The 51241-nt window shown below is 37.0% G+C and overlaps 1 protein-coding gene across 1 annotated transcript; it reads left to right on the forward strand.

The window, feature by feature from the left end:
• The first annotated feature begins 9507 nt into the window (after positions 1–9507).
• LOC105717728 (myosin-4) lies at positions 9508–35356 on the forward strand. The gene is made up of 40 exons (XM_021676023.2): positions 9508–9548; positions 9755–9803; positions 12315–12557; positions 12682–12825; positions 13184–13340; positions 14082–14109; positions 14209–14326; positions 15169–15261; positions 15413–15476; positions 15626–15724; positions 15844–15947; positions 17713–17851; positions 18766–18884; positions 18984–19133; positions 19683–19853; positions 21384–21693; positions 22519–22589; positions 23165–23252; positions 23335–23452; positions 23768–23891; positions 23986–24122; positions 24253–24508; positions 25086–25328; positions 25643–25819; positions 26039–26184; positions 26457–26547; positions 26633–27022; positions 27502–27628; positions 28046–28164; positions 28292–28488; positions 29878–30061; positions 30141–30306; positions 30404–30528; positions 30796–31104; positions 31695–31898; positions 33256–33381; positions 33473–33643; positions 33730–33834; positions 33931–34026; positions 35092–35356. Exons 3-40 carry the CDS (start codon positions 12354–12356, stop codon positions 35242–35244), a joined length of 5823 nt encoding a protein of 1940 aa, XP_021531698.2. The 5' UTR covers positions 9508–9548; positions 9755–9803; positions 12315–12353; the 3' UTR covers positions 35245–35356.
• The last annotated feature ends 15885 nt before the right edge of the window (positions 35357–51241 follow it).

Consider the following 51241-nt stretch of genomic DNA (forward strand, 5'->3'; position numbering starts at 1 on the left):
GCAGGAGAATTGCCTGAACCTGGGAGGCAGAGGTTGCAGTGAGCCGAGATCGCGCCATTGCACTCCAGCCTGGGTAACAAGAGCGAAACTCTGTCTCAAAAAAAAAAAAAAAAAAAAAAAACTTGCTTTTGTTCCCATACCTAACTCTATCATAGTAGATGGCAACATTATCCACTCAATTGCTCAAGCTAAAAGCTAGGAATCAGCCTTGAAATATACACGTCCTTCGTTCCAATCAATCATTAACTTTTTTTTTTAACTACTCTTTAAACATCTTTCAAGACCATCAATTTCTCTTTATCTTTGCTGTCATCTTCCTTATCCAAACTACCATCATCTACTGCCTGGTCTTCCACATACCTATTCTCCCTTCACAAATCTAAACAATTCTAAACTGCAGGCAGACAGATCTTTTTAAAAACAATAGGCTGATCACATCACTCTCTAACTTAAAACCATCCCTTTTCTCTTAGCACAAACAACAAAATCCTAAAGAAGGCCTTTCCCACCTTGGAAACGTCACCTTGTGATGCTCTTCATTTCCTAGTCCCTCCAGAACAGTTAAGAATTCCCTGTTAAACGATCTCATCATTTATTACATATAACTATAATAATGTCTTTCTCCCTCATTAAATACAAGGTACATGAGTGTAAATTTGTGGTCTTACTTGTTCATCCTCGTATCCCTTCACTTGGGATTATGCCTTGAACAGAGTTTATGCTCAATACTGATATTCTGAAAGTATAAGTAAATAAATGTTTCCAATTTTTACCCAACTTCTTTAAGCATCAAAGTACCCACTCTTCACCCTACTCATCCTTCAAGGTTACCAGCTTCAAAAAGCATTCCCTAGTGGAAGGAGAATCTGTCTGTAATAACCTAATATTTTCCACCTTTCAGTTATTGCTTCTTATCTTACATCACCTGTTGATTTATTCTACCCTGATTATCTCTCCTCTTCAGTTATTGCACCCTGTCTTATGTCTCCTGCTTAGTTATTGCACCGTCTCAACTTTCCAATCCAGATATTCCACCCTTTGTCTCTTCTGCCCTTTTACTGCATCCTATCATATGTTTCCGTTTCATTTACTGCATCCTGCCTTATCTCTTCTGACCAGTTACTCCCACTTGTCTTTCCTATTTCATTATGTCGTCCTGTCTTAGCTTTCCTGCTCATTTACTATACGCTTCCTGTCTTATCACTCCAGTTCGCTTATCGTATCCTGTCTTATCTCTCTTTTTCATTTATTGCATCCTGTTATCTTTCCCATTCAGTTATTGTATCCTGTCTTACCTCTCATATCCATTTATTGCATCCTGTCTTCTCTCTTTCTCTCTTATTTGTTGTATCCTGTCTGATCTCTCCTTCATTTATTATATCCTGTCTCTCTCTTTCATTTATCATATCCTTTCTTATTTGTCCCCTGCAATCACTACATCTTGTCTTATCTCTCCAATTCAGTTATTATATCCTGTCTTAACTCTCCTGTTCAGTTATTCCATCCTGTCTTATCTTTTGCCTTCAGTTATTTCATCCTGACTTATCTCTCCTCTTCAATTATTGCATCCTGTCCTATTTCTCCTGTTACTCAAAGCAAATCCAGATTTCTGTCAGATTGATACATTTGTCTGACTTGTTTAAAGAAAAATAGCTGTATTTATCCACATTTCACTTCTGCATTTTCCCTAGCTACAACCTATGTTTAAGAAACAATTATTTTTTTCAATCTTTTCTTAGTTTTGACACCTTCAAAATCAACAGACAACTGTTTACCCAGTAAAATTTATAGAAATCCAGAGTATTCACAAACAACTAGTACATGAAAAAGAAAACATTTAATCAATTTTCCCAACATAACTGCCTCTTATCTTTTTACAGTTTTCTTTCATTGCTATCCTATAACTTGAAAATAGAGTGTATTATCTTCCTATCTCTAATTCCAACACTGTAAGAGATGCCAGCTGTTGCAGGAACAGCAGTGACTTCCTGGTACTTCTTTTCTAGATTAAAGGTATCTTACCATACCCAAAACTTGAACACAAAAAAAATTCCTGAAAGGAAGCATGATTTTTAACATAAAAGTCCATCTCCTGGAGCAAGATGCCTAAGCAAGTCTTGCTCTCTAACTGGAACTGAGGAAGAGGCAAGAATTTCAGGAAATTGAAGATATAATTAAATGTGTCCACTGATTTATTTTTACTACAGTTCACCAATACTTGGAAAATTAGATTCTCAAATAATAAGTATTAATGTTGCCTGAGCAGTGGAGGCAGCATGTGATTTCTCATACCTTAGAGCAGAAATGTCAAATAACAACAAGGAAGGAAAATAAGGGTAAGCCACACAAATGAGTAACCACCGTTGGGAATCTAGGTCCTAAATAATAGAATAACTAGAAAGAGTTGAAAGATCTGTCTCTCCATTTTTTTTTCCCATTTAGACTTGCTTGCCCAAGAAAATGTGTGCTTCTGAGTTAATTATAACATCTAGCAGATGCTTATACAATAAAAGAAGTAAGAGGAAAGGTATAGACAACCATGAGGGAAAAGTGGTAAATGAGCAAAATCGTTACATGTGTTGGGGCCAAATGATGAATATGTCACCAAGGTAGAATTTTTGAAAAACAGGTTCAAGGTTTGTATCCTGTAGCAAAGAAAACATAGGTCTCTACATATTTATATTTTTTCAGAATCATGTACTTTCCATATTTTCATGTGTCGTGATTCTAATTTATTTGTGGCATCCTGGTTTTGAATATTCTGCTTCTTCTGGCTAAGCATTATGGTATGTTCAACAACTGGATACCATAACATCACATGAAATTCCCATACATGTAGGTGATCATAAAGTATAAGTCATTTGATAGGAGGTCCCTCACTATCCTGTTAACTTTTTACTTCTGGCATTGCCTTTATTGTGTCAATAAAATACCATATTAGCTAAATATAGAAACTTTGAGTTGGAAGAGCCCTTAAGAGACCATATAGTCAAAGGATAGGCAATGGCTAATGCCTGTAATCCCAGCACTTTGGAGACTGAGGCAGGTGGATTGCCTGAGCTCAGGAGTTCAAGAACAGCCTGGGAAACATGGCAAAACCCCATCTCTACAAAAAATACAAACAATTAGCTGGGCATGGTGGTGCATGCCTGTGGTCCCAGCTACTCAGGAGGCTGACATGGGAGGATTGTGTGAACCTGGGAGGTGGAAGCTGCAGTGAGCCAAGATAGCACCACTGCACTCCAACCTGGGTAACAGAGTGAGACCCCTATCTCAAAAAAAGTGGGGGGAGGGGAGGAGAAGAAAGGGAAGGGGGGAAAAAAGAAAAGCCAAAAAAAGGATAGGCCATGGTCTCCAGGGTAATCTTGCCTGAGCTGAGTACTAACTCTACCACACACCAGCTATGTGGCCTGGGCAATTTACTTACACAGACTGTGGCTCATTTCCTTTTCAGTATATGATAATAATAGTATTTCTACTCTTCAGGTTTGCATAAGGATAACATGAAGCAATGCATATCAAATGCTTAGAATACACACATGACTTGTAGTAGGCATTCAAAATATGGAGCTATTCTTTTCTCATTCACTTCCCTGAAATTTTCCTTACCTGGAATGCTCTTCATTTAGATTTTTGCATGGCTAATTCTTTCACATTATTCAAGTCACAGCTCAAAGAAGCCTACTTCTTGTGGTCCTCTGCTCACATCAATCTCTATCACATTACTCTAATTTATACTTTCCATGGTCTAGCACTTGGAATATGAAGTTCTTCTTTAAGTATTTTTATGAGCATATTGTCTCCACTACCTCCCCCCATCAAAATGTAAATTCTATCAGAGCAAGCACTTTGGTTTTTAAACTGTTGTATGTCTGCTCAATAAATACCAACTGAACAAGTGAATACTAACATGGAAAGAAGCTCAAAATACATTATAATGAAAAAAAACTACAAGCTGAATACCATCTGTATAATACAATCCCATTTGTATAAATATATACACTATATATATGTGGACAGAAACGTATTTGCATGTATAGAAAATTACCTCTGGGGAGTAGTTCAGATTCAGCACATAGTCATCCTTGACTTAATTATCATCACTATGTGTACCTTCTCCAAAACCTCAATTTCAATCATACTATTCAGCCTCTGCACAAACTTGCACAGGAGAAGTAGATAATCTAAATAGGCCTATATCTATTGTGGAAGTTGAATCAAGAATTAATCACCTACCCCCAGAAAAGCACCTAGCTCAGATGGTTTCACTGGTGAATTCCACCAAACATTTAAGGAAGAAATAATACTAATTATCCACAATAATTTCAGGAACATAAAAGCAGAGAAAATATTTTCTGACTCATTTTTTGAGGCCAGCATGACCCATACAAAAACCAAATAAAGATATTATAAGAAAGAAAACTACACACCAATATCTCTCATAAACATAGATGCAAAAATCCTCAACAAAATATTAACAAATCAAATCCAACAGTGTATAAAAAGAGTACACACCACAACCAATTGGGATTTATTCCAATCAATCTCTATCCAATACCTTCTCTTCTTCCAGCTCACCTACTCTGGATTTTTCATCCCTACAATTTCTTTGATATCATCAAGACCTCCTATCTATTGATGCCCCTCCAGATTTTCATTGTTCTGATGTGTCCCCTCATATTCTCACATCCTTCCTTATTCAAGCTTAAATTTTATGGCACATTATTATAATTACTCACTTGAAAAGATCCTTAGCTCCCTTGCCCATCTCTCCCTATATTGCACTTACCTGATAAACTCTCACTTTGGTTAAACCCAAATATTCATCTTTTCTGTGAACACATTCAAGCAACCAAAGTTGCTGGAAAAAAGCATGTAACTTTGCTGAACAGGTCTCACTTTAACTTCATGATTATTATTCAATACTCTGGGCAAATGTAGTACACCTCTCACTCTCCTCTGCAAGACAAACACTTCACATCCTCTCTCTCTATACCTCTTACATCTCCTCCTCTACCCTCACTCAGTCAATGACCTTGCTGCATACGTCACTGAGAAAACAGAAGCAAGCAAATACCAACTCCCTCATCTTTTCACCATCAAATCTACTAACTAAGCTAAAACTTGCCTTCACTCTCAGTCTTTAGTATTGGGAATAGGATATCAGGGGCAGCTGTTCTTTAAAAATGACTTCTCATAAAATTTTGGCTTTTCAGGCCACTTAAAACTTAATGAAACTTCTCTTTCACATGTTGTTAGAACTTCAGAAAGAATTCAACCATCATATGTAATATTTAATGTGAACTACTACTCCAACTTTACCCATTAGGATACATCAGAGAGACTGCATGATAAAAATCAAGATGTGTTTATCTGGAAATTGATATTTCTAGGTGCTCGCGCCATTGCACTCAGTACTTCAGGAACACAAAGTGTTCCTGCTCCCATCAGAGGCCAACTCTTCCACTTGACCTCTGGATTCTAGCCCCTCCCTCTTTTGCATTATTAATTTTTAACTGTACAGAATTTTTCTCCCCAACACAAATATACTTAATCTTGTTCATCTTTTAACAATATGCTTAGTTTATCCTATCTCAACCCCATGTCTGACTCCAGATACCACTTCATTTATTCACTATCCTTCTCAACAATCCTTTTTTTCTCTAACCATTATGATGAGACAAAGTACTTGTCCCTAGGTGTTGAATTGCCTCCACAATTTGGGATCTTAGGGACCCCAGATATTGGAGAACACAGACCGCTGTGTCATTTCCAAATTATTGACCCACAGAATGCATGTGCCTACTAAAATGACTTTTAACCCACTATATTTGAGGTAATTTGTTATGCAGCTATAGTCACTAGGACACAGTCCAAGCCATCATTCTATTCCATCTGCATTTTTGCAATGCCTATCTACCCTTGGCCCTGCTACCCACCACTGGCCTACCCTTGATGCCTGCTGTCTACACTGAACATAGAAACCAGAGTGATTTTTAAATCCTGTCAGACTGTATTGCTTCGCTTCCCAAAATTCTCACTGGCTTCCCATAACATATGTCATTGTGTACAACATGATGTTTTAAAATAAGTATATATTCTGGAATAGCTTAATTCAACTTACTAACATATGCATTACCTCACATACTTAGTTGTTGTAGTGGTAACACTTGAAGTAGACTTTCTTACCAGTTTTCAAGTATACAATGCATTGTTTTCAGTTACAGTTATGATGCTGTATAACAGATCTCTTGAACTTACTCCTCCAAACTGAAACGGTATATCCTTTGATCAACATCTAATTCTCTCTACCAACCCTCAATCTCTGGTAATCACCATTCTACTCTGCTTCTGTGAATTCAACTTTAGATTCTACTATAAGTGAAATCATATGGTATGCGTCTTTCTGTGCCTGGCTTATTTCACTAATATAATGTTCTCCAGGTTCATACATGTTATCACAAATCGGACACTTTAGGTGTACTCCTACTTTGAAGACTTTGTACTTTATGTTCCCTCTGTCTGAAAATTCTTCTTTCAGATATTCATATGGCCTGCTCCTTCACTTCTCTCAAACCTCTACTCAAATGCCACCTTAATATAGAAGCCCATCCAGGTCACCCCCTGCTTGGTGCAGTATTCCCTTTCCCCCTCACTCTGCTTTATTGTTCCTTTTATAGCACTTAATACCAACTGACATACTACATATTTACTTACTTGTTTATGTATATCCACCCCTGCTGACTGAAATTGCCATAAGGGCAGGGCTTTGCCAGTTTTTTGCATTATCCCCTGTGCTAGAACAACAGCTGACATATAGTGGACACTCGGTAAGTATGTATTGAGTAAACAAGTGAGTCAACAACCTACCCACGTGATGAAATATAGCTGTGTAGAATATAATAAATAGTTGACTTGAAGTGACTATACAACCTCTTTTCAGTAGTGATGGCCCTTTGGAGCCTCAGAGAAATTTAAAAGAAGACAAACACCAGTCTGACTTGCTGATTCTTAAGGGTTTTTTTTAATTGATGTCATGCTGCCCCACTGGACACTATAGAAGCTAGGACATGAACATCTCCAACCTAGGTCCCAACTGTATTTTTAAACAAAATTTATTTAAAAAAATAATAATAATCTTCTTCATTAGACATTTCCTAACTACCATCTATCTTCAGCTCTTTACTATCACTTTAACTCCCTGGGTATATCTGGTAGAAGCACCAGCAAGCCGTTGTGACCTTCATCTCTAATGAAGAAATGTTTCCCTCAGCTGCCCCTGCTGACACTATCCTAAGCACTTTACATATGTATGTATGTGTATTAATTAAATAAGATTATATATAATAAAGTATATATAATCTCCCATATGTAATATAATATATATAATCTCCCATATGTAATATATGTATAATCTCCCATATGTAATATAATAATTTCTGAAACATGTTTCTTTCCAACATTCTGAAACATGTTTCAGAAATTATTATATTATTATATTACATATGGGAGATTATATATACTTTATTATATGTAATCTTATTTATATATTTATATATGTAATATATATATGACATATATATCATATATATATAAATTAATACATACAGTCCTGTAAGGTGAAAGCAGTATTTGATTTTCTATTTATGTTTTTAATAGATAAGGCAATGCAAGGTTATAGAAGCTTATAATATTTCCTAATCTGAGGAAAATAGAGAGTAAGCAGCTTTTACACAGACTGCTTAAATATAGCTGCCAAAATAACTCCTCTAATTTAGATTGAGGCCATTCTTCCCACTCATATCTAATCACAAAGAACTACACAAATACAAAAAGGCTTTGTGTTACTCTCCTGTGTTTTCTATGCAATCCTTTAAAAAGCAAGTCTAAGGGAAATGTGTACTGCCTCATTCAGTGCTGCTTCTCTTCTCTCCTTGTCTAAGCTCTGCAAGGTCCTCTGATCCACTCCTGGTGTCCCATGATAGGGGTGCCAATAGAGTATCATGCTCCTGTTTCAGAGGTTTCAAGATCTGAGTAATCAGTCTATCTGTAATTGATCAGAGTTCTAACTTTGATGTAAAGAGTCCTCACTATCTATAGTCCTATAACTCACTCTATGTATCTTGGACTCACATTCATAATTTCTTCTTTCATCTTTCAATTTCAAATACAGTAAATATGTTTAATACCTACTGATTATGTCTGCAAGTCAGATGTTAAGTTCCAAAAGAAGTAAAAATAAATGAGTTGTGAAAATCTGAGAGAAAAATTAGAACAAGTTTCCTTCTGACTTAGAGCCTAACACTTTGGGTAAGTTGCTAGACTTCTGTGAGTTATTTTCACAGAGATATTTTTCTTAAATCCTGACCACCTATTTGATAGAATTTTATCAAAATAAATTTTAAAAGTATAAAAGATTCAATCTGTCAATGTGTTAAAGATAAATTCTAAGTCAACAGAAAGCAGTGATCTCATTAATCTGTAATTTAAGCCAGCAGATGACAGTCGAAAACATCTCATCAGATCTCAGTTAGGGTCACACTTAGAGTAGGTGTATTTCTGGCCTTATTCAGCAACAGCTGTGTATGCAGCAAAACCACCAAAAGCCAATTTATGAATATTATGGACATATGTGATGGCCCACCCATCTTTTCAATCTGCAGGGAGAATACTGTGGATATCATGACTTTCCTCCCACCTTAAATAAAAATATGCAGTACCCACCTCATTAGAGCTATAGCTAGTCATGAGAGTCTGCTCATGAACTACGAATGCATGTTTGTTTCTCCTTCCATTATGCAGTGGAAATATGCATGGAACATCACACAGCATCCTGTTGTTCCTTCAGTGAAAACATACAAGCTGGAGATATCCATGGAAAGTCCACCAGAAAAAGAACAGAAGTGTTTATATCTATTCTAAATCCCTTATGCCTCCCCCAATGGTCCATCACCACTGCCTAATCTGAGAATTCACTTTCACCTTCATATTTAGACTTTCAGACTTTAAAAGAATCTATCACCGGTCTTTCTAAAATCCAGACTGTGGCTAGGAATTTTGTCTTAATATCCATGACTCACTGCTTCCAATCATAGTGTCAGATCTAAAATTCATTCCAGACTCCTTAATGGCTCTAAGAACCAACAAATTAATTAATCCTAAACTCCTCACGTCGGGCTCATTCTGTTGGACCAATTTTATAGGCAGAGGAGTAAGTGGGAATCTGGCTTTGAATTCTGTGACGAATGAAGCAACAGCCAAGCTGGAGAAACAGCCTTAGAAGCTCTGAATCCCCATCCCCTATCAAATGCCTATAAAGAACCCTAGATCATCCTCTGTCAAATTATTTATAGGTGACAAGAAATATTTCTAATTATATCCATTCACAGCCACAGTCAGTGAATATTGTGCAAAGAGATTGCCAAAAACGGTTGTGCCAAGTAGGTTCCCAGCTAGGACAGCTGAGGTGGCTGCTGTGTTTGCAGAATAGTCTGTATAAAAGTGGAGCTGAGATGCCTCTGTCCCATCCTTCCTCAAAATTCTTCAAGGTATGTATATGTGGAAGAACACTTAGTTTTACATTCCCGCTGATAGTGATTTTTCATTTAAAGGAGATCTATTATTTCCCAAATTTTAATTTTTCTTTCCAACATTCTTAAGGATGACACTGTACACAATATAGCTATTAGTATTTTGTGATTAAATGGGGGGAAAAAAAAGAATCCCGCATTCTCTTTATTTTTTCTTTCAACAGTAGTTGTCTGCTTTGAGCCTGCCACCTTCTTCATCTGATAGCACAAGAGGTAAGAATAATTTATTATTACACTCTAAAGAACAAAGGAATCTTTATATTGCTACATCTTAATAAGCTACCATTTTATTTCCTAGTTTAGTATTGGGAATAGGATATCAGGGGCAGCTGTTCTTTAAAAATGACTTCTCATAAAATTTTGGCTTTTCAGGCCACTTAAAACTTAATGAAACTTCTCTTTCACATGTTGTTAGAACTTCAGAAAGAATTCAACCATCATATGTAATATTTAATGTGAACTACTACTCCAACTTTACCCATTAGGATACATCAGAGAGACTGCATGATAAAAATCAAGATGTGTTTATCTGGAAATTGATATTTCTAGGTGCCAATCCAGGCTTTTCACTGATTCTATTTGTCTGGATCAAGCCAGTTAGCCTTTATGTATCTCGAAATACAGTGTGTTGCAGTGGAATTAATAATAAACCTGGATTTAGCAGAATATGATTCATGTCCCAGCACCCCCACTTATCACCCATCTCTGTGATACTGAATGACCCTTAACCTTTCCAGGCCTTAGTTTCCTCATCAGTAAAATGAGGAGGCTGGATTTTATTGACTGCTAGGGTCCATCCAGCTCTTGCCAACTGTGATCGAAATCAGTGGTTATCAAGGACTCCTGCACAGAATCAAAACATTTAATGGAACCCTGCTAACAGAGAAATCGAAACATTTAATGGAACCCTGCTAACTGTGCATGTGGAGACATGTACTTCTGGTATTATATTAAGGGTATACATCATGAAAACCTATTCTACACTTAAGAATTATTTTAAATGAGTTTATATTTAATACAGCATCTATATTCATTTAGAAAAGAACAGAAAACACTGTTCATGTGGAAATGTTGCTTCTTCAAACTTGAGGCAATGATCACTGTGTGGGTGGGTTCAAGGACCCCCTGCAACAACCTGAGGCTCTGTGGGGGCTTGATCCACAAGTTGAGAAACAACTAATCTATAATAAGACAGGAGATGGGAAGGGTAGCAATCGTCTTTCTGTGTTTCCTGGATACACTGCATTATAATCTCCACATGGTAGTGTGTTGTTAATTCAAAGCTGCCTGGTGTAAAAACAAACACAGAAACAAAATATAATGTAATATAATAACATTTCTCCTTCAAAGAAAAAAAAACTGACATTAAATGTTCCCATATATATCCCCTGAAAATACATCTAAATTTCATAGTGTCATCAGGACACTTTTACAGATAAGGCTGATTTTGGAAATAGAGTGTGCGGTAAATTCCACAGCCAACCTTTCAAGTTGAGGGGAAGTTTAATGCTGATGATAAAAGGTCAAGACTCTTTCTGGAAAGCCTACAAAAGGTGGTGGCTATCACTGTTGTTGCCGCCATCATCATTGTCATTATCATTGACAACCAAGACACTGCTTTCCACAACTATCCCCTCTTCTGCTCCACAGAGGTCACCTTCTTTTATTCTGGCCACTCACCCTGTTCTTGCCATCAGGACGACAGGACTTATTTTATTTTCTCATAATTAATTTGTCAGTGGGGAAAGTTTTTTAAGTTCATTTTGGCTTGAAACTTTATACTGGCTATCCATTTCAGAAAAAGTATTTAGAAGATTGGTATTTTTAAAAGGAGAAGAAGAAAGAGATTATAAACCTAAAACCTAAGATTCAGATTTTTAAAATCCATTATGCTGAAATCCAACTAAAAACAAAGAGAAATACAGATATAATCACTATAAAATTTTATTAAAAATGAAGATGTCTTTTCTCTAAGAATCTTTTAAAGTTATTTTTGCTTTAGATAATCTTTCCGGCTTTAAAACAATTTAAAAACTAATAAAAGAGATCTGAATTTTTACTTAGGGAAAATTTTATGTTGAATATTTGGCTTTCATTGTAGTTATTTTTTCCTTTACTTACCTAATACCTGTCAGTGAACTTGGTGTTTATTTGTAATTATTAGATCTGGACTTATGTCCTGAAACAACAGATGTACCTGTCCATATTCAATTTTAGTAAAGCTGACATCCAATTTTAGTAATTTGGGATGGGAGGAAAATTTGTCTAAATACCTATATTTGAATTTTTAAGACAGGTTCATTTATATTATAAAGCCACTGGAAACAGTTATTGTCCATATCTTTGTATCATCACAATGTTAAGTGGAGGGGGGGGGGTTGGAAATAGGAAAGAAAAGCAACAAGAAAAGAAAAAAATTCTGAACATGCTTGAAGCATCACATATGTTGCTGATTGAATACTGATTCCTCCACATTTCTCAACTAAGGTTTACAACACAGAGGATGAAACTGAGGCTTAAAGTATCACAAAAATTAAGCTACCAACATAGTGCTTTCAAATCAGTGAGCTGATCTCTCAGCTCCTTGACATGGTACACAGGAGTGGTCCCTAAAGGCAGGGGTGAGGAAACTAGCATGGGATATTAAGCACATTAATATGAAATCAGCAGAACAATTCTCCACCCCAGCCCTGAATCATCATTTGGCTCTGTTTCTTCCTCTAGGTACACCTAGTCCAGAACTGCTATCAATAACCTGCAGCCATGAGTTCCGACTCAGAGATGGCCATTTTTGGGGAGGCTGCTCCTTTCCTCCGAAAGTCTGAAAAGGAGCGAATTGAAGCTCAGAACAAGCCTTTTGATGCCAAGACATCAGTCTTTGTGGCGGACCCGAAAGAGTCCTATGTGAAAGCAACAGTGCAGAGCAGGGAAGGGGGGAAGGTGACAGCCAAGACTGAAGCTGGAGCTGTGAGTAAAGCATCTGGAGCTGATTAGACTCTGCCTCATTTTGGGTTAAGTTAGATGATACTGATTTTTTTTTTAACCTGGCCTTTTCTACTCATTTGATACCGGTTCCTTCTTTTCTTAACAGACTGTAACTGTGAAAGAAGATCAAGTCTTCGCCATGAACCCTCCCAAATATGACAAGATCGAGGACATGGCCATGATGACTCACCTGCATGAGCCTGCTGTGCTGTACAACCTCAAAGAGCGCTACGCAGCCTGGATGATCTATGTGAGCACCCTATCAGCATTACTTCTCACTCACTTTATGTTCTAACCATGTTAGCCAAAATAAGGGCTTTAAATAAATTTGGCTATTGCACTGTTCTCTTATGACCAATCATTTGGCTAATGTTGTAAATTCTGATATGTTTTTAAACGTACATGTGGAAAGCCATTTACTAAACTGAATTACTTGAAAAACTGAATCATTTGGTGCAGCAGCAATGATGGAGGGAGGCAACAAATGAATGAAACTTGATGAGAACTAGCACAGTACTTGGCTCCCTCTCTATTTGCCCTTAAAGCAGTATTTCCAAGGTAAGTTAATAAGGTGTTTGCTGACCGAGCAGCCCTGTCCTTCCCTACAGACCTACTCGGGCCTCTTCTGTGTCACTGTCAACCCCTACAAGTGGCTGCCAGTGTATAACCCCGAGGTGGTGGGTGCCTACCGAGGCAAAAAGCGCCAGGAGGCCCCGCCCCACATCTTCTCCATCTCTGACAACGCCTATCAGTTCATGCTGACTGGTGAGTGAGAATTACAATTTCCATAGCCATTTGTAAAATATTTGTATACTGATATCAGAAAAAACATAGGGCTAGTATTCTGAGAATAAATGTTCAGCACAAACATGATAATAGAAATCATAAAATTAGGAAAATATATTTAAGATAAAATGTACTAGTTCCAAACATAGAAAAAATTTTGCTTAGATTCCTATGCTAAGCACTAGTTTCAAAAACAGAGGACGTTTTGCTTAGATTTCTATGCTAAAATCCAAAATTAACTAATGCTAGTTCCACCTCAAAATTAATTATATTTAGGCATCAACTCTGCATTTTAATTATAGCTAATACATAATCTCTCCTAAGAATTAAGTTTTGAAATCTCTCAGTGACAAGTTATCACAAGCACAGTATAAAACTTTGAACTGGACATTAACAACATGACATAATTTTGAACTACGAACCAGGTGACTGAATGGGACACAAAATTATTATTGATCTGATATTGATAGATTATTTCATGGATAAAATGATAAAATGATGCATTACATAGTCCATACATTAGAAAGATAATGGGATTATTAATCAGAACATCTTTGATACTTATTTTTAGAAAAACCTTATGAGAAACAAAGCATAAATTCGTATAGCTATTTTTGCAAATGGGGAGTTTTAAAAGACAATTCTGAGTTTATAAGTACTGTGTTAACCTATGTGTTAAGTGTGTTTTTCTTAATATTATCTTTGTTTTCTCTTTCACAGATCGTGAAAACCAGTCAATCCTGATTACGTATGTAGATTTCATTACTTTCTTTCTGTTGAGTTTCAATCATTGTAGTAGCTGCTACTACCTTAGATTCTGACCTTTTCTGCTGTTTGAACTTCATAGTGGAGAATCTGGTGCAGGGAAGACTGTGAACACAAAGCGTGTCATCCAGTACTTTGCAACAATTGCAATTACTGGCGAGAAGAAAAAAGAGGAACCTGCCGCTGCTGGCAAAATGCAGGTGTGTATGATATTCATCTAAGGACAGAATATTATATTTTTAAATCTAGCCACATGCCCATCAACAGCAGACTGTATGAAGAAAATGTAGTACGTATATACCATGGAATACTATGCAGCCTTAAACAAGAACAAAATCATATCCTTTGCAGCAACATGTACACAGCTGGAGGCCACTGTCCTAAGTGAATTAACACAGGAATAGAAAACCAAATACAGCATGTTCTCTTATAAGTGGGAGCTATACGTTGAGCATGCATGGGCATAAAGATGGAACAACAGACACAGGAGACTACTAGATGGGGAAGGGGAGGAGGGAGGCAAGGGCCAAAAAACTACCTACTGGATACTGTCTATGTTCATTACCTGGGTGACAGGATCATCCATACCCCAAATCTCAGTGTCATGCAATATGCCCATGTAACAAACCTGCACATGTATCCCCTGAATCGAAAGTAAGAGTTAATTTTTTTTCTAATTGACCGTGGTGCTTCAAAATCATAGCAACCAATTGCAAGGGATGCCAGAATTTAGAAAATAACTCTTAGAAGGGCTTGTGAGAATGAGTTGAATAGGGCAATGTATTGGCAAGTAGAATAGGCAAAACTTCTCACAATCATTTTTTTTTAGGAAATGTTCTGGGCCTGGGAGATACAGAAATCAAGACCACGTCACTGGAGTGTCCCACTCCCCTTCCCAATTTATCTTCCTTTTAACTCATTTTGGAAAGCTTTACTCTAAGTTACAGAATACTGCGCAGGGGCAATGGGGAAAGGAAAGAGGTCAATGGGAAATTATTTACTGCAACTTTTTTCTTTATCTGTCTTATTCGTTTCTCTTAAGGGGACCCTTGAAGATCAAATCATCAGTGCCAACCCCCTACTGGAAGCCTTCGGCAATGCCAAGACTGTGAGGAATGACAACTCCTCTCGCTTTGTAAGTCTCTTGATCTTCACTGTCATGTGAGGATCAGCACTGCCACTTCTGTGTATGTGGTGTCAATATTTTTTCCATCTGCTTGGTCCACAGCTAAAGAAATAGTTGCGACTTTTAATGTGTACAATAATCTCTCCTTTTGCTTTTTAAGGGTAAATTCATCAGGATCCATTTTGGTGCCACCGGCAAACTGGCTTCTGCAGATATTGAAACATGTAAGTTAATAAATATTAGTGATTGAGAATCTTTTTCTTTGGGGTACATATCGGAAAATCTTGTACTTCTTAATGTTGTGTGAAATTTTCAAACACTTGATTTTTCACTGTGGCCTCTTCTTTTAAATGAGCTTCATCTGACTTTCCAGATCTGCTAGAGAAGTCCCGAGTTACCTTCCAGCTAAAGGCTGAAAGAAGCTACCACATATTTTATCAAATCATGTCCAATAAGAAACCAGAGCTTATTGGTAAGACACATCTTTATTTCTACCAAAGAAGAATAACAGCCATTCTAAGAAGCCCCTCTGAAATATTTCTGATGACCAAAGTAACATTGTCTATATATTGTTCTTTTCCTTGTGTTCAGAAATGCTTCTGATCACCACCAACCCATATGACTTTGCCTTTGTCAGCCAAGGTGAAATTACTGTGCCCAGCATTAATGACCAGGAAGAGCTGATGGCCACAGATGTAAGTAATAGGTACAAAGTAGGAAAAGGCAAATTCATTTTCCAGTGTACAACACTCTCCTCTATTAGGGTAGATAGCAGTGGCAGAAAAACTGTTAATAGGTATACAACCCTTTGGGCTTTCTTACTCCTGGAAACAGATCCTGCTACATGTGTTAAAAAGCTTTCACTGCCTGTAATAAATGTTGGATCTTTAGTATTCCTTAGCTAGTAGGCTCCTTTTATTCTATCTTACTAGTCATTTTTTGTTGATGTTTATGCTCAAATATTGATGTTTCTTTGTTATTTTATGCCAGACCCCACACCCAAGAATCTGGGAAGGAACTGCAATATTATTACAGCTAAACATGGAACTCCCATGATTCTTCTACAGTCACATGTAAACATAAGCCTTGTTTTGAATAAGCCTCTGTGGGCTAATGATATACCCCTCTCTACCCCCAGGCAGCATTAGAAGAAGTGGGTTATCTACTTCAAAATTCTGGGGACTCCATAAGCCTTTATATTTGTTTTTGAAACTACACACTCTTTCCCCACCATCACCTCTTTGTCAAGGATTATTACCTTTTGGTTTACTTTATGTATAAACTTTATATATATATTTCATGTTTTCTTTTGATTTCTGAATAATCTTCTTCATTTTTAACTTCAGTATCAGTGGGACTACTCCAATACTCCCAAGTTAGGATAGAAAGTGCTCGCAAAAATGCTTTTTCTTTTAAAATATTATTTTCAAGAAGTCAATAATTTATTTGTGTGGCTTTATCTTATAAATATCAGTTTGTACTCTCTATAACTTATTATTATCTTTGTATGTCCAACAGGATAGGGAGTTAAACACACCCTAGTCTGGGAGGTTAAAAAAATGTAGCAGTCTTGCTCTAGGACCTCTGTAATAATGTCTAGTTTCTGTAAATAGGTAGAGTTAGTGAGCTGGAAGTGGAAGGCAATAATCTAGGGAAAGAGTCTCAGGTAAGAATGGTAAATAAACATATTTTCCTCTGCCTGCTCTGATTCCTGCCCCCATTTATAAGCCTTTTCAAAGTCTATGTGGGCAACTAAAAAGGTAATCAAAATTCAATAGAGAAAAAAGATACAGAACTATTACACTAAGGTGAAATTCCTTGTTTTCACAAATGTCTCTTCTCTGAATGAGAAATAAGTGACTAGGTAAAGTTTACTAACCCAGGCATCTTATGATCAGCTGAGCTGTGGCTTGCTATCAGAGGGGCATGTGGAGAAACACTCACAGCCACTGCTGTTCTCCTCATACCCTCTTTCCAACTTCATCCCTCATGCCCTTTAGGGTGGGAAGGTAGACTGTGATTATGTATTTGGACAGGACAAATAGGAGAAGGAGGAGCAACAGAGAGACTTATGAGACTGGAGAAAAGAAACAAAAATAGCCAAGAGACCATGAGGAGCATGTGCCTGAGAAGCAAAGCAGGGCTGAGGTGGAGAAAAGGGGAAAGCACTGGTCTTGGCTTCAAAAGTCATGGCTCTGAGTCCTGGTTCAGTGAGGGTGGACAAGTCACATCATATGATTTGACCAAATGGACTCATGATTCAAAGGGAAAGACTGATGCAAACCTCTTGGTGTTGCCATGTGGATCAAATAGGTGAAGTATATGAGTACCATTTGAAAACGGCAAAGTGCTAGTCAAATATAAGGCATGGCATTATTAGAACAAAGTGGGAGACAGACCCAGTGTTCTGAGGGAGTCTTCCATGGTGCTAACTGGGAGTAAATTCAACTCTTTTGACAGAGTGCTGTGGACATCCTGGGTTTCACTGCTGATGAAAAGGTGGCCATTTACAAGCTCACTGGAGCTGTGATGCATTACGGGAACATGAAATTCAAGCAAAAGCAAAGGGAAGAGCAGGCGGAGCCAGATGGCACAGAAGGTACCACCCTCTATTGGTATCTTCCACTTGACAGAACTGACATAGTGAGCTTTTCAGAGTCAGGAACCATGTTTTCACTTTCTCTGACCTATCTCGTGAAGGGCAAAAGTATTATGGGAAGGAAATTACGCACTGCCTAATGTTTTACATTATTGAGCAGATTTGTGATTTCTGCTCATATTCCAATCTTCATTGGCTTTTCATAAGCTAATATTTGCTATTTGACTAAAATATTTTTTATTTCAGTGAATAATCTGTGTGCTCACATCCACTGAAAGAAACAGATCTAAATTTTTCTGTCACTACTCCTCTAGGTTAGGATTGCTCAAATTTACTATCTGTGGTCTACTTTTGCCACATGTTAAATATCACAGAGAGCATTGATTCCCCAACCTTCAATTTATCATCACAAGAAATGACTAAAATTAGCCCAAGTGGTGACAATGCTTTTGAGGCAATATGAACAAATAAATAGGTTTCGTGATATTTGCACATATTACTCTTTGAGTAAAACATTTTTTCTTTGCCATCATCATTTACATTTTAAATTGTGTAAGCCATGGTCAGTTTCACCATTTTTTTTTTTTTTTTTTTTTTTTTTTGAGACAGAGTTTCACTCTTGTTACCCAGGCTGGAGTGCAATGGCGTGATCTCGGCTCACCGCAACCTCCGCCTCCTGGGTTCAGGCAATTCTCCTGCCTCAGCCTCCTGAGTAGCTGGGATTACAGGCACGTGCCACTGTGCCCAGCTAATTTTTTGTATTTTTAGTAGAGACAGGGTTTCTCCATGTTGATCAGGATGGTCTCGATCTCTTGACCTCGTGATCCACCCGCCTCCGCCTCCCAAAGTGCTGGGATTACAGGTGTGAGCCACCGCGCCCGGCCAGTTTCACCATTCTCACCTTGTTCACACAGTTGCTGATAAAGCTGCTTATCTGACAAGTCTGAACTCTGCTGACCTGCTGAAAGCCCTCTGCTATCCCAGAGTCAAGGTCGGCAATGAGTATGTCACCAAAGGCCAGACTGTGCAACAGGTAAACATGATTTAAACTCTGATCTATTTGAACCACAGGTGACTCAAGAATTCGTCACTGTTTTCAATTTAAAAAACTAAACTATCACTCCTATTGAAGGTGTACAATGCGGTGGGTGCTCTGGCCAAAGCCATCTACGAGAAGATGTTCCTGTGGATGGTCACCCGCATCAACCAGCAGCTGGACACCAAGCAGCCCAGGCAGTACTTCATCGGGGTCTTGGACATTGCTGGCTTTGAGATCTTTGATGTGAGTAGTGAACTGACAGAAAATTAGCAAGTACCAATCCCCAGGCATTTTATCAATCTTGTTAGAGCATACAAAATTGCTTTTACAAAATGTACTTTACAAAATGTACAAATGTAATTCCTACTGAAAAGAGTCTTTGAAAAGATATGAAAAGTAAATAGGTACAAATAGGGAAAAAGAAAATTCTATTCTTTGGAGTCTAGAAGTCTCAAAAATTGATCCATGAGAGGTCAAAATAGTCAAAATCTATCCTGGATCCTAGCAGATGAACATAAAAACACCTTTTAAAAATTACTCTAAGGAATTATTTAAGAGTCCTCATTTAACAGTATTTTGCCTAGGATGCACGATCTCATGTGGTTACTTGGAAAACAAAGTATTCAAAGAATCGATTCTACTTTGTTTAGAATTATATAATAACAAAACAATCTGAAGGTTTATAATTTAATAAACCAAAATGTCTTGAATTCAGAAGAAAATACTAATAGATGCTCTGTAGATAGAATATTTAAGTTATGAGTAATTTCCTATATTTATCTTGTTATGTAGTTCAACAGCCTGGAGCAGCTGTGCATCAACTTCACCAACGAGAAACTGCAACAGTTTTTCAACCACCACATGTTCGTGCTGGAGCAGGAGGAGTACAAGAAGGAAGGCATTGAGTGGGAGTTCATTGACTTCGGGATGGACCTGGCTGCCTGCATCGAGCTCATCGAGAAGGTTCATACGACTTTTCTAGCTTTCAAAACAAGAAAAACAAATTACTTGCCTCCCTATGCTTAATCATACTCCCTGTTCTCATAGAACAAGCAGTGCTGTTTCATGACATGCTTGTATATTCTGATTGGTTGTCAGGTATGCCCCAAGTGATCTGTTATTAACAAGTAAAGTAGAGCAGTTTATAAAAAAAATGATTATCATTCACATACTCATGGATTCACATTTATCCCTCTAAAAACTTCATTCTCTCTCACTTTTATTCCTACGTGATTTCATGCATATGGGAGAAAGGGATGAAATTACAGCTAATCCCCTGTGGTGTGTAATTAACCGTGGTGTACCCATGATAGTGTATTGTGCATGAATCGTCATCCCTCATGTGTAACAAGGCAGGCTATGTCAAGATGTTTTAAAGACTGGAAGGTTAGCCCTTCAACTGTTGCAGTCATCAAGTCTTTCTTCATTCATGATAACTACTGAATAAATACCAAACCTCTGTATCACTCACCTAGAAAATGGGCCCTGAATTCCCCATTATCAAGAGGATAGAACAATAGTTACATCAGATCTAGATATGTTAACACTCATCAAGAAATTGTTAAAAACTTCCAAAAGTATATCGGGAGCTTATTGTGTACTTACTGATATCAATGAAGTGTATGTGTGAACCCTACCCTAAGCAGAGGGAAAGGAAGAGTAAATGTAATTACCACCCAGGAATACTTAAAATACTCAGGTTAAAATTCAAAAAAATATGAAAGATAAGAGTTTAAAAGCAGACTGGGTCTGCACCATCTGGGGAAAAGATATGTTAATTTGGTGATATAATATCTCTACTACTCATGAAAACTTTATGGTCCTCAGAAAAGGCATTTATTTTATTCTCTAGTATTTCAGTTTCTGTATCACCAAAATAGTCTTAGGTATACAATTTATGAATTTGTTAAATCATCAGTGTTGAATCTTCTTTCAGTCTTTCGTATCAAATACAATGAGAAAAAAAGACAAACTGTTTGAAAGCAAAACCAAATTACTATCACTTAACTCCACAGTGGTGGAGAATACAGGTTTAAAGTACAGCGTTTTAATGATACATCATAAGCTGTACTTTTCTCCTAGAAATGGATCATTTTTAGTCCTTACACATAATCTCTCTTGCCTTCATACTTTTGCCACCTCTAGATTTGAGGTAAAGGAAGTTATATTGTCAGTAGGAAAGAAAGTAGTCAGATATATACATTTATGGAATAAAGAATTCAATTTTGAAATGATGTTTTCAGAATTTGATTTTATAAACTGAACATGAAGTGTGCCAAATGGTTCAGATGTATTTTTTTTAACTGAGTCTTTCTAGCAAGCATATTTCCCGTATGTTCTGGGTACATAATTGTTGTTTCAGATGTCATGTCTATTTAATTTATCATTTAAAGTCTTCTTTTGAAACACTGTATTTTCAGTTTTCCATCAGCTATATGCAGCATAACTTTTTGAGGGATTCATTATTATCATCCCTTTTTTTCCTATTCTTAGCCCATGGGCATCTTCTCCATCCTGGAAGAGGAGTGCATGTTCCCCAAGGCAACAGACACCTCCTTCAAGAACAAGCTGTATGAACAACATCTTGGGAAGTCCAACAACTTCCAGAAGCCCAAGCCTGCCAAAGGCAAGCCTGAGGCCCACTTCTCGCTGGTGCACTATGCCGGCACCGTGGACTACAACATTGCCGGCTGGCTTGATAAGAACAAGGACCCCCTGAATGAGACTGTGGTCGGGCTGTACCAGAAGTCTGCAATGAAGACTCTGGCTTTCCTCTTCTCTGGGGCACAAACTGCTGAAGCAGGTGATGTTTAATAGCATTAATATGTTGCAAGAGTCACAAAATAGATATACACTGTTCAACAGAGACAAATGTAGTTATAGCAAAACCTAACATGAAAACACTAGCCAATACATGCCTAATGAAAGTGTATTTAATAGCTGTGGTACAGTCTTACAGTCATAGGCTTTCAGAGCTAAGTGACACTATAGATCATTTAGCCCACAGCCTGATGTCACTGGTGAGAAAACAAGAATCTCAGAGGGGTTAAGTGATTTGCTCAGAATCATAAAACATTTCTGTGGTTCTCCAGCTAAGCTGGAGGTAAGGAAATCCTTTGTCAGGGCCCTAATGCTTGGAGAACTGAAGTTCTGTTCTCTTTAGTGTCCTAAGACCAGATGTGCAAGTAACACCATGGAAGCACAGGCAAATGGGAGCCAGGACTTCCCTGCAGGTGAGCAGAGGCTCACCCACCTGGGACTAAGCATGCAACTCTGCCTATTCTCAGAGTGATGCCTGCACTAAGGAGACATGACTACTCTGTCTCCTTGGCCCTTCCTTCAGAGAACAGACATTGATGATTTGGAGTAGGGGCGTCCCATCCCCTACCCACATCTACCCTTTACACTCACAATCCTTTTGTTGTTTTTTTCCTGAATGCCCATAATGTGAGCCAATTCTTAGATTTTCTTAATCTACAATTGAGGGAGGAGAGATATGGAGAGAATAGGAACGATGTAAGTGAGTACAAATTTAAATTCCAGAAGGAATTTTGGCAGTCCTGAGATCTATGGATAGTACTTAAAAGGCTGTTGCAAATAACTTTAACTTTTCCCTTTTATTTTTTAGAGGGTGGTGGTGGAAAGAAAGGTGGCAAGAAGAAGGGTTCTTCTTTCCAGACAGTGTCAGCTCTTTTCAGGGTACAGTATATTCTTGAATTACAGATAAATACTTTCATTAAAAACTAAACTATCAAAACAAAAAAAAATTTAAAGATATCTATGGTGAAAGTGAATAAAGTAGTATACTTTTCAGTATACTACTAAAGTTTTTGTAAACGTTTTAAATGCCTTAGGAAAAGATTAACAAAAAAAGATAAACTATGTGTCTCTTCACATCAACTTTATGATAAATGAACCATTGCCCCTGAGCCCTACATTCAAGAGATCTGGTATTAAACAAATTTCACATGAAATCAAACGCTCTTTTAAAAATAACCACTGTATTCAATTACATCTGTTTCATGTGACAAAAAATCTCAATACAAAGTTTCTCTGACTGGTGGTGCTTGAGAATAACAAACTGAAATGAACTGAATTTATGTAATCTGTCATTTCCTAACTATGCTCCATATATATGATTCCTCTCTGTTATGATAATTTATGTTTTTCATTGAGATAGCTCATTAAAATATGAAATGAAAGACAAACATTGATAGGGACTCTAATGTAGATGCAACTGGAAATGATTTTAAAACTTTCATATGGTTCCACAGGAGAATTTGAATAAGCTGATGACCAACTTGAGGAGCACTCACCCCCACTTTGTGCGGTGCATCATCCCCAATGAAACTAAAACTCCTGGTAAGACATTTCTGATATCCAGACAAGCTCCAGTGTGTCTGCGATAGACCATGAAGTATGCCATATGGATTCATTCTTTTAGGTGCCATGGAGCATGAACTTGTCCTGCACCAGCTGAGGTGTAACGGTGTGCTGGAAGGCATCCGCATCTGTAGGAAAGGATTCCCAAGCAGAATCCTTTACGCAGACTTCAAACAGAGGTTTGTGTCTTATTATTTTTCCCTTTCAATGTCTTAGTCTACATCAAAATCACTATATAACCCAAACATTTTAAAAATTTTCCTTGAAAAATGACATGAATTATTTGAAAATTGATCATAAAAGAAAGGCTTCTATTATTGTAAGTTTTTCATCATATCTTCCCAAGTTTTACCTAAAGCACTGTTTGACTTTTTAAATGGCATTTTGTTCACAAAACCTTAATCTATCATCTTTTCAAATGGCAGTTATCAAATGTTCTACCTTTTTTTTCAGTGAAGAAAAACCACATTTTTATATTCTTTTTATTCTGACAGATACAAGGTTCTAAATGCGAGTGCTATCCCAGATGGTCAGTTCATTGACAGCAAGAAGGCTTCTGAGAAACTTCTAGGGTCTATTGACATTGACCACACCCAATACAAATTTGGTCATACCAAGGTACCACCAGTCCAAATTTCTGTCTGTCATAATTTTATCAGTTTTAGACTCTCTCATGAGTGGAAATAACATATTTAACTTGTTCTTTCATAAGGTTTTCTTTAAAGCTGGCCTATTGGGAACTCTAGAGGAAATGCGAGATGAAAAGCTAGCTCAACTCATCACACGCACTCAAGCCATATGCAGAGGGTTCCTGATGAGAGTGGAGTTCAGGAAGATGATGGAGAGGAGGTGAGAGGCCACACACAAATCTTCTTTCTCCGCACTTTCATAAATGAATCCACTGCAGTCATAACTTTTGTTGAGGGATAGTCATTTTCCACATTATTCTCCATTTGCATCTTTTTTTCTTTTCCTACAGAGAGTCCATCTTCTGCATTCAGTACAACATACGTGCTTTCATGAATGTGAAGCACTGGCCCTGGATGAAGCTGTATTTCAAGATCAAGCCACTCCTCAAGAGTGCAGAAACAGAGAAGGAGATGGCCAACATGAAGGAAGAGTTTGAGAAGAGCAAAGAGGAGCTGGCTAAGTCAGAGGCAAAAAGGAAAGAACTAGAAGAAAAGATGGTGGCTCTGATGCAAGAGAAAAATGACTTACAACTCCAAGTTCAAGCTGTAAGTATTACACATTGGATAGTTCAGCCACATCTCATTATCCAGTCACTATGTGTGTGGATGCTGCACATGTTCATATGTGCATTCATACATAGTTTGGTCATCAGGGAGCAAAATCATAAAAATATTCCTAGACATTTTCCTTTCTTTATGGAACTTTCTCTCAGATCAGATTATTCTTTCTTTAGTGTACTTTTCTACATAAAATAGAAGGTATGTTGTTTTTACCAGGGCAGAGAAATGGCTACATTAATCCCCTCTTAAATGTGAGAATACTGAGTACTACCATGAATAAATTACTTTTCCAAAGTTGCAAAGGTTACTAAGTGGCAGATTTTTCCCAAAAGGCTAGTTTTCCTGATTTGGCCTTCCACATGTGAATATCTGAAGGAAATCTGTTATTATACCTGATCAGTAGATGACAGTGTTACCATTTTGTCCATTTCATTTTAAAAGTTAGCAACTGGTATACATGTTGACCAAACTGGTAGTTACTTAAGTTTCTACCTTTTAATAAATTATTGTGTGCTTGTAGATAGAGCTCAAACAAATGAAGATGCTTAATTTCTCCCTTTAGGAAGCAGATGCCTTGGCTGATGCAGAGGAAAGATGTGATCAGTTGATTAAAACCAAAATCCAACTTGAGGCCAAAATTAAAGAGGTGACTGAGAGAGCTGAGGATGAGGAAGAGATCAATGCTGAGCTGACAGCCAAGAAGAGGAAACTGGAGGATGAATGTTCAGAGCTCAAGAAAGACATTGATGATCTTGAGCTGACACTGGCCAAGGTTGAGAAGGAGAAACATGCCACAGAGAACAAGGTACAAATCATAATCCATTTTAGAATATTTATAAGTACCTTGATACCAAAATATTTTAATTAAAAATTTAATCTTAAGATTACTGAAGATGAAAAATACCACTGTCATAATTATGTCATCTCTTTAGTCTTCACCACCTCAATCTACTTACTTTGACCTTTACCACATATTTTTTCAGCCATATAGGCCTGGGTTAGCTTCTGGTTTTCATTTTCCATCTCAGGCTGACATAATTCTAAGATACTATGGTATCGTGTTTTTCATCAAGATAATAGGTTGTCATTGACATTCCTATCACTTGTTCAATTCTAAAGGTGAAAAACCTCACAGAAGAGATGGCAGGCCTGGACGAAAACATTGCAAAGCTGACCAAGGAGAAGAAGGCTCTACAGGAGGCCCACCAGCAGACCCTGGATGACCTGCAGGTGGAGGAGGACAAAGTCAACACCCTGACCAAAGCGAAAACCAAGCTGGAACAGCAAGTGGATGATGTAAGTGTGAAAAAGAAAATGTTTCCCCTTGCGATGAAATAAACAATGGTGACATGAAACCAGCACTGATGCTCATAAGCCTTTAACGCTTGGTCTGTAAATAAAGTTCTTGTGTTATTTGTTGTATCTTTAATTTTTTTTCTTATGAATCTTTGAAGGCTACTGGTATAGGGTTCAGTACTTAAGAGCTGAAATAAATAAAATGCATTCTAAATTTAGCTTGAAGGATCTCTGGAACAAGAAAAGAAACTTCGCATGGACTTAGAAAGAGCCAAGAGGAAACTGGAGGGTGACCTAAAATTGGCCCAAGAATCCACAATGGATATAGAAAATGACAAACAGCAACTTGATGAGAAACTGAAAAAGTAAGTATATTATAATTCAGCTATAACCTGCTTGTTGAATGTCACTGCAAATGAAACATATGCTAAAAAGATCTCCAAAACATTACATCATGACATATGGGAAAAAATGACATCTTTGACCTTTTACTTAATTAAAATCATACATTATTAACCTGTAAAACATTGTACTACTCACTCTTTCAACACTAGCAGTATAAAAAAGTTGGATTATACATAGAAAAGAAGACTGATAAGAGAACTGATTATAAGCTAATGTGTTATTCTTCTAATAGGAAGGAGTTTGAAATGAGCAATCTGCAAAGCAAGATTGAAGATGAACAGGCCCTTGCAATGCAGCTACAGAAGAAGATCAAAGAGTTACAGGTAAGTTATAACCTCCACCTTTTCTGGGCATTACAGAAAACAAAATTAGCATAAATTCACATTAATGTTGACATATCACACCCAGGCCCGCACTGAGGAGTTGGAGGAAGAAATTGAAGCAGAGCGGGCCTCCCGGGCCAAAGCAGAGAAGCAGCGCTCTGACCTCTCTCGGGAGCTGGAGGAGATCAGCGAGAGGCTGGAAGAAGCCGGTGGGGCCACTTCAGCCCAGATTGAGATGAACAAGAAGCGGGAGGCTGAGTTCCAGAAAATGCGCAGGGACCTGGAAGAGTCCACCCTACAGCATGAAGCCACGGCAGCTGCTCTTCGGAAGAAGCATGCAGATAGTGTGGCTGAGCTTGGGGAGCAGATTGACAACCTGCAGCGGGTGAAGCAGAAGCTAGAGAAGGAGAAGAGTGAGCTGAAGATGGAGATCGATGACCTTGCTAGTAATATGGAGACTGTCTCCAAAGCCAAGGTCTTCATTAACTTGTGCCCTTTTCTTTATTTGCAACAATTCAAAATGACCAAGTTTATATATGACTATTTTTAGCCAGATTACACAAACATTAGATGTTATCTGTAAAATTACTCCTAGTACACATTATTGTACTGAATCGCTTATGGTGTCATATCCTCTTTGTAGAAAACGCTTTAACCTCTGATACTATTACCATGAAAAAAATATAATTACAAAAAAGGTTTATCTAAAAACCATACTCTAGATGATGCAGAATTTAAATGACATTCATGCTTTCCAAGAGAATATAATTTGACAATCATGTATTCATTAATTTAGCCAAATTAAATGCCTGTACTACTTTATAGCCACCATGCAAGATAGACAGAAAAGTGAATAAACATCAGCCCCTTTCCACAGGTAGTTACAGCTCTCTAAATCCTAGCCTCTGAAATAGAAATGTATTGTCTCTTCCTATTTTGTGCTTCTCACTCCAGGCAAACTTCGAGAAAATGTGCCGCACCCTAGAGGACCAGCTTAGTGAAATAAAAACGAAGGAAGAGGAGCAACAACGCTTAATAAATGAGTTGTCAGCCCAGAAAGCACGTTTACACACAGAATCAGGTCAGCAAATAAATTGCATCAGCCTTTGGAGAGGTGGCAAAAAACGAGCTTTTACCTATCAAATACAAGTAATTTCTCCAGCTATGTACATTCATTTATCATGTCTTACTTACTCCTCCATCTTTTTATTATGAGACAGTAAAATGTAATGATTCTAAGCTACAACTGGGGAAAAAATTAAGCTCCCTGGGCTCAGGAGATTTTTGTTGCCTCAGCATTACCCAAAAGGTCTCGAATTCTAAAATATCAAAGAAAACTCATACATTTTTAAAAAGCAAGAAATAACCTCAATAGCACTGAAAACCTTGAGCGTTTTTTCCATCATATGAAATAAGAGGCTTACAATGTTATTTCATTCTCTAAATTATTGTTTACCTAGACAACAGAACTAAATCATTGCCGGTTTGTCTTCCACAGGTGAGTTTTCACGACAGCTCGATGAAAAAGATGCTATGGTTTCTCAGCTATCCCGAGGCAAACAAGCATTTACACAACAGATTGAAGAATTAAAGAGGCAGCTAGAAGAGGAGACTAAGGTGAGAATTCTCCAGCTGATACTTTCAATCACTTGAACTGTGCAACATAAGACACTATTGAACTTTGTGTAGAGAATGTCAGTGATCAGAAGATAAACTTACATCACATACTTTTTGGTTGGTCTAGGCCAAGAGCGCTCTGGCTCATGCCCTGCAGTCAGCCCGCCATGACTGTGACCTGCTGCGGGAACAGTATGAGGAGGAGCAGGAAGCCAAGGGTGAACTGCAGAGGGCAATGTCTAAGGCCAACAGTGAGGTTGCCCAGTGGAGGACCAAATACGAGACGGATGCCATCCAGCGCACAGAGGAGCTGGAGGAGGCCAAGTATGGGCTTTCAGTGCCGTGGGGCAGGAAGAAGTAAAAGTAAAGACTGAAGGAAAAATAGAGAAAGAGAATATTCCAGGCCTGGGGACAGATGAAAGACTTCAGCTTATTTTATTACAGGGTGGCAGATTCCACCATATTCTTCTTCTTAAAGCCCAGTGTATACCCACTGGAGAATGGAATGAGACCAGATCCCTCCACCCATTCTGGTCCAGAAGCATCTTAAATTTCTTTCCACCAAGATGGATTATTAATTATCAGCATAATCTTTATGAAGTAAATAGAATTAGTATCTTTTAATAGAAGGAAAAATTGAGACACTAAGACTATCTGATAAATTATTATGAGTATTACAATGAACAATAATCAGATTTTCCTTACCCAGAGTATTGAATGTTTAGAGTACGGCTGTCATACGCTGTCATTATTTCAACTAACAATCTGTATCAATGGATGTATTTTCCTAATTACACATACTGTCTGTGGACTACAACTCATGAAATTTGCACGTTTACACATAGAAGGAAAAAAAGCATTATATTCCTAGTGTAGAAACCCTTTATAAATTTGATTTATCTCAGTAGTTGTTAGAATTAGACAGAATGAAAGAGTTTTTAGCAAGCATTTGCAGAGGGAGTTCTAGGTAAGAATGTAGGCTGGGAAAGGTCATGAATTGTATAGGTTGGTGAACACAGCAGTAGATAAGACTTTGGAGGAAATTTGGGAAGCACAATAATGTAGTAGTATTTATTATCTGAGGCCACTAAATCCAGAAAGTTACTGATTCATTGTATAACCTTGAACATGTCACTCAGGGCTGCAGTTTCCTCATTCACAAAGTAAAGAGGACCGTACTAGAAAATGCTTAAAGATTTTACTCAGTGCTAACATTCCTTCGTGATATGCCTCCTATTCATGGTTGTCATTTCTTCCTCAAGGTAAATAAAACTCAGCCCTTTTCCACAAGTAGTTATAGATCTCTAAATCCCAGCCTTCAAAAGAGGAATGTATTGTCTCTTCCTGTTTTCTACTTCTCATCCCAGGCAAACTTCAAGAAAATATGCCACACCATAGAGGACCAGCTTAGTGAAATAAAAACAAAGAAAGAGGAGCAAATTTTCACACCGCTCACTCAGCTCTAGTGCTTACTTATACACACACACACATACACAAAAGTGCTTCATAAATATGTTTGGCAATACCTGAGATGGATAAAGACAAGAACTCAACAGGGAAAACAGAATTCTAAGAGAGTGTAAATGTTTAGAAAAATTCAGTAACTTGTGGACAACTCTTGGGGAAATATGCTTTCCTAGTCAGCAGCTTTATAAAAGTCACGGTGGTGACTCTGAGTCTGCTCTTGGTCACTCATATTGACTCAATTTTCAGGAAGAAGCTGGCCCAGCGTCTGCAGGATGCAGAAGAACATGTAGAAGCTGTGAATTCCAAATGTGCTTCTCTTGAAAAGACAAAGCAGAGGCTACAGAATGAAGTAGAGGACCTTATGATTGATGTGGAACGATCTAATGCTGCCTGCATAGCTCTCGATAAGAAGCAAAGAAACTTTGACAAGGTGGTCCACAGTACCGGCTCCCTGGGGGGAAACTGACATCACTCTTGGTTTCAAAGGCTTACTATCTATCTACCTCCAGGTTCTGGCAGAATGGAAACACAAGTATGAGGAAACTCAGGCTGAACTTGAGGCCTCCCAGAAGGAGTCTCGTTCTCTCAGCACTGAACTGTTCAAGGTGAAGAATGCCTACGAGGAATCTCTGGATCATCTTGAAACTCTAAAGCGAGAGAATAAGAATTTACAACGTGAGTCACTGTAATCATTCTATTTCAAAAATGATAGGGAGATATCTTTTCAATCTTCCTTTCTACTCAACTGAAATTTGGTACTTTACTATTACAGAGGAGATTTCTGACCTGACAGAGCAAATTGCAGAGGGTGGAAAGCATATCCATGAACTGGAGAAAGTAAAGAAACAAATTGAGCATGAGAAGAGTGAACTACAGGCTTCCCTAGAGGAAGCAGAGGTACATTTTTTCATTTGCTCAGCTATGCATTATAAATAAATTGAAAATTAATAGCAACTGAGATCTCTATCATGTTGTAAAATCTTTAGGGATAACACATGTAATTCAGTGAAAAATACTGAATTGTACCTTAAGGATGCAGAGCTAATAGGCTAAATTAAGACATAAAAGTTTGTAGATTTTTAACGTCTTCTTGGAGAAATCGTCATAATGTGAAAGCAATAAAAAGTTCTTTAGGTAACCTAAATAAATGTTGCTTTTATTAAGGCATCTCTTGAGCATGAAGAGGGCAAAATTCTTCGCATTCAACTTGAGCTAAATCAGGTGAAATCTGAGATTGATCGAAAAATTGCTGAAAAAGATGAAGAAATCGATCAGCTAAAGAGGAACCATCTCAGAGTTGTGGAGTCAATGCAAAGTACACTGGATGCTGAGATCAGGAGCAGAAATGATGCTCTGAGGATCAAGAAAAAGATGGAAGGAGACCTTAATGAAATGGAAATCCAGCTGAACCATGCCAACCGCCAGGCTGCTGAGGCAATACGGAATCTTAGAAACACACAAGGAATACTGAAGGTACACTGGGGTAAAGACACAGTGTCGTACAGTCTCAGTGCCATTGCGTAACTCAAATTTTAATGTTTTACGAGGACTACGTCATAAATCACCTAAGTAACATGGTAATCAGTTCAAAATTATATGCACACAACCGAAAAAGAGCTTAATTCTAGAAGGCCCAGGATAGAGTTTGCTTGGTTATCTGCAGAGAAGCACTGTGGTGAGGGGTACAGAGATGGGGGAAGGGATGAGAGAGTTTGGCTACATGACACTGCTTAAATCACTTCATTAATCTGGGCTTCATTTGCTTAATATGTAAAATAACACCATTGGACTAGTTGAAGTCTAAGGATACTTTCCTGATCCAAAATTTTATAAAGCTAGCCATGGTATTTTTTAATGATTCAGGATCTAAAATAATAAAACATCGTGTTCTTTTTAGTAGAACTGCAACCCTCAGCTACAAAGAACTTATTATTAAAGGTACTTGCAGATTGTTTCTCTCTAATCATACTCTAAGTCATTAAGATCAAAGTGTGTACATGACCACACATTTGCATTTGCTTTAAGTGGAGCATGAGTAAGAGGCTCTTTGTCTTTCTGTGTAGGACACTCAGCTACATTTGGATGATGCCATCAGAGGCCAAGATGACCTTAAAGAACAACTGGCAATGGTTGAGCGCAGAGCTAACCTGATGCAAGCTGAAGTTGAAGAGCTCAGGGCATCCCTGGAACAGACTGAGAGGAGCAGGAAAATGGCAGAGCAAGAGCTTCTGGATGCCTGTGAGCGTGTGCAACTTCTGCACACTCAGGTGAGGCTCAAGATCATGGTTTAGCAAATGTACTCTCTGAAGCTGAAGACAATTTCAGAAGATAAGTTTATTTATAAAGTAAAAAGTAATCTTGGCAGGTATCCCTTCCTGGAGTTCTAGAAAATGTACAGGGTGCTGTAAGTATTTACTGGGACCTAGCTGGTTCAAAAGTATATTTATGGGCTGGCATAATCATGTTGATTTGAAATAATCTGGAATTCTAGAAACTTTTATTTAAAAAACACAGAAGACATATACAAATAACCATATACACAACATTTGTAGCTGTCTTGTCTTATGCAATTCTAAGCTACAAAAAGATAAGCAAATAAAATTGAGGAGAAAGACAATAAGCCATTAAATAGTTCTTAGGTAACACATATGCACATAATGCTAACCTCATGGGATACAAAGAGAAGCTCTTTACTTCAAATTCATGGAGATCATTATTAATACTAGTTAGCATTTAATGTATATAGCGAATTTGTTAAATAAATGGTGGTATATCCTCACAATGGCTAATATGTAACCAATGTAGTATGCATTTATTGCCATGTGAAGATATTTACATTTTAGTAAGTAAAAAAAGCAACTTAAAGATAACATAGGATGTGTGATCTTTTTTCCCATATAAACATATAGGAAACATCCAGAAGGATAAATAAAAGTTTATCCTTTCTCTCTGGTGAAAGCGCAATAATTATTTTTGTCTCTTGTCTGCTAATTTGTATGTTCTATTTTTTAAAATAAATGTATGTTACTGTATACTTCTGTATACTGTAAAGTTGCACTGTATAGCCATAACCATTATAGAAGTGTTAAACTCATATACTTTATATAATTTTAAAATCAAATTAATATGCAGCATTTTTCTTACTCATTAACAGTATCTGAAGTTGACTATTCCAAATACTGTCAACTTGCCAAACACAGAAGGAGTTTTTGGTTCATTTTTATCCCAACAGGACTACCATTTATACATTTATAATATGGAGCCAACTGATATGAATTAACAGCTAAAAAGTAATGATTCGTTTTAAATGAGCTGGGTAGTACTGCACGGTACAGCACTTTGAGTTTTGGGGGTTGTGTTTTATGCTTACAAATAGCAATTGATAATAGTTGAATATGTTTGAAATCACAAATTAACTTTTACCTGGAATAATTTAGAAGCTTGATTAATAGAGATATAGACAGAAAGGAGAAAAGGCATAAACTTAGAATTATCTTCTAATTTGATGTTTATTCTAAACATTTCTTATGGTTAATAATTTATGCCTGTGTACACTAGTTAAAATGACATTGTGAATGGTTATAATTAAATGTGCTTCTCTTCTCTTTTATTAATTTGAAACAGAATACTAGCCTGATCAACACCAAGAAAAAGCTGGAAACAGACATTTCTCAAATCCAAGGAGAGATGGAGGACATTGTCCAGGAAGCCCGCAATGCAGAAGAGAAGGCCAAGAAGGCCATCACTGATGTAAGCAAGATAAGCATTTGTCTTCCTGACACATGCATGCTGCCTGCTATTATCAGAACTCATTATTTTCTGGATTTATTTTGCTAATTAGGCTGCCATGATGGCTGAGGAGCTGAAGAAGGAACAAGACACCAGCGCCCACCTGGAGCGAATGAAGAAGAACATGGAGCAGACAGTGAAGGACCTACAGCACCGTCTAGATGAGGCTGAGCAGCTGGCCCTGAAGGGTGGGAAGAAGCAGATCCAGAAACTGGAGGCCAGGGTGAGTCTCCACCACTTCATCTAATTCCTAGCCTGCTCATATGACCAGTTACAGCCAAATGAGTAAACGTCTTTGTTCTCTTCCAGGTGAGAGAGCTTGAAAATGAGGTGGAAAGTGAACAGAAGCGCAATGTTGAGGCCGTCAAGGGTCTTCGCAAACATGAGAGAAGAGTGAAGGAACTCACTTACCAGGTGACCAGTGTTTTCATATCTTCCAGGCCTACAGCTTTCAAGAAAATAATGAGTTGCTTTAAAATAATGGCACTATCTACTTGCTCCCTCTTTCAGACTGAGGAGGACCGCAAGAATGTTCTCAGGCTGCAGGACTTGGTGGACAAATTGCAAACCAAAGTCAAAGCTTACAAGAGACAAGCTGAAGAGGCTGTGAGTATCTCCACAGTAGAAATGAAAGGTTCACAAGCAGATCCAGGTTTTCTGGGGCCTAAAGTTTATAGAATTTAGGGGGCTTTCTTTACATTGGGAATACATAATTAGGTATGAACATGAATATTTAGAATGAGACAAATGAACCATAAATTACTAGAGCCTTAGAGATTTGAGTTTATATCTTCTGAGACCTCTTTAAGCAATTTTCCAGACATGTTAACATAAAAATTCTTCTTGGCTGCAATCCACATCCCCCTCATCTACAACATTCTACAATCAACCCGCAGCACTCATATGGACCTGTGCAAATGAGGGTCTGAATTCTAAGCCTCATTTAACTTCATGATAAATCCATTTTAGGACTTTTTTTTCAATTTGGCTGCCATTATCTTTTTCATTCTGTTAATTCTGAAATCTTCCTTAGGGTACTTAGCACCAAATGCCACTACTGCACCTATTTTTTAAAGTTTGTTTTTTAGAAACAAGATTGAATTCAGACCCCTGCTACTTTGTTCTCCCTGTTACCTTTGCAGCCTCTTCAGTTTGCCAGAAAGAGAGTCAAGTGAGAGAGACTTGAGGAGGGTCAGAAGCACATTCATTTACATAGACAAGTTTGTGGGATGCCTTGCTCTCAAATAACTATGTTACTAAATAACAGCCCTTTTCTTTCTTTCTTTCTTTCTTTCTTTTTTCTTGAGATGGAGTTTCGCTTTTGTTGCCCAGGCTGGAGTGCAATGGTGCGATCTTGGCTCACTGCAACCTCTGACTCACGGGTTCAAGAGATTCTCCTGCCTTAGCCTCCCGAGTAGCTTGAATTACAGGCGTCCACCATGCCTGACTAATTTTAGTAGAGACGGGGTTTCACCATGTTGGCCAGGCTGGTCTTGAACTCCTGACCTCAGGTGATCCACCCGCCTCGGCTTCCCAGAGTGCTGGGATTACAGGCGTGGGCCATCGTGTCCAGCCAACAGAGCATTTTTCTTTCTCATTCATGAGGCAAATCCTGTAATAATCAGAAAATGTCCAATTTTCTTGTTATCTCAAATGCATTTCTGTTTTCAGGAGGAACAATCCAATGTCAACCTTGCCAAGTTCCGCAAGCTCCAGCACGAACTGGAGGAAGCCGAGGAACGGGCTGACATTGCTGAGTCCCAAGTCAACAAGCTGAGAGTGAAGAGCCGGGAGGTTCACACTAAAGTCATAAGTGAAGAGTAATTCATTCTGAAGAAAGAAAATGTGATCAAAGAAATGCACAAAATGTGAAGTTCTTTGTCATTGTCCTGTATATCAAGGAAATAAAATATTCAGATAATTTTACATCTAAAAATACATTTGTCTCTTAATTATAAGCTCTATAGTGCTATTAGAACTAATTTCTTTATTCAACATTTGTGGAGCTCCTGCTATGTGCAATCAAGATAATAACAAAAATGAATGTGGGCAGTGAACCCGACTTTAATAGGTGAATGAAATAACGTGCTCTGAGGAGACACAAAGGTGATAAATGCACTCTCAATTCCATTCAATCAATTTTACTGAGTACCAAGTATATGTCTGCTACAGAAAGGAACACCAAGGATATGACAGTCATCTCTGTCTTTGAGGAGCTCAATTCAAGTATGGAAGACGTCAATTCAAACAGATACATACTCTGACATAAGTGTGAAAAACAAACGTGGCAATAACAGAGTGAGCTGCTAACCTTGGGAATCCAGGAAGGCTTCTCAGAGGAGACTATGAGCTAGTTCCTAAAAGATGAGTAGATAGTTATCAGGTGAAAGATAAAAAAATATATATGGTCATTCTAAGAAAAGATAACAAGCATGAGATTTCAGCACGGTTTTAGCATAAGTTTCATGAGCAAAGAGTAGCAGATGAGGCCAGATATGAAAGTTAAGGCCTGATTGTGATGTCTCATATATAGTGCTAACAAGGACATATATCAAACCGGTCCAATTTCTTGAAGAGGAGAGTTGACACAATTATGGCAGCAGTATGGAGGAATGAGTAAGGTGGGAAAATAAAAGCCTACAAAGACTGTTTAGGAGGCTATTAAAATGGTCAAAGTTAGAGATGACAGTGATGGAAATGAACAAGAATACAGAATGAAAGCACAGTTCTAACACCAGTATAAAGAAAGGGATTGGAAAGAACTGACGAAGTTTAACAGTTTCACAACATTCAAACCTCCCAGTTACTTTGTAGTTACAGATTCCATTTCCTTTTGGAAGAAATTATTTTCCTCTGAAATTTCTCCTTCTCCAAGAAAAATAGAACTTTTAAGATAAATCTTTCTGTTGACCTTCTATATACAGTAACTGTATATAGAATTAGAAGGTCAACAGAAAGATTTATCTTAAAAGTAAAATATACAGTATTCTGCTTGCTTATATACAGTAAGCAGAACTGTATACAGAATTAGAAGGTCAACAGAAAGATTTATCCAAAATTCTTACTGTATGTAGAATTAGAAGGTCAAAAGAAAGATTTATTCAAAAAGTTCTGTCCATTTTTGCTCCAGAAAAGGAGCCTGGCTTTTCTCAGTATGTTATGTATTTTAAGGAAGAACCATAAAGGAAATTTACTTCTTAATTTCAAAAAGAATATGACCAAAACTTTATCATAGCCATTGGTATAGTGTTTTTTTCTTTGATACTTTCTTAAAGTTTAAAATTTTGCTTCTTCCAAAAATAAGATAGGAGAATATCAATTTATTCTTTTATAGTGGTACAGTCTTTTCAAAGTTAGTCTTTTCTAATGGAGAGGCTGCTTTGGGAAATCTCCTTCCCCAGTGTGGGAATTCTAATTAGTAACAAGAAGCTTGCTCCATAAGAAGATAATTTTAAAGGGGTAGAAAATAATTATTAGGAATACTTCCCTAGGCCATGATGAAGACTAATGAAATATCCTGCCAAAAGTAGGCATTTATGATCGCTTTTTAATTAAGCTCTGTAGAGTTAATCTACTGACCTCAAAAGCACTGGGCAATTGCTTTATTATTCTGACTCCTAACTTAAATAATTGCTTATGTAGAGAGTGAAGAGTATATTTTATTAAATATGGGTCAATTATTCTGAGTTTCCTGATTAAAGGAGCAAGCATATAGAGTCACCGTTATTCTGGCTAATATTCTTCCTCATCTTCCTCATAGATTAGCTGATTTATAGATTTATTTCCTTATCTACTACAATAAAGCCACACATCATAATCTAGATGGCTTATAACACGCTTCATCTTTCATTGATAGTATTATTGAGATTTGGCAACGGTTTCTAACCTAGTGCTGTGGGATCTGAAAACTCAAACAGGATGCATTCAAAAAGAGGCAGAGGCTGTCTCCAAGAACACACGTCGGAATTAGGAGCAACAGAAGTAGTTTAAGTTCAATTCCTATCTGATGTAACACCAAAACTTACTGTGACAGAAAGAAATGGAGACTGGAAAAAGACTTTGAAACGTTAAAATAAAAGCAAGGGACTTTTTCTCTAACTTACAGATAAAACTATTTAAAATGTACATACAGAGAACTAGGCAAAGATAACCATACGCTAGTATTTTTGGTAAGTTAAGCATCATGACACTAATAAAACCTCCTAAGAATTTGTAATAAGGCCAGTCTCTTTCTCCTCTATGTTCTGAGAACTTGAAAACCATGGTTACTAGAAGCAAATTCTGTGACTGACATTGGAAATATAAATCTTCTTTCCACTCCATTCATAAGTGTTCAAATAACCAAACAGGTATTAAGGACAGAAGAAATCTCAGGATCCCTCTACTCCAGAACGTTACCTCTTCTATCTCTCTCATATCCAAATCTCCTATTAGAGTCTGACTTCTTGGGACCCTAAAAGATGGTCATTTTATTTAATCTCTTATCAAACTGAAAATGTACTAATTTCAACTAACACCCTGACTAGGGCAACTGGCCAACCAAGTAAAAAAGTATCTAAGGAAAGAGGTTCCTTGACATGTGCCTAAAGAAAAAGTAACCCTGAAGCAGGAAAACAGGGAAGATTTTTAAATGTCCCCACAAAGGCCATTTAGTCACAATTTTGCTGAAGCCTCGCCTTGGGCATTAAATACTCCAGTATCATTCTTTATGAGTGAAGTGATTTGTGAATCTCCCTGTCAATGGTTCTCAAATTTGGCAAGCATCAGAATCATCTGGAGGGCTTGTTAAAACACAGACTGTTGGGCCCCATCTCCAGATTTTCTAATTCAGTAGGTATAGACTGGAGCCAAAGAATGTGTATTTCTAACAATTTCCTAAGTGATGCTGATGCAGGGACCACATTCTGACAACCTCAGCTTTATAGTACCACTATCTTTCACAAAGAAATCAGATGCTATATTCTATAGTCCCACATTTACATCTATAAATTAAGGCACAGCTCCTCTAGGCCTATTTCTTTATCCATGAAATTAGGAGGTTGAGCTAAAAGTAATCTCTTAAATCTAATCTAAATGTTTTTGATTCCAAGTTAGCTAGCACTGGCAATTACTAATAATACTATCATAATATCTTACATCTATAGAAACTTTTGCTTCATTTGTAAAATGCTCTTTTATGTGCAATTTGTCAGTCACTGGATTCTCACAACCATGTGAGATAAACAGAATCCTTTTGGAAACTGAGATACAAAGAAGATTATGCTTTGTCAAAACTTGTATGACTAATAAATAAGAAAGCCAGACCTAGGCTATGATCATCTAACTCTTCCTTCTGGAAGTAATACACTGTTCTGAGTTCACCCGTGCCCTGACAAGCAAAAGGTTCTGATGACATTCTTCCCTTACAAGTAAGGTCAGTAATCTGTCATTTCACCAGAGCAGAGGCTCTTCACCCAGATATCCATGTGGCTTCCTCCTTAATGTCTTCCGCATTCTGGTCAAATTACACCTTATTAGAGAGACTTTCCCTGGACACCCAGTATAAAAAGACAACCATTTCTCCCTACCGTGCCAGTTATGCTTCTAATCTCCTTGATTTGCTTCATATCTGTCCCTGGCACCACTTAACTATTAAGTTATTTGTTTTTTATCTGTGTCCTTCTGATAAAATATAAGTTCCATAAGGGCAAGGACTTTGTTATGCTCACTGTTAAATATCTGATGAACATTGCCTGACATGTAATGGGTGCTCAAAAATATCTGTGGGATGAATGAATAATAAGAACTTAACCTGTACCGTGCACAGTGCTATGTACCTTACACATATTGTCCAAAAATAAATCCTAAAGCAGTGTACGTTTTAACACAATTTTCTCAGTAATTGATAGAACTACAAAAAAAATCTTCCAGGAAGATAAGAGTATTTGTACTTTTCCATATTCCTCTCATTAAGTACAACAAAAAACCCTGGGCATTATACGTAAAACTAACATAAGAGATTCTGAAAGATGGAGAAAAGATGGAAAAGCTAGGGACCTGATATGGTTTGGCTGTGTCCCCACCCAAATCTCATCTTGAATTGTAGTTCCCATAATCCCCATGTGTCATGGGAGGGAGGTAATTGAATCATGGGGGTGGTTACTCCCATTCTGCTGCTCTCATGATAGTGAGTGGGTTCTCATGAGAGCTGATGGTTTTATAAGGGGTTTTTCCTCCTTTTGCTTAGCAGTTCTCCTTGTTGCCACCATGTGAAGAAGGACATGTTTGCTTCCCCCTCTGCCACAATTGTAAGTTTCCTGAGGGAAAAATGGTTTCCTGGACTGGGTCCAGGGATCCCCCTGCTGTGTGCAGCCTTGGAACTTCGTGCCCAGCGTCCCAGTCACTCCAACCATGGCTAAAAGGGGCCAAAGTGCAGCTCAGGATGTTGCTTCAGAGGGTGCAAGCGCTAGCCCTGCAGAACTGTGAGTCAATTAAACCTCTTTCCTTTATAAATTACCCAGTCTCAGATATGTCTTTATTAGCAGCATGGCAATGAACTTATACAAGACCTCAGGACCCAAGGGATGACATAAATTCCCTGAGTTTTCTTTTTGACTTATATGCCCCAGACTTGGAGCTGCAGAAGCAGACAATACAGAAACACAAGTAGGTGAAGATTTTAAAAGCCTCAACAAAAGCCTTTCTCTCTAGCCAGAGGACAAAGAAACATGCAGCTTAGCAAGACAGAAAAGTTAGACAATAGCTTTTTAGACAATAACTTCTCTAGTCAAATCAAACAAGAGAGAATAAGACTGTGATCCCTCCCCATCCCAGCAAAAGACAAGTGGAAAACCTATACTTCTACCTTTATGAGGCTATAATAAAGTGCCCAACACCCGCACTAGAGGGCGTGATGCCAAGTAGGAAAATTGAGATTTTCATCCCTGCTGACCAGTAATGCCCCCTACCATGTATCAGCAGTGAAGACATTGGGATCTCTGACTCCCACACACTGGTAGTAACAAGGCACCCCTTGTCCTTCCCACCATCAGAGGAGGCCTAGAGGAAAGTCAGCACTTTCACTGCTGATCAGTGGTAATGAGCTTACCCCCATGCAAAAGTAATTAAAAGATACTCCCCATTCAGTGCTAACAGAAGGAAAACTGGACTTTCAACTCTATCTGGAAGCAATAAGGCAGCATCACCAGCCCCACTTAACTTACTTCCTGTATTAGTCTGTTCTCATGCTGTTAATAAAGACAAACCCAAGACTTGGTCATTTATAAAAGAAAGTTTAATTGATTCACAGTTCCATATGGCTGGGGAGGCCTCACAATTATGGCAGAAGGCAAATGAGGAGCCAAGTCATGTCTTACATGGCTGCAGGCAAGAGAGCTTGTGCAGGGGAACTCCCATTTATAAAACCATCAGATCTTGTGAGACTTACTCACCACCATGAGAACAGTATAGAAGAAACCAACCCCATGATTCAATTATCTCCACCTTGCCCTGCCCTTGACATGTGGGGATTATTATAATTCAAGGTGAGATTTGAGTGGGGACACAGCCAAACCATTTCATTTCCCTTACTAAAGCAATGTAACAGAAGGCAAATTAAAAGGTTTAAATAAGATTCAGATTCCAATAACATAATACAAAAATGCCCAAGTTTCAACTGAAAATCACTCATTATAACAAGAAACTCATACTGAATGAAAAGAAAATAAATGAGTTTTAAAAAGTCAAAACCAAGTTGATAGAGATGTTAAATTATCTGAGAAAGATTTTAAAAGACATAATAAAAGTGCTTCAAAGAGCAACTATGAACATGCTTGAAATAAATATAAAGAAAGAAAGCCTCAGCAAATAAAAAGAAGACATGAAAAAAGTGGAAATTTTAGAATAAAAAAATACAATAACTGAATTAAAAAGCTCAGTGGATGGGCTCAACAGGAAAATGGAGAGGACAGAGAAATCAGTGAGTTGGAATAAGAGTAACAGAAATAATCCAACCTGAACAACTGAAAGCAGTAAATGAAGAAATAGTAGACAGAGCCTTAAAACTAAAGATCTAACATTCATGTTATCAGAGTGCTAGAAGAGGGTGGGGCTGAAAAGTACTTAAAGAAATAAGTACTGAAAACTTACAAAATAAGTGGCTGAAAACTTACAAATTTGTTAGGAAACATAAACCTACAGATTCAAGAAGGAGTTTATCTACACAGGATAAACTCAAAGAAATCGACACCAAAGCATATCATTAACTTCTAAATGCTAAAAGTAAAGCAAAATCTTGGATGCAGTCAGAGAAAAATGACATCTTACCTATAAAAGAAAGTTTAGATTACATGGGATTTCTCATCAGAAATCATGAAGGACAGAAATAAATGGTACAATATTCTTCAGTAGCTGAAAAAAAAAAATGTCAACTCAGAATCTTATGTTCAGCAAAAATAAACTTCAGAAATGAAAGGGAGCTCAAGGCATTCTTATATTAAGGCTATTTTAAGTCTCAGGCCTAAGTCTTAGATCAAGACTATGAGATTTGTCACCAGCAGACCTACTTAAGAGAATGGCTAAAGGAAAGTCTCTAAGCAGAAAGGAAAAAAGTGAATAAAGAAACATTAGAACATCAAAGGGGAAAAAATGTGATAAGCAAAAATAAAAGTAGATAGAAAAGGTTTTCTCTTCTTGAGTTTCCTAAATCAGAAACAAAAATTTCATCACCTTCCAGTGTGGTTCTAAATGTATACAGAGGAAACATTTAAAACATTTACAAATTGGGAGGGTAAAAGGACTTAAAGGGAGGTAAAGTTCCTGTGTTTCATTTGAACTAATAACATGACAACAAAAGACACTGATGATACACACATAATGTAATATCTAAAGCAAACTACTAAAAATGACATACAAAAAGCACACACACACACATACACACACGTGTGCTACAGGGAAGATTGACTTCCAACATGACAGTGTGAGGAGCTCCACTGATCCTCTTCCCAGTGAAATAGGTGAAAATTATTTTAAACAAAACAACATTTAAAGTCTCCGTAAATGGTCCTAAAGAAACAAAAAAGGAAGAAATATCTATCAAGAAAATGAAAGGTTCTGTGGTATTGAACCAAAATCACTTCCTGCCTCTCACCATCCCAGCACAGAGAGATGGGACTCCACTCCAGATTGCTACAGCCAACCACAGAATTTCCTCTCCCTTAAGCTCCCAGTCAGAGGGCTTTCCTTCTAGAAAGTGAAAGACATCAGTATTTTTCATCCAGCCTCCAGCTACGTTTCTGAGGCCAAGACCTTAGCAAGTGTGATTGAAAGGTTTAGGGTCTCTTTTCTGCCCAGCTACCACTCAAGGAACAGAGGCTCTACCCTGGGTGCTGAGAATATTGAGGCCCTGATCACCCTTGACCTGACTTATGAGGTAGAGGTTCCATACCAGGAGAGACAAGCCAAGAGGACCTTAGGCTGCTGCTCATCCCCACCAAGTGCTCAGTTCCCAGAATGGAGGTATCAATTAGACAGAAGATTAAAATTGTCCCCACCACCAGTTCAAAAGCCCCGGCTCAGATTTTGCCTGGGGGGGAGAAGTGGGTCATAAAACAGAACTCCTAATCTTTGCCCAAAGGAACTGATTTCATTTGCAACAGAAGGCAGAGAAATTAAAACCTAAGTACATTTTCAAGAACAGAAGACATTGTGGTAAAAGCAAATGGTCATGAAATTAAAGATATAGACTAAACTGTATACCAGCCAGTTTTCAGGAGAGAACCAGGTAATGAGATAGCTGGGAGAAGTCCCCTGGGATCAGAACAAATATCAAACACTGACCTCAAAAATTATGTTTTCAAAGGAGATAGAATTTGATTGGATTAGTTCATAGAGCAATTTATGCCCAAAGGGCTTATTAAAATCAATAAAGCTATCAGCCACCAAGTAGTGGAGTCTGACATCTGGATGTGGTCAGAGAAAGAGAGGAAGAGAACCCTACCAAAACCACTGTCATCATAGGGTGGCTGTGGGCATAGCAAAGCTGTACCTCCCTGAGGAGCAGTATCAGAAGCTTTAAACTGTGGGTGGGAAACAAACTTCACTAAATAAACCAGCCAATTAAAAACAAATAAGCACAAGAATAAGTTCCAGTGTTCTATAACACAGGAGGGTGACTAATTAACAACACTGTATTGTGTATTTCAAAATAGCTAGAATAAAAAAAATGGAAATGTTCCATCAAAAAGTAATGATAAATATTTGAGGTGATGGATATCCTAAATGCCCTGGTTTGATCATTACACAGTGCATTCATGTATCAAAATATCACATGTACCCCATAAATATATACAAATATTATGTACTAATTTTAAAAATAAAGGTAATAAATTGTTTAAAAACAAGTAAAAAAATAAAACTGACAATCCCTGGAGAGGTCAACAGTACCCAAGGTTGCTGCAATACATTATCTAAAATGTCCAGTTTCCAGTAAAAAATTATGACACATGCAAAGAAATAAGACAGCATGATCCATACGCTGAAAAAATCAGGCAACAGAAACTGCTTGTGACAGTAATCAATGTTGAATTTAACAGAAAAAGACATCAAAGCAGTTATCATAAACATCTTCACAGAAATAAAGAGAACATGATGAAAGTGTAAAGAAAGGAATAATGACAATGTCACATCAAATAATAAGTATCAATAAAAAGGTAGAAATTATTATTATTTTTTTTTTTTTTGAGATGGAGTCTTGCTCTGTCGCCAGGCTGGAGTGCAGTGGCGCAATCTCAGCTCACTGCAACCTCCACCTCCTGGGTTCAAGCGATTCTTCTGCCTCAGCCTCCCAAGAAATTATTTTTAATAAAAACACAATTGTGGAGTTGAAAGTATAATAAATGAAATTTTAAAATTCACTAGAGGAGCTCAACAGTAAATTTGAACTGGCAGAAGAAATAAGATGGATAGAGCTTATGAAAGCCAAAGAACAGAGAGGAAAAAAAAGAATAATAAAAAATGTAAAGAGCCTCAAAGAAATGTAGGACATAATTAAGTACACCAATATATACACAGTGAGAATACCAGAAGGAGAGGACTCAGAGAAAGGGACAGAAAAAGTAATCAAAGATATAATGGATGAAAACTCCCTGAATATACTGAAAACCAATTATCTACACATCCAGGTAACTTTATGAACACCGAGTAGGATATGTGCAAATAGATCTATATGTACATCATAGAAAAAATGCTGAAATTTAAAGACAGGAAAAAAGTCTTGAATGCAGCAAGAGAAAAATGACTCATTACTTATAAAAGAACAATATGATTAACAGCTGACTTCTCAGCCAAAACACTAGAGGCCAGGATAAATAAAATATTCAAAGTACTCAAAGGAAAAAAAAAACATCAACCAAAAAAATCTTATATCCAGCAAATCTTTCATAAGTGAAAGTGAACTACACTTTTCCAGATAAAAATTGACAGGATTTCCTAGTAGCGAACCTGCTTGATAAGAAATACTAAAGGAAATTCTTCAAGCTGAGAGCAAGTAACTCTAGACTCCAGACAGCAATTCACATCCACAAAAAAAAAGGAGTACCAGAAAATGTAAGTGTGTAATTATAAAACAGTATAAATGAATATTGTTTTCTCCTTTCTTCTCTTAACTGACTTAAAAAGCAATTGTATAAAATAATACATATACAATGTATGGTTCGGCCTATAACATAAAGAAATGTATTATATGTGTAACATACTTGCCAATACAGCATAAAGAACTTATATGGGAACAAAGCTGTATTGGGCTAAGGAAATGACTACAAATAGCAAAGTAATAACTTTAACAATGTTCTGTGGGGTTGTAATATTAAAAGCTATAGGTAATAATAATATGACAAAAATGGGGAAAAACTGAATAGAGCTATGTAGGAGTAACATTTTATATGTCACTAGAATAAAACTAGTATAAATCTGACACTGATTCTGATAAGGTGAGGTTTACAGTATATGATAAATTCTAGGGTATCTATTAAAATATATAGGGAAAGGACTGGGCATGGTGGCTTATGCCTATAATCCCAGTGTGTTAGAAGACCAAAGTGAGAGGGTTGCTTGAAGCCAGGAGTTCAAGACCACCCTAGGAAATAAAGTGAGAACCCATCTCTATAAAAATTTCTTAAAATAAAATACAAATATAGTGAAAGAATTACAAAAAAAGTTAAAATCCTATATTAGAAAATATTCAATGCAAAAGGAAGTAATAAGAAAAAAAGAGGAACAAAAAAGGCATGAGACATATAGGAAATAATTACAACTATACCAATAACAACACTAAATGTGAATCAATGTGAATGTGAATTAAGCAGTCCAATCAAAAGGCAGAGATTGTCATAATGTATAAAAAATACATGGTCAAACTGTATCATGTCTATAGAAGCCACAAATACAAGTAAAAAGATGAAAAAATACATTATCTTACAAACAAGAACCATAAGAAAATGGAATGGCTATACTGATAGGAGACAAAACAGACTTAAAAAAAGTTACCAGAGACAGAGAGAGATATTTTATAATGATAAAATAACAAAAGGATAAGCCCATCAGGAAGACATAATACTTATACATATATTTGCACCTAATAGCAGAGGCACCAAAACACATGAAGCAAAAACTGACAGAAAGAAAGGGGGAAACTGACAATTCCACAATAATTATTGAAGATGTCAATATCCCACTTTCAATAATGGATGTAACAATGAAGATCAATAAGAGAAAAGGAAGACTTAAAAAACACTATAAACCAAATAAACCTATAGAACACTCCACTCAGTAACAATAGAATATACATCCTTCTCAAATTCAAATGTAACATTCTCCAGGACAGACCACATGCTAGGTTATAAAACAAACCTCAGTAAACTCAGAAGGACAGACATGATACAAAGTATGTTCTCTGACCATAATGGAATAAAATTAGAAATCAATACTAGGAAAAAATTTGAGATGATCACAAATTTGCAGAAATTAAACAACACACTCCTAAGTAATCGTGTCAGAGAAAAAATCAAAAGGGAAACCAGTAAGTACTTTGAGATAAATGAATATGATGATACAATATACAAAAACATGGGATGCAGCTAAAGCAGTGCTTAGAGAACTTTATATTTGTGAATGCCTATATATAGAGAGAAGAAAGAGCTCAAATAACCTAATTTTCCATCTAAGGCACAGCGGGGATTGTGGGGGGAATCAAATGAAATCTAAAGCAAGCAGAAGAAAGGACATAATCGAGACTAGAAGAGAAATTAATGAAATTCAGAATAGAAAAACAATATAGAAAATTATAGTCCAATATCCCTCATGCATACAAAAATCCTTAACAAAATTTTGGCACATCAAATTCAACAGTATCTAACAATACAGTCATGTGTTGCTTACCAATGGAGACATGTTCTGAAATATGCATCATTAGACAATTTCCTCATTGTAAAGATATCACAGAGTATACTTACATACACAAAAACAACAACAATAATAAATCATAACCAAATGGAATACACTACTACACACCTAGGCTATGTGGTATATAGCCTATTGCTCCTAGGCTACAAACCTGAACAGTATGTTACTGTACAGAATACTATAGGCAACTGTAGCAGCATGGTAGGTATTAGGGTATTTCTAAACATATCTAAATATAGAAAAGGTACAGTAAAAATGCAGTATTATAATCTTTCGGGACCACCATCATATATGCAGTCCACTGTCAACCAAAATGTCATTATGCAGTGTATGACTATATATGAAAATAGTATTAACAATAATAACGATAAATCATGACCAAAGGGAATTTATCACAGGAATGCAAGGTAGGTTTAATATTCAAAAATCAGGTAATTATAACATTCACAGAGTAAAAAAGAAAATCATATAACTATCTAAACAGATGCAGTAAAGCATTTGACAATATCCAATACCCATACATGAAAAAAAAAACCTCTCAGCAAGCAAGTGATAAAAGAAAACTTTATCTATCTAGTAAGAGGCACCTACAAAAAAAAAGAACTACTAAGATATCTCGCTTAATAATGAAACAGTAAACACTTTCTGCCAAAAATTGGGACTAAGAGAGAAAGGAGAGAGAGAGAGAGAGAGACACCATGTTCTTGGACTGGAAGACTCAATATTATAAATCTGTCAATTTTACACAAATTGATCTATCATTTTAATGTAACCCTAATTAATATCCTATCAAGCTTCTTTTTAGTAGAAATTGGCAATGTGATATTAAAATACATATAAGAATATAAAGGACCTAGAGTAGCCAAAGCAGTCTTTTAAAATAAGTAGTATGAAGTTAGAGAACTTACCCAACAAACTTTAAAATTTATTACAAAGCTACAGTAATTAAGATAGTGTGGTATTGGTGTAAGGGTAGAAAAATACATGAATGGAACAGAATAGAGAAGAATGGAGAGTCTGGAAATAGATCCACTACGTATATAGTGGACTTTTTACTAAGTTGCTAATGCAATTCAATGTGGAAAGAAAAGTCTCTGCAACAAATGATGATGGATCAATCAAACATCTGTATAAAAAAATAATAACCTATATCATCTACAATAATTAATTCAAGGTAGATAACAGACTTAAATGTAAATCCTAAAATTATGCATCTCCCAGAAGAAAACATAAGAGAATCTTTGTAATCTTATGCAAAAGTCCTTAAACAGAACACAGCAAGCACTAAATATAAAAGAAAAAATGATAAACTGGTCCTCTTCAAAATTAAAGCTACTGCTCATCAAGATACTGTTAACAATGCAAAAAGGCAAGCAACTGACTAGAAAAAAAAAAATGCAATACATATACTGAACAAATGACTTATAAAGAACACAAGCAGAACAATATTTTCTAAAAATCCAATTAAAATGGGCAAAAGACTTAGACATTTCATAAAGAAAATACATTAAAGCCTAATAACAAAATTAAAAGTTGCTCAATATCATTGGCCTAGGGAAACACATTTTAAAACTACAAAGAAATTCCACTGCAAACCAACAAGAATGGCTAAATCTATAAAGACTAATGATGCTGAGCAACCACATTGCTCACATATAACTAGTGAGGATGTAAAACAGTACAATTACTATACACCACTCCTTGTTATTTAACTGAAAGAAATACAAGATGTCTATAAAAAGATAAAGATATATATCAGCAAGAGAACAGATGAATAAAATATGGTATCCTCACAATGGAGTACTACTCACCAATAAAAAGAAATCAACTACTTACACATGCAACAATGTGGGTGAATCTAAGTAACATTCCTCTTTGGTATAAATCACATGAAAGGTCAGTTGTTTCCTTTGGTTGAAAAGAAGATAATTACAGAGTTTTATATTAGAAAAGGTAGAGATGTCTTAAGTGGCTGTAATTCATCTGCTTTCACTCACTGGAGAGAGAAAATAGAGGAACTCTTAGGGTAGAGAGAATCTTAGGAATTGTAAGCTAATTTCTGGCAAGGATTCTTAGAGCAGAAAGGTTATTAGATATGGTAACTTAATGTTCACCCTGGGCTTAATTGTAAGTGGATACTAGCAAGAAGAGCAAGGACAAGGGATATAAGCCAGACCTTGGAAGAGCTTTACTCTAAGTTAAAATAAATGAGTTGTCACACAAGAATGGTGTAAGAGATATCTGTATGTTACAGAAGGGATAAAATATACCAATAATTAGGCATTAGCAAAATACATCTCACAGTTTAGTATTCTTACATATGTTACCTATAAAAAACTCTTGGCTTCATTGTTTATTGCTATGTTAAATAAGATTTTCAGTTTTCAGTATATCTCAAAGAGAACCAATGGAAAATGCATTATGCTAATCCAAATCTCAGACTAAAGCGAGTTTCAAGTTTCAACCACTGACCACATCATAGGAGCACCATCACTTAACAGGTGGCCACTTAATTAAACTACAAAGTAACTGAATTGACAGTTGTTTCCAAAATTTTGCTATTAGAAAAAATGTTAAATGCAGTCTTGAGCATACCTTTCTATTTCAGTGTGCTTCTGTAGGAAAGAAAGTGAGAAGTGACATCACTGCAATTTTATTTTTTTATATATATATTTTATCGCGTTTTAGGTTTTGGGGTACATGTAAAGAACATGCAAGACTGTTGCATAGGTACTTACATGGCAATGAGGTCTGCTGCCTTCCTCCCCATCACCTATATCTGGCATTTTCCCTCCCCAACTCCCCACCCCTCGCTGTCCCTCTCCTAGTTCCCCCCAACAGACCCCAGTGTGTGATGCTCCTCTCCCTGTGTCCATGTGTTCTCATTGTTCAACACCCGCCTATGAGTGAGAACACACGGTGTTTGTTTTTCTGTTCTTGTGTCAGTTTGCAGGTTCATCCATGTCCCCACAAAGGACATGAACTCATTGTTTTCTTTGGCTGCATAGTATTCCATGGTTTATATGTGCCACATTTTCCCTGTCCAGTCTATCGTTGATGGGCATTTGGGTTGGTTCCAAGTCTTTGCTATTGTAAACAGTGCTGCAATGAACATTCCTGTGCATGTGTCCTTATAATAGAATGATTTATAATCCTTTGGATATATACCCAGTAATGGGATTGCTGGGTCAAATGGAATTTCTATTTCTAGGTCTTTGAGGAATCGCCACACCATATTCCACAATGGTTGAACTAATTTACACTCCAAACAACAGTGTAAAAGTGTTCCCATTTCTCCACATCCTCTCCAGCGTCTGTTGTCTCCAGATTTTTTAATGATTGTCATTCTAACTGGCGTGAGATGGTATCTCAATGCAGTTTTGATCACTGCAATTTTAAATTTCCAAAGACACAATAAATTGCCCTGGAAATTTACACTTTTACTCACAAGAGAACATTCATTTTTCTGTACCATCATTTGCTACCATTATTTTTTTTTTTTGTCAACTTGAAAGGTAAAGTACACTAGCTCTTTGTTATTTTGTACCTCTTGAAATTGAGAATGTTTACATGTTTATTAGCCATGTGTAGTGGATCTTCCATGAATTGCCTATTTATATATTTTGGCTATTTTTTTTCTACTTGCTTTTACTTCCCTTTCTTTTCTATTTGAAGGAGGGGTGTGTGTGTGTGTGTGTGTGTGTGTGTGTGTGTGTCTGTGTGTGTGTGTACATGCGTATGTGTGTTTTCTGAATATAACTTGTTATTTAAGTTGCTAATAGTTTGTCCAAGCCTGCCACTTATCTTTCAATTTGTTTGTGTAGATTTTTTAATCATTGAGAACTTTTAAATTTTGATGTGGTTGAATGTCTGATCTTTTTGCCTTATTAAAGATCTCCCCCTACTCCAACAGTATCAATATATATTCTCCTACAATTTCTTCAATACTTCTTTGTTTTTGCTTTGTTTTCATGCCTAAGATGTTAATTCATCTAGAACTTATATTTATAAATGGTGTCAGCCAAGGAAGTAATTTATTTTTTTTCAAATGGTAAGTCTCAATTTTAATTCACTGAAATATTCTTCCTTTCCTCTAGTGAATCTGAAATGCACCCTTAGCCTATACTAACTAGCTATACACACACGAGTCCATTTCTGGACTATATTATGTTCTACTCCTCTACTTATATACATCAATCATATATTGTTTTAATCCCATATTTTTAAAACGTGTTTTGATGTCAGATAGGGTGGCTTGTAAATTCCTTATGTGGTAAAAGCTTTTTATTCCTGAAAACTTGCTTTCTTTTTTTTTTTTGAGACAGAGTCTTGCTCTGTTGCCAGGCTAGAGTGTAGTAGTACAATCTCGGCTCACTGTAATCTC

This window comes from Aotus nancymaae, unplaced genomic scaffold, assembly GCF_030222135.1.
Source record: "Aotus nancymaae isolate 86718 unplaced genomic scaffold, 86718_ANA_hifiasm-v0.15.2.pri h1tg000018l, whole genome shotgun sequence".
Lineage (NCBI taxonomy): Eukaryota > Metazoa > Chordata > Mammalia > Primates > Aotidae > Aotus > Aotus nancymaae.

Bases quoted from the DNA above. Each gene is read 5' to 3' on its own strand.
- LOC105717728 (XM_021676023.2), top strand. From the start codon at position 12,354: ATGAGTTCCGACTCAGAGATGGCCATTTTTGGGGAGGCTGCTCCTTTC. The intron at 25,820-26,038 runs GTAAGTGTGAAA...TTCTAAATTTAG, and splicing joins TGGAACAGCAAGTGGATGAT to CTTGAAGGATCTCTGGAACA. The intron at 30,529-30,795 runs GTACATTTTTTC...GCTTTTATTAAG, and splicing joins CTTCCCTAGAGGAAGCAGAG to GCATCTCTTGAGCATGAAGA.